At 40.3% G+C, this 70344-nt stretch overlaps 6 protein-coding genes and 1 pseudogene across 7 annotated transcripts; all 7 read right to left on the reverse strand.

Annotated features, from left to right (window-relative positions):
- Positions 1–3472: 3472 nt before the first annotated feature.
- Positions 3473–6778, reverse strand: LOC142383022 (arrestin domain-containing protein 3-like). Its single transcript, XM_075469142.1, has 6 exons — positions 6388–6778; positions 6196–6256; positions 5922–6093; positions 5757–5844; positions 5423–5679; positions 3473–4901 (listed from the first exon to the last, which is right to left on the reverse strand). The coding sequence occupies exons 1-6, from the start codon at positions 6647–6649 to the stop codon at positions 4773–4775; spliced, it is 969 nt and encodes a 322-aa protein (XP_075325257.1). The 5' UTR covers positions 6650–6778; the 3' UTR covers positions 3473–4772.
- An 858-nt stretch (positions 6779–7636) lies between these two features.
- Positions 7637–10554, reverse strand: LOC142382673 (arrestin domain-containing protein 3-like). The gene is made up of 6 exons (XM_075468787.1): positions 9974–10554; positions 9830–9890; positions 9601–9748; positions 9411–9504; positions 8631–8890; positions 7637–8293 (listed from the first exon to the last, which is right to left on the reverse strand). Exons 1-6 carry the CDS (start codon positions 10230–10232, stop codon positions 8054–8056), a joined length of 1062 nt encoding a protein of 353 aa, XP_075324902.1. The 5' UTR covers positions 10233–10554; the 3' UTR covers positions 7637–8053.
- A 6842-nt stretch (positions 10555–17396) lies between these two features.
- LOC142382675 (arrestin domain-containing protein 3-like) lies at positions 17397–22252 on the reverse strand (annotated as a pseudogene).
- Positions 22253–25242: 2990 nt separating this feature from the next.
- On the reverse strand, positions 25243–34674 carry LOC142382674 (arrestin domain-containing protein 3-like). The gene is made up of 7 exons (XM_075468788.1): positions 34352–34674; positions 33974–34015; positions 27540–27600; positions 27251–27401; positions 26794–26890; positions 26456–26712; positions 25243–25573 (listed from the first exon to the last, which is right to left on the reverse strand). Exons 1-7 carry the CDS (start codon positions 34611–34613, stop codon positions 25301–25303), a joined length of 1143 nt encoding a protein of 380 aa, XP_075324903.1. The 5' UTR covers positions 34614–34674; the 3' UTR covers positions 25243–25300.
- Positions 34675–38792: 4118 nt separating this feature from the next.
- Positions 38793–47846, reverse strand: LOC142382676 (arrestin domain-containing protein 3-like). Of its 2 annotated transcripts, none has more exons than XM_075468791.1 (7): positions 47541–47846; positions 46195–46236; positions 45891–45951; positions 45602–45752; positions 45353–45449; positions 45135–45271; positions 38793–41185 (listed from the first exon to the last, which is right to left on the reverse strand). In XM_075468791.1, exons 1-7 carry the CDS (start codon positions 47800–47802, stop codon positions 41138–41140), a joined length of 798 nt encoding a protein of 265 aa, XP_075324906.1. In that variant the 5' UTR covers positions 47803–47846; the 3' UTR covers positions 38793–41137. The 2 variants fall into 2 exon arrangements, with proteins under 2 accessions (XP_075324906.1, XP_075324905.1); XM_075468790.1 differs by having other exon boundaries at positions 38793–42986.
- A 1403-nt stretch (positions 47847–49249) lies between these two features.
- Positions 49250–51501, reverse strand: LOC142383058 (arrestin domain-containing protein 3-like). The gene is made up of 6 exons (XM_075469173.1): positions 51246–51501; positions 50798–50858; positions 50563–50707; positions 50320–50416; positions 49598–49854; positions 49250–49498 (listed from the first exon to the last, which is right to left on the reverse strand). The coding sequence occupies exons 1-6, from the start codon at positions 51499–51501 to the stop codon at positions 49250–49252; spliced, it is 1065 nt and encodes a 354-aa protein (XP_075325288.1).
- Positions 51502–54348: 2847 nt separating this feature from the next.
- On the reverse strand, positions 54349–68423 carry LOC142382677 (arrestin domain-containing protein 3-like). The gene is made up of 6 exons (XM_075468792.1): positions 67993–68423; positions 67849–67918; positions 67540–67687; positions 57544–57646; positions 57174–57439; positions 54349–57000 (listed from the first exon to the last, which is right to left on the reverse strand). Exons 1-6 carry the CDS (start codon positions 68267–68269, stop codon positions 56902–56904), a joined length of 963 nt encoding a protein of 320 aa, XP_075324907.1. The 5' UTR covers positions 68270–68423; the 3' UTR covers positions 54349–56901.
- Positions 68424–70344: the final 1921 nt, after the last annotated feature.

A 70344-nucleotide genomic window follows, 5' to 3' on the forward strand; every position in this document is an offset into this window, starting at 1 on the left:
CCGGCCGCAAAGGCTACCCCCAGGTCCTCCGCCCTCGTAATGTTGGAAAGCTGTGCCAGGGGGAGTTCTATCAGTGCCAGCGTGGCAACCTGGTCGCTACGGTGACGAGGGATGTCAAGATGGTAAGCTGCCTCTCCACCAACTGTGCACCAGGGATTGTGGGTATCAGTCCGGGGCGACAGCAGCATGACACAGGCGGGGAGAGGGAGAGTGACGGCACGGACAACTCAGGCTTGTCTTTTGGCGTGCCTCGACCTCTGCCGTTGCTGTTGTACCAGGAGAACATGAGGGGCGTGGACCTGTGTGACCAGCTGAGGGAGTGCTACCAGGTCGGCAGGCCGTGTAAGAAGTGGTGGCGCTACTTCCTGTGGTTCTATGTCAATCTGTGCATTGTCAACGCCTACATAATCCTGAGGGAGAGCCGAGGGGGCGCTCCACCGGCCGGCTTCAACGGCAAGCAGTTCACCCAACGCCACTTTCGCGTGCGCTTGGCACAGCAACTGATTGGAGACTACCAAGGGGCGAGGGGCATGGAGCGGGCAGCACGCAAGAGACACGCAGATTCCCCCATAGAGTATGGACATCGCCTGGAGCGCATGTCAGAGCGCTCTCGCCGCTGCAGGAACTGCACCAACAAGGGGCTGCGGCATGAGAGTGTGTTTGGCTGCAAGATATGCAATGTGCACCTGTGCAGGGGTGGGTGCTTCTCTGAGTTTCATAAATAAAACGGAACAATCTTCTTTTTTTTTTATATATCCATTGTGTAATCAAAAAAACTTGTCAAGGGATTTTTTTTTTTCTTGAAACGGTAAAACAATTTGTAATTCCAAAGCTTACCACTACAAGTGCACAATATAGTCACAAACTTTACGTAGAGCTAGTTTTAGGTTAGAGGTATTACTGCACGTATATTAGAGAAAATAATCAGAGAAACTGTAGATAATTTGAATTAGTGTAGAATGTTTTGGCAACTTGCCTTCTGTAACACTGACAAAATTGCCTTGTGTCACTTTTTTATATGCTTACGATATGGTAAGGATTTTATATGAAAAAGAAGAAATGAAATGTTTCTGCACTTATAATAGATCAGAAAATGTTTACGATGGGAAGTGTATTTCTCCCTTTTTCCAAAATAAAGATTTCATGATGATGAATTTAACTAAGCCACCTCTCTCTGTAAAACACACAAAAAGAACACCAGAGAACTGAAGCAAACAGGAAAGCACTGTTAACTGAATCAGAGCATTCATGAATATTCATTCAAATCTTCAGTCGGTTCATAGATGAAAATCTGTGTGTCTCTGGACCTTCAAGGGGACACAGCTTGGAGTAATTAGAGAGCAGAAAAAGCGCCTCAGTACTCTCCAGCCAATGGACCCAGTGATGCCATTTCTCACAGATATGAAGCCATCTGTAGCCCTGTTACACTGAGTCCAAACCCAAAATGTGGTATTTGTCACTGACTGATGAAGAAATGGAAGAAACACACCTTTTGGTGGAAGTTTCATGGATTGACGGTTTACAGTAGGCAGATAAGGTGACGACACTCGATTGAAATGGGTTAAAAAAAAAGCTTTTCCATGAATCAAAATGAAAGCTGTTCTGTCAGCCCTCAGAGAGCAGTATCGTTGAATTAAGAAATATTATTGACTTGTGAAGGTGTATTTTCACAGAGGCCTCTCTGTTCACTCCGTTATCGGCTGACAAGGCTGTACGCAGGCAGAGATTCAGCAGGTCAGACTACGTGTCTCCTGTGTGTCTTCATCTGAGGCCTCTCTCTTTCGTTGGCAGTCTATCTATCTCTCTCCCTCCTCAGGCTCTGCTGTGCCATCCTACACACTCTCGCACTCACAAATATTACCTACACACATACACACACACGCACACACCCTCCCCTCCCTTCCCCTTTACTCCACTCTCTTGCACTCCCTCAGCCGTTTCCCAGCTGGGAGAGGGTTAGTCAACTGGACGCCCATCCTGCTGATCTGTGGGAGCCCCGTGGGGAGTTGCCATGGCAACCGTGGCTGATGAAGACAGGGAGTTGCCAGCAGGCCCACATGGTTGTCATGGTACTCACTCTGGCTACGGATATGGGAGGTACCAGAGGCCACACCTCCCTACTCCCCTCTTTAAAACTAGGGAGGGCTGTGGTGTGGTTTGTGTGTGTGCATGTGTGTGTGTGTGTGTGTGTGTGTGTGTGTGTGTGTGTGTGTGTGTGTGTGTGTGTGTGTGTGTGTGTGTGTGTGTGTGTGTATGTGAGTGTGTGTGTTTGGAGGGAGCTGGCTGGCTGACAGCGTGCACACCCTATACTGAGCCAGACTGGTTACCAGGCAGGCTCTGCAAGAGCGCAGCCAAGATCACGACTGCAGCCAGAATTGAATCAAAGTGCTGCTCTTCAAACATATTCATGCAGGTGTTGCTTGGATTAAAGGAATCTGTCACACTGGGCTTCACATAGTGCTTATCAGATGTCCTCATCGAGTTAGATGAGGCAGAATTAGCTAAATCTGTGCTATGTACAGTTCAAGTCGAAGGTCTGAACACACGTGCATAAGTATGCATTATTGAATATTCGGAAAGCATGGGTGGGTCCAAACTTTTTATTCGTACCGTTTGTGTATGTGCTCCATAAATACTTAAATATGTAGATAAGTGTCAGTCTCCCTCTTTACATAGTTATTCTGTCAAAGTTACATCAGTGACTTACAGAATCTTAAAAATCAAAAGTCATTTTTGACAAATGTCTTCCTGTAAATGTATTAGCATATCCTTATTGACAGAAGTTAGACATGATGACCAGTCTATTGTTGCAAATTAAGATGTTTAATTTCCCAATCACATGAATAGTAGAGCAGAGGATATGTACACCAGAACTGTGGAATCTGATGCCAGAGTTGATCAGTGCTTTTGCATTATCAATGATCAACTCAAGAGTAGATGTGAGAACTGTAAAGTTCTGTTTAAGCTAAGTCAGGACCAAACATAACTCTGTCTCCCTTTGGGTTGGTGAGAGTACTGTATGTGGTGTGACAACGGTCATGAAATATTTCCAGGAGGGATCCAAACTGTAAAATGTTCAGCTCTCAACATCTTTCCCACCACTGGGCAAGGAAAGCTCTCCGAGCCTCTGTCAGAAACAGGGGCCTGGTTTCACTTAAGAACAACTGGTCGGCTGACACATGTACTGTTAGAATCATGAATGTCTCTTTGGGAAATACTTTCCTCTGTTGCAAAATGAGTGCTTTGACAAAGGCGTGAGAAAGCTCTAAGCTGTAATTCTCAGTTCTCGGATTCATTGTGTACCTCTGCTGCTGCTGCTGTGAATGATCTCCACAGGCCTCTTTGTGAAAGGAAGAATGACTTTAAAAGTAAATCGTTCATAATTGTTCAAATTAATTGATAAAAAATTAACCCTAACCCTTTTAACATGGTTGTCCAGATGAATTAAAGGACCAAGCAAAATGAACCTTTCTTTTTTATTTTTTGTACATACAACAGGGCAGAGAGAAAGCAATTGAGTGTACTCTCGTGCTGTGCAAGTACAATTTTGAGGTATTTGTACAACAATGATAATATGTTTGCATTTAATAACACTTTGCACTCATCTAACATCGAGTAGATGAGAGTGAATAAATATAGATAAGCTGGACTTTTGGGATTGAATAACTCATTTTCTCTTTAAACTTGTTTACACTGTTTAACTCAATTTTCTATTTTAGCCTCAAAATTGCTCAACATTTCACAAGAACCAGCAGGAAAAGAATACTCCAAAACCTGTAAACAGTGTGTGTTATATAACTTCATTTTGTCCTCTTACGTATGATCTCATGAGACCATGGATTTGTCTTAAGGCCCTCATCTACTAGATCATACCATCTCATTGAAAACCAAGTACTGCAGTATAAAAGTAGCCTTACTTTACGGAGTATTAAGTAACTTTACACAGTGACTGACTACATACACTATCCATACATTATCATATATGGCCTGTGGACATTTGTGTATCCTGCACTATTTCTATTGTTTTCAACTTACAAATAATGACTTTGACTTTTTCTTAATTCTCATTTATTGATACAGACGTGTTTTTTTTACACACTTAGGTGCATAGCATCAAAATACACTCTTTACTTTAATTCTATTTTGTTGTCTTTATCCTCAGGTGCTTTCTATTCATGTGTGAGTACACAGAGAGCAGCCAAAAAGAAAGTAAGTGACAAGTCTTTCAAGTGTAACAAAGAAGAAATCTGATTCTGATCCCCTAATGGGCTGATTTATCTCTATGATCAAACTCACAGATAAAAACATTTCCCTTGAAGTGGCCCTTTTTCAATAATGAGCTTTTGACTTGAAACATTGTAAGTACCTTAAGCTGTCAATATTAATTGGACTTGAATTTGTATGATTTGTACTTGTAATGCTTTGTTTTGATTCTTAACACTGTGGTAAATGACAGATATTTGATTATTTTTGCAGCTATAGACTGACATCTGCCGTAACTTTAACGATCCTGAATAGCTGTTGAAAATAGAATCGTGAACATCAAAGACAAACACTGATATTTGCAGAGAATGGTAGCACACAATTAAATGCTTTTACTGTTACTGACATCTCCATCTAGTGGACATGTGTATACACAGTGTTGAAAGACAGTGGAAATGCAGCCACAATAAACTAACATAGAGTTACTTGTGGTGTTAATATTATATCCGGTGCTATTTTGTCAAACAGTTATTATTTGTGAACACGTTTTCCCGCTCTAGAAGATCCTTTTAACCAGGCAGTTTTGAAAACCAGACGGACCTCTCTGGTTTCTGTTGATGAGGTTTTGGTGAGCCCTGCAGAATGACCAGAGGGAGTTTGATTTCTGAGTCTCTCATCAGAGGGACATCGAGGGTGACCTGCGGGAGTAAAATCAAAAGTAAAATTATCTCGCGCATAACAGTGAAAAAAAAATCCAAGGCCTACTTGGATCACTTGGGTGAGAATGCAGTCTGAGCTGACTTTGCTATTTCTCTGTGCAGTTAACACCAGAGTTTACTGGAAGCACTGACACAAATCTTTTTCAGCAGATGGCTCGATGGAACAGGATGGGCTGTAATATGACACTTTTTCCTTCATGTACCCTCATTAATGTTTGGACAAGCCACCGGGCTTTTAACCCCTCCTTCCTCTCACTTTTTCCTGTCTCTTCGCTACAGCCACTGTGTGGAGCTGTTTTCATAATGCAAGAGTTTTTGATTGATTGATTGATTGATTGATTGATTGATTGATTGATCTACAAATAAACAAATGAAACCGCATCTCATGTTTACACAAAGTATCAATGATTACATTTTTCACAATTAGGTAGCCTATGATTCATAGATAGAGTGTGGTGTGGGACAGTTAAAGAATGAATTTGCTTTACTGGAATAAGTACCTTGATTCTGTACTCGAGCTTCATCATGCAGCAGTTGAAGAAGGTCGGGGGGAGTTGTGGAGGGATTCTCAGAACTTTGGTTATGGTTTGGCGGCTCTCAGCCGGAACAGCAACTCCTGTCCCAAACAAGATGTCTTTTGTGTGGACCGTCTTCTTTGACCGCGCAACAAAGGTCTGCTTCTCACACAGGCAGAATTTTGGTATTACTCGTCGTGCTGAGTCATTGAGTACTTCCACAAAAACTCCCATGGCCTCACCTGTTTAGATTAAAGTGAAACAAATTGTTTGTTTTTCACTGAAGACGATGCAGAAATTATGGGTGAAATGTTACTACCTTGCTTCAAGCCCATTTTTTCTGAGGTAACATTTAAGGTAATCTTTCCAGAGCCAAAAAAGGAAATCCTGGTTGCATGTTGTTGCTCCTACAGTAAAGACAGAAGCTTCAGACCAAGTGGAAAATATATGAAAATGACAAGTGGAGACAAAAATATTTTCCTACCTTAAGTCCAATTAATATCATTTCTGATTTAGAGGCAAAGGGAAACTCAGACTTGGTCAGAAAAGGGAACTCAGTCTTGGTTTTGTGCACAAGCCATATTGACTGAGTCAGCTGTGCTCGTAAACTGTATGTGATCTCTCCCCATTTCCCTTTATAAGTTGAAGGCATGTCTCTATAAGGAAAAAACCAAAAGGGAAATTATTTAATCTTATCACATCGTAAGAAAGTGTTTATATTTAAAATCAAAGGTAATATAAAGGACTACAACACATACGTATTTGGAATCACAAAGCTGAATGGATACACATTTCTTCCAGGGCCCATGATTTCTGAACCTATTAAAAAGAAACGTTTTTTAAATTAAATGTAACCTCAACAATTACTTTATCAGACTACAGAATAATGACCAGCCCACAAGCTTTATGCCCAATTGTTCTTTTTTTTTTTGGCACAATATAATACCAACCATCTCCTTTGTTTTTATCCTGAAGAATAATGTGCTCAAAATAGAAGTATTTCTTCTTGTTGCTGTGGACCACTGGGGTTTGTCCATCCTGTTCATGCCAAGTTACCTTAGCTTTTCCTTTGGCTTTGACCAAAAAACACTGCACTTTGATTTTCTTACTGGTCACCACTGTCACCTTTCCAGTTAAGACTTCCCCAGGAGAGTAGGTGCCTTGTTCATTCACCTTGTCGTACTCCAATGAGAAATGCTTCACAGTCATCATAAGAACACATCAAGAAGCTTTTTTTCAGACCTAGTAGTGAGAGCATGAAGATTGTCCTTTTCTGAATGATAAACTGATAAGCAGGTTTGAATTAATCCTTGGTAGTGCTGAGATGCATCCTTTCCTTGATGAACAAAAATTCTGTTCATGATGTAGCTGTGGATTTCTCCAGAACCTGTGACTGTGTCACACATGATCATGTGATCAAGCCTGCAGGTGTCCCTTTCACACAGGTAACTCTAGCCAGCAGTCTTGGAGGCTAAGTTACATGAGTTGAATGAACAGTGAGCTATAGGGCATGTGTGTGTTATTTGTGTTAGAAATAACAGTGTGTTTATACATTTTCTTCATTCCCTCTAATTCATGACACACGGCACAAACACAGTTATTACTGCTACATACTCAGATATTCCTGTTAGTGTAAATTAGATGAACTATCCTAAACTGTCACATGGTAGGAATACAGTCATGATGATTTAAGCTGCTTTTAGCAGAGTGCATTGAGGGAAACCACATCAACATTTAAAGCATATTTCTCTTCAGAATTGATGGTGACAGTGTGTTTTGCTCCCTCCACGGTTTGGTATGTTCAACTTCAGAGCCTTAAATCCCTTAAACATTTGGAATAACTTTGCATTACGGTTGCCACAATGCCAACAAATTCAGTCATGATACTTTCCATAACCTATTTGTTGGTCCCAATGTAGGGCTGTGAACCATCAGCCAACACTGTTGCAACATCCCCAAATAGTTTTGGCAGCCGCAGAACTGACCACCTGTGGCCGATGCCTGGTCTACAACAGCAAGTGGTATCATAATCATAAAAATAAACACCATTCCCAATGGAGATGGGAGGGTTTGGGATTATTTAAGTGATCAGATATTCGATTGGGAGAACGATTTGCAGTTCATTCAGTAATTGTGAGTAAATGATGGATTTAACAAAATGTTAAAACAGTCAGTCTTGCTACACATAAGAAAAGAGGATTTATACGAAACGCTTTAATACAAGTACATTTACACAGTTTACAATAACGTGAATACAATAGACACATACGAGGCATTTATTCAAAATGTGGGATGCTATACAACATAATGTACGGTAGACTTAAATATTTTTCATGGACATTAAATTATACACTATTGTGGGCTTAAATAGAAACGTAGAATCATAGTTCATTGGCAACAGCACTGCATATGAAAACAAACTTGAGTAAACCAGTTGTGGCTGCAGAGGGAGCTGTGAGATATGGTTAAAGATTAGGTGCTTAGTGTCTGAAAGCTTCATTGTCAACTATGTAACACATCTGAATCTCCAACCTCACTGTATGAGGTCAAGTTGTATGTAGAAAATATATGGAGTAAAAGGATGTGTCTGACAGTGTTACAGATGTGCAATGCCATTTAAAGAGCAGACTTATAGTTGCCATTGCCAGAGGGAGGTGAGGGGTACATTGCACAGGCTTCATAGGGAGGTGGTGGCGCCAACATTTGTGGTGTCGTACTCCAGGTTGGTTCGACAGATTCACCAAATCCTTCAAATCCAAAGCTGGCAGAAGCAGGTCTTCTATGGGAAAACTCAGGCAGGATGACAATGGGGAGTTTGACCTCTGGGTCAGAAGCATATTTGATATTAAGACAAATCTATGAGGGAGAAAAAAGGAGAAAAAATGTATCCCAGTTCAAGTCAATCTGTTTCCTAATTCTTTATTTTTTTATTTTGCTTGTTTTCTGTGGGCAGAATTTGATTTTATCAGTACTTTCAGATTCATATGGTGACCGGATGTTCTTAATTTTTCAAAAGATAGAGTGTCTCGGAGATTTTGTTTCTCTTTTTTTTTTTGCATTTAGCAAGACATTTCCATGTGAAATATTCGTGTCAAATTTTTACTTTTAAATCACAAGAAACAGAAAAGTGAGGCCTTGTTTGTTTGTTTTTTCATCAAAATGAAATAGTTTCGATGACACTAGAGGGGCTTACCTTCACCCTGTACTCCAGCTTGATGATGGAGCAGTTTAAAATGGATGGGGGTAGTTCTGTAGGGATGTTGATCACCTTGGTCACAGTCGTTTTGCCAGAGTGTTCATGAATCATCTCCGCTTTGTCTTTAAGGATCTTTTGTGTGTTAACTTTCCTCCTACCCATGGCAAAGTAACTCTTCTTCTCATACAGTTCAAATTTGGGCTTCACTGAACGACTTGAGCGATTGTTGATTGCAACCGTGACACGGAGGGCCTCGCCTGTGGAATGGAAAGAGCAGGTTAGTTTAAATGATTACACACCAAGACATTACATTTAAAGAATCAGTTAATACAGGAGACTAGGATGGAGGGTTCTCCATGCTGTTTAAATACATTTACAGTATCACATAATATGTTAAATATGTGAAGCCAGCAGGCATAACCTTTGCAACAATTATTCTCACTCTTCTTACACTTTCTGTCTTTCTCAGATGCAGCCAGGAGTGATACCTTTAAAGTCAGGTTTTCAAATGCTCAGAGAAAGAAAATTGATTTTCAATACAATATTTGTTTTCCAACAGCTTTGATGTCATCCCATAAAACTAGAAAACTGGTAAAATTTGAAAAAACAGTTAATTATTATTCTGAGTTTTTGATTATTTTTTGATAGTAACACTCTGTTGGTCTGTCCCAGTGACATAAGGGGCCTGATACAACCTGCCTTTACTAGTCTAGTCTCCTCTTCTCTGTCAGGGGGAGGATTGAAAAATTATGTTACCTTCTTGAAATGAAAATGTACCTTGTTTGTATCCCTGCTTCTTAGTATGGGCATCCAATGAGACATTTCCAGAACCAAAAGCAATGCTTTTATCCTTGCACACATGCTGAGGTTCCTAAAAAAGCAGATCCCACTTTATATCAATATAGCAAGTTACAGTCTGTTCTGCTCACAAAATATCAGGTGCAATGTTTATCCTCTTCTTTCTTACCATGAGTGCAGGGATATCCGTGTCTGCTTTGGATGCAAAGGTGAAGTGGGCTTTAGCTGTTTTTGTCAGCTTCATAGACTGTTTAAGCTCTGCCTTCACCTTATGAACAATTTGGCCGATGGATGTTCGGAAAGTCGATGGCATTTTTCTGTGTGGGTAAAATAAGAAAACATGATTCTAATGTGAAAAGAATGAAATAATACGTTCAGAATAAGTAAGGAAAAAGTACCTGTCTGGTATCTTGAAGCTAAAAGGAAACACATGCCTTCCTTTTCCAATGACTTCAGTCCCTGGAAAAGAAAAACCTTATGCTTACTTCTAAACACCATATGTTATTAAATTAGACACAGTGATAATTCATTTCAAACGTTACCATCTTCTCTCGATTCTCTTAAGATATGATGTTTGACATCATAGTATTTCTCATTAGCCCAGTAGACGTAATGTTGGTTCTCTCCGTAGTTTTCATGCCAACAAACATGAGCTTTTCCTTTAGCTATGAAAACAAGTGACTGGATTTTTGTTTCTTTCGAGGTCTCCACGATGATCCTTCCATTGATGGTGTCTCCATTTGTGAAGGTGTTCTTGCTGTTGATGGCATCGTATTCAATTTCAAAGTTGTTGATGGTCATTTTTCAACAGAGTAACGCTTCCGTACAAACTCAAACTGTGTAAACTCTGCAGCATTTATATGTGATCACAAGCTTGCATATCTGGTTAAACCTGTGTCGTCTCATATTTCAACCCTAACCTGTTCCACCCACATCTGCTCCAGGGGACAAACATTAAACCCTGTGGACACTTCATAGTTCCCTGGGAAGTCAAAAACAATAGATTTTGTTTGCAAATTGATGGTCAGAGTTAAAACACTGCACATACAGTATGTTTTTTGGAAAACCATCCCGCTGTCACATACAGCCGAGTGGGAAGAGAATAACACCCGACTTCTTCTACTCTGGCTTTACGACCGTCACATGCTGTGCTTAGTCATCGTCACATGATACATCATCTGATAACAGTCAGATTTTCCAACTGTTATTTAACATTCCATTCCAATGGAAATAACAATTGAATCAAACTGCAAAAGTGATGAAGACGTGCCCGTATGAGTCGCAATGTCTGTGGTGAACAGTATGGAGGACCCAAACGCAGATGAGCACGAAGGATTTATCAAAAGAAACAGAAAGCCTGGCTGAGCCGGGAAACCAAAAACTTAAAGTTGGGACACAAAAGACTAAATTCTAAAACAACTCGACATGACAAAAAAACCAGAGCATCAAAGAATGAGAAAACAGAGATAAAGTAGATGAAGAATGGTGCTAACAACAAAAAGTGTGACCGAAACAAATGAGTATATATACAGAGGGAACTAATGAGGAGGTGGTTGTATGAATTGGGCCAATTTGGAATTGAATGAATTGGATTTGATTGGATTACAATGAATTGGACTGTATCTTTGAAGTACCTTGAGATTACATTTGTTGTAATTTGGCGATATATAACCGAAATTGAATTGGATCTAATTTAATCCTCCCATGTCTTAATTTGTCCCTAGTTTCCGGGGGAACACATTCTGATGGCTGATCAGAAACTGTGTTTGGGACATGTGGCTCATGCATGCATCAGATTCATACAAATGACTCGTTACTTCACTAAAGAAAAATCCTGAAATCCTCCTCCTTTGTCTTAATTTGTCCGTTATAGCAGGGGAAACCCATTTTGATAAGTGGAAATGATGTCATCAGATACCTTTTCCGCTATAGATGAACACAAGGATCACACGTCTTTGAGATCCATACTGCTGACTTATTACATCACAACATACAAGTTCTGCAATCTTTTATCCTGCTTTGTCTTAATTGGTCCATTATAGCTGGGGCAACACATCCTGATAACTGGAAATGATGATGCCATCAAACAATGTCCCCCTTTAGAAAACCACTGTTCTTCGTTGTGTTTAAGATTATAAACCTGAAACTTCTAACCAGGGGAGATTTTTAGGCTTTTACGGCATTGTTGGGACATTTACACTTTGAGAAGGATTGAGAAATCAATGATTCCTAATGATTCACTTTGACATCGCTGATTCTTCAACAGCCTATAAAAACAGTTTATAGGCAAGAAACTTCTTAGCAGTGGGATGTTACTGACTTATAGGCCTGAAAAACACACGAGGAACACTATTTGTTGGCGTTATGTCCAGCTATCAGGATGTGTTTCTCCTGATATTATCGAAACATTAAGCTATAGCAGGATGAAAATTTCAGGATTTATACCTTGTGAGATAACTAGACAGCTGTATGAATTTTATACATGTATGAGCCACCCTTCTGACAATAAACAGTATATGATGGCATCATTTCCATCCGTCAGGATGTGCTCCCCCGGTTACTGTGGACGCGTTAAGACGTAAAAGGATGAACATTTTAGGATTTTAGTGGTAGGGTAACAAGCCAACAGTATGAGGTAACAAGTCAGCTTTATTAATTTGATATAGATGAGTCCATCTAAACACAGGGGGGTGGTATCTGAGAGTGAATTTCTCAGCCACCGGGATGTGTGTCCCCTGCTTTAATGAGCTAAAAGACGGATTAGAATTTCTGCATTTATTAATTGTGAGAGAGGGAGTGGCGTTATCAGACAAAAATAAAGAGAATACCTTTAAACGTGCGTAAAGATGAATTTTATTCTACATACAACATTACAACATATCAGCTGAAGATAAAAAGCGACTTATGTTGAGTAATGAGGGCGTGACATGTTTAGCCGGGACAAAATGAGTACACATTTCTCCATCAAGTCTGCGTTCAAAGTGAAAACTCTTAAACCATCATAAAAGTATTGTGTAAGTGACAATATCTGCCGTCACACCTTCTCTGCCACTGCTTTCCCCACAACCCCCCCTGCTGAGTACCCTGGACTACAACCCTCCAACTCCAACAACCTCTTCAGGGTCAGCCACGCCCCCCAACATGACTGTGAACTCTGGCCAGGTGAGGAGTCAGCTGCAGAGACTCCAACATGCCAAAGCAGCAGTACCTGGTGGCATCAGCCTGTGGGTCCTTAAGTCCTGTGCAGCCCAGCTGTCTGACATCCTGCAACACATTTTCAACCTGAGTCTGTTGCAGGAGAGGAGACCGGTGCGATAAGTGATTACGTTTTGTCGTTTTTACCGACAACTTGATCAGAAATGACGTACAGACTCTAGAATATGCCTCTCCAGCTGTTGTGCGGGCTCCCGACACCAGGGGAACAGATTATTTCGGGGAACCGAATTTGGCGCAAGACCTCTATAGCGGGCGTGGTACGAGCATTCATTTTTTAAATATATTTTCCTCAAATAAGACCCACAGCCTCTGTGCAAACAAAGCAGAGAAAAGAACCGTTACCCCTATTTTTTTCTGCCACGAATGAAGTATTGTTTAAAGCTGAACTATTTATCTTTGGAGTGGTACACATGAGAACTCTTGTAGGGACTCTCGGTCCACAGAACCTCAGCCTTCCCTTTAAATGTAATGTACAGGGAGTTGATCCGGCAAGTCTTTGGCCACTTCCAGCGCGACTTGACCTCTCGTTGATTGGGTTATAGGTAACTTCTAGCCTTTCCACGGTGGGTGATAATTTGCATACCGATCAGGAAAAAGCACCAAAAGAAAGTAGGGACAATCTAACACTCAGGATTTCGCAGCTGTTTTTATTGCATCAAAATAAAACTAGTTTTCTAAAAGTGGAAAAAAAACGTAGGCTATATCCAATGTCAAGCCAGCTTGTTGAAAGCCATAATCAAATCATATTCAAATTACTTAAGGTCTCGTGAGCGCAGTAGCTCAGAGTTGGTCTGAATTCACCGGCATCATTCAGGACTAAACGTAGAATGGGTTTTTATGAAGCTGTTTAATAACTAAATGCTGACATTGCATTTGTTTTATCCATATGTATTCACACAGATACACATACAATAATATTCCCAAATGCATATAAGATATCTATGTCACGTTAGATTCTGCTTCAGCTCTGGTGTCATTACAGACATTGTATTACTGTTGTTTGTCTCATTACTAGTGGAACACCCACACCAAGGCCCATGGCTGAAATCACAAGGCCTACCTGTCCTATATCCCTTCTGCCACCTATGGGGTTGGTACTTCACGGAGCATCATTGTGAGCCATATTAAAGGGTGTAACGACTAATATCACCCTTTCAGTTGGAAGACTTTGTTGAGTATTTGCCATGCTATTCCATTCAGAGCTACAAGCACAAGTACCAGGTGAAATAATGAGAACAGGGGGTGTAAATGTTATGGGGTGTGTCTGAACATGCAGATAAATTATGCATATGCTACTAGATGTAGACAATTTGATTAATGCAAAAACACAGCTTCCTTTGAGAATCGAATATGGATGTATATGAAAATGATCTTACTTTCTTAGCTAAATAAACACAGTGCAGTTTAATGATTAAAGCCATTCCAGCAGTTTCTAGGTGGTAACAATTATTTGTCTGCACACATTCTTTTCAACAGATTTAAGAAGCCGTGTGTACATATGGATGCCTTTCATAAGCCTCAAGCATCAGGGAGCTACACTCACATGCACAAATCTGATTTTCCCTCCAAATTTTAACCTTGAATTGATGCAGGCACACCCCTGATTTGTCCTTTCCGTATCAAGTTTGCACCACAACTTTATATTCACAACTAGATCAAACCTTTGAAAAAGTATGATTTTATGTTGTGAATCGTATTCAGTGGCTGTCATGGTTAAAGTTTTATCTCAGTCGTGTAACGTGACACTCTATTCGTCTGGTATTCCAGGTATGTTGCAATTGTGCAATAAGGAAGCACGGGAGGACAGTAGATTCCACAAAGCTGTAGGTTTCCACAAGTCTTTGTACATTCAGTTAAAAATTAAAGTAAAAAAAAAAAAAATCCTCATAAAGACACCCTCAGATGAAAAGCATGAAATACCAGTTCATGTACATACAGCTACAATAAACTCAGACAGTGAAACAACATTGTTTGAGTACCCCCTTTTTTCTGTTCTAACATGTCCTTTAATCAGGAAATTCATTTTTGTTGATGAGGTTTTGGTGAATCCTGCAGGATGACCAGAGGGAGTTTGACATCCGGTCTCTCATCAGAGGGACATCAATGGTGACATTAAAAAAAGACATATTTAGATATTGTTTTTATCTCATGCAGAAGGGTGAAAAACCCAAGACCTACCGGTAATTGGATCACTTGTAGAATGCAGTGGAAGCTCACTTTGCCATTTCTCTGCCCAGTTAACAGTTTACTGGAAGCACTGACACAAATTCTTTTCAGCAGATGGCACGAGGGAACAGGTTGGGCTGTAATATGACACTTTTTCCTTCATGTACACTCATTATTGTGTGGACAAGTTACTAAGCTTTTAACTCCTTCTTCCTCTCACTTTTTTTGCTTTTCCTCTTCCTCCACTGTGTGGTGCTGTTTTCATAACGCAAATATTATTATCATCATCATTATTATAATAATTATTATTATTATTATTATGATTGTTAATATTATTAGTAGTAATAGTAGTAGAAATATTAATATCATGGGGTTTTTGTAGTACCAAAGGCAGTAGTCTGAGGACTGCATTTCACATTGTTCACATGCCAAAGTGACAGGGGTGAGGGTAAAAGTACAGGGCAGGGGCAGGATGTCATACTCTCACAGTACACAGCCTGAACACTTTCTTACTCCTAATTTGTACTCCTCCAAAGTAGTTTTACAAACAAGACAATACAAGCCATCTTCTTTGTTTTTATCCTGAAAAAATTATAGGTTTGTAGGTATTTCTTCTTGTAGCTGTGGAGCACTGTGGTTTGTCCATCTTGTTCATGCCAAGTTACCTTAGCTTTTCCTTTAGATTTGACCAAAAAACACTGCAATTTGATTTTCTTGCTGGTCTCTTTTCCAGTTAAGATATCCCAGGAGAGTTGGTGCCTTGTTATGATAAACTGATAAGCAGGTTTGAATTCATCCTTGGCTAGTACTTTCCTTGATGAACAAAAATTCTGTTTATGATGTAGCTGTGGATTTCTCCAGAACCTGTGACTGTGTCACACATGATCATGTGATCAAGCCTGCAGGTGTCCCTTTCACACAGGTAACTCTAGCCAGCAGTCTTGGAGGCTAAGTTGCATGAGTTGAATGAACAGTGAGCTATAGGGCATGTGTGTGTTATTTGTGTTAGAAATAACAGTGTGTTTATACATTTTCTTCATTCCCTCTAATTCATGACACACGGCACAAACACAGTTATTACTGCTACATACTCAGATATTCCTGTTAGTGTAAATTAGATGAACTATCTTAAACTGTCACATGGTAGGAATACAGTCATGATGATTTAAGCTGCTTTAAGCAGAGTGCATTGAGGGAAACCACACCAACATTTAAAGCATATTTCTCTTCAGAATTGATGGTGACAGTGTGTTTTGCTCCCTCCACGGTTTGGTATGTTCAACTTCAGAGGCTTAAATAACTGAAAGATCTGGAAAAACTTTCAAAGTGGAATATAATCTGCAAAAAAGTTTCCACAGTGCCAACAAAGTCAAAGTCAGGTTACCTTCCATATGTTAGGGTTTGTAGGACTTTGGTTTTTTTCTGTGTTTTGTCTCTATTTTGCTTACTTATTGTTTAGTCATTCAGTTGTTTTTTTTTTTTTTTTGCAGTTTGAATTAGTCTAGTCTGTAGTTGTCTATAGTTACATTCATAGTTTGTCTTTGTTTCGAGGTCAGTTAGTCTTTTCTTGTTCCCTATTCTCGCCCACAGTTTTCCTCAGTTTGCCTATTTAGGTCATTAGACTCACTCACTCACTCACTCACTGACATCTTCAATCATGCACTCATCAGTTCCCCCACATAATTGAAGCTCCCTTGTTTCTCTCAGTCATTTACAGATCCTCACCTTTACCACTTTGTGTTTTCCCTGTCGGGCCAAGGTCACGTTCACAGTCCTAGTCAGGTTTTCTTATTTCTTAGGCTTTTGGTTTATCAGTTTAGGTTTATGGTGTTCCAGCCTAGCTCCACTTTTTGTTACAGTTTCAAGATAAATTAAGTCAAGTTCTTCTACAATCTCCTATCCTAATCCATGTCTGCATTTGAGTCCTCACTTCACCACAAATACGGACACCACATCCTAATTGTTGATCATTTGTAGCAATGCTAGCTTCAGCCAGTGTTGTAGTAACATTTCCAATAGCTGGAGATGTGACCACCTTTGGCAGATGCCTGGTCAGCTTTGCACTATACCTCTATGGCAGCTGGTGAGGACAATGGAGGGCTGACCCTTGTACTGTGACAGGAAACACCCTCTGACTACATGCTTAAGGGCGTGACCCACAACAACAATAACCACCCTTCCCAATACTTTTATATCCACTCACCATGGTGAAATGTGGCGTTTTTTTATTTTTTTATTTCAATATTTACCTGTGGCAAGTGGGTATTGATCTAAATGTTTTTCTCTTTGTCTTTATAAATGAGTGTGCTACTTAAGCCACAAAGGCATATGACTTAACCAGCAGACTCGTCCAGTTTGACATGGGAGTGATTTAAACTGATGAAGTCATCATACTTACTTGGGAGACCCAATTTCAATTTCAGTATAAGACCATTGTTTTTTTTCATTTTGTTTCACTTTAGTCTCTTTTCAGTCCAAAGTGATTTTTTTCCCCCTTTTCTCTTCATTAGGGAACAAAACGTCTTCGTTATGGTTAGAGGAAGTTTGTGGTGTAAACTACATCAAGCAAAAAGGGATGAAACATAAAATTGCAGTGCTTTATTGAAGTGAGTGTGCCGCATGGCATCAGGATATGCACAGTATTTTCTCGAATAGGAATTGACACACTTAAGTTTTGTTCCTTGACACGGGTCATTTAATCTCAGAACACCTTCCAGGGCCAGGACTACACTAACATCCCACCTGCCATCCTGTGTTATAAACTATGTATGCCAATAAACATGTGTGTTTGCGCTTATCAAATGTCCTAATGATGAATTCATACAAATAATAAATGAAAAACTGTAAACATAGTCGATATAAAAGAGACAAAGAAGGAATGGATGGACTGAATACAAGATGAAAATGATGACATTCCCTTTCAAGGCAGGTATTTACAGACCAGACTTATACATGTCAGAGTGGGGCGGGGGGTACGCTGCACAGGCTCCATAGGGAGGTGGGGGATACATCATTTGTGGTGTAGTACTCCAGGTTGGTTCGGCAGATTCACCAAATCCTTCAAATCCAAAGCCGGCAGAAGCAGGAGGCTGTTTTCTACTGGAAAACTCAGGCAGGACGACAATGGGGATTTTGACCTCCGGGTCGGCAGCACATTTGATATCAAGATAAATCTGTGATGGGAAAAAAAGAATGAAAATCGGTTGTCTATTGTTTCTTATTCCTTTGCTTTGTCATTAGAGGTATTCAATGGTTGAAAGAATTTCAGTTCATTACTGCAATTTCATCTTTTGACTGGGTGCTCTGCGTTTTTTCAAAGCTACATTAACATCTATCGTCTCTCCATTGGCTTCCGGTACGATTCAGAATCGATTTTAAACTCCTGTTGTTTGTTTTTAACGCCACTAATGGCTTGGCACCTTCTTATCTGTCGGACATTTTAACTTTTCGCAACTGCGGCAGAGCCCTGCGCTCTTCAGGTCAGCTTCTTTTAGAGGTCCCAAGGTCGAGATCTAAGCAGTGGGGTGATCGTTCCTTTGTCATTGCTGCTCCTAGACTGTGGAACAAACTGCCCCCTGATATCCGCACCATCACTGATCTCTGCCTTTTTAAATCGAAGCTTAAGACCCACCTTTTTAGACTGGCATTCCAACTCTGATTAGGGCCACTATGCTCATTCTATCCGCTCTTTTTTTTTAATTATCTTAATTTTATACAAATTTTATTCAATTAATTTTATTGCACTTGTGGAAGGCTTTTAATGCCCTGCAGCACTTTTAGCACTTTTACCATTTCTGAATTGTGTTTTATGTTTTGTTTTACGTATTGTTGTTTTTTATCCTGTTATAAAGCACTTTGAGTACCAGTTGGTGATTGTAAAGGGCTAAATAAATTAAATTTGATTGATTGATTGATTGATCTTGGAGGATTTACTTCTCTTGTTGTATTTAGCAAAAAATTACAGATGAAAAATTTTGTGAATATTTGTCTTTTATAATCACAGGACACAGAGAAATTAGGTCTCATTTACTTCTTTATAATAGAAATGAGACAGATTTAATAACAACAAAAAAAGGCCAACAAGCTTTCCTTGAGTAATTCCAGCAAAGCAGCAATCCAGCATGCATTACAATCATCAGACTAAATGTGCTGTAATTGTGATGCTTACCTTCACCCTGTACTCCAGCTTGATGATGGAGCAGTTTAAAATGGATGGGGGTAGTTCTGTAGGGATGTTGATCACCTTGGTCACAGTCGTTTTGCCAGATTGTTCATCAACTGTGTCCGCTTTGTCTTTAAGGATATTTTGTGTGTGAACTTTCCTCCTACCCATGGCAAAGTAACTCTTCTTCTCATACAGTTCAAATTTGGGCTTCACTGAACGACTTGAGCGATTGTTGATTGCAACCGTGACACGGAGGGCCTCGCCTGTGGAATGGAAAGTGATGATTACACACCAAGACATTACATTTAAAGAATCAGTTAATACAGGAGACAAGGATGGAGGGTTCTTATCAAATGTGCTGATGTGGGGGCAATTCAATGCATATTTGGTTTGAATATGTCCACAGTATCACATAGGCTAAATTTATGAAACATCTTGATTCAGAGCCAGCAGGCCAGACCTTTGCTGCAAATCATTCTCACTTTCTTTACACTCTCTTTCTACCTCAGGTCTACTCAAGAATATTGCCCTTGAAAAAAAAGAAAATCAACATGCTCTTAAAAATGCTCAATATAATAATTGAAATAGCTGCTCCCCTATGATATGATCCAACTCAGTGTGCAATGGATTTTCAACGCAATATTTGTTTTTGTTTCTAATAGCTTTCTTGAATTACAAAAAAAAAGAGAATCTAGAAGCAGCATTTAGCTGTTCTGCTGCAAACAAGTGGAACAAACTGCCAGAGGAGATTAAACTTTGTAGAGGTAGACATTTTTAAATCCAGGTTAAAAACATTTCTCTTCTCATGTGTCTATGCATGAAAGCTGTACGCTATCTTATAACTTATCTAGACTGTTGCTTGTTGTTAATCATTTTATTTCATTTTAATTCCATTCTTTGATGTATTTTTAATGCTTCTTCCACTCCCCGCTGCAATGCTTTTTTTAATGTAAAGCACTTTGAATTAGACTTGAATAGATGACAAAAACTACCTCAATACTGACCAATGGGGCTTGATGGACAGACCGATTTAACTCTTTACTCTTATTGTATTTCTTGAATGTTTATGGTAGTAACACCCTGGCGTTGGTCTGTCTCGGTGACATCAGTGCCTGATTCAATCAGCATCAGGATGAAGTTGGTTTATTTCCTCAACCAAGAAGTATGTCCACATGTTTTGGATTTCACTGATTTACCTGGTTTGTATCCCTGCTTCTTAGTATGGGCATCCAATGAGACATTTCCAGAACCAAAAGCAATGCTTTTATCCTTGCACATATGTTAAGGTTCCTAAAAAGCAGATCCCACTTTATATCAATATAGCAAGTTACAGTCTGTTCTGCTCACAAAATATCAGGTGCAATGTTTATCCTCTTCTTTCTTACCATGAGTGCAGGGATATCCGTGTCTGCTTTGGATGCAAAGGTGAAGTGGGCTTTAGCTGTTTTTGTCAGCTTCATAGACTGTTTAAGCTCTGCCTTCACCTTATGAACAATTTGGCCGATGGATGTTCGGAAAGTCGATGGCATTTTTCTGTGTGGGTAAAATAAGAAAACATGATTCTAATGTGAAAAGAATGAAATAATACGTTCAGAATAAGTAAGGAAAAAGTACCTGTCTGGTATCTTGAAGCTAAAAGGAAACACATGCCTTCCTTTTCCAATGACTTCAGTCCCTGGAAAAGAAAAACCTTATGCTTACTTCTAAACACCATATGTTATTAAAGTAGACACAGTGATAATTCATTTCAAACGTTACCATCTTCTCTCGATTCTCTTAAGATATGATGTTTGACATCATAGTATTTCTCATTAGCCCAGTAGACGTAATGTTGGTTCTCTCCGTAGTTTTCATGCCAACAAACATGAGCTTTTCCTTTAGCTATGAAAACAAGTGACTGGATTTTTGTTTCTTTCGAGGTCTCCACGATGATCCTTCCATTGATGGTGTCTCCATTTGTGAAGGTGTTCTTGCTGTTGATGGCATCGTATTCAATTTCAAAGTTGTTGATGGTCATTTTTCAACAGAGTAACGCTTCAGTACAAACTCAAACTGTGTAAACTCTGCAGCATTTATATGTGATCACAAGCTTGCATATCTGGTTAAACCTGTGTCGTCTCATATTTCAACCCTAACCTGTTCCACCCACATCTGCTCCAGGGGACAAACATTAAACCCTGTGGACACTTCATAGTTCCCTGGGAAGTCAAAAACAATAGATTTTGTTCGCAAATTGATGGTCAGAGTTAAAACACTGCACATACAGTATGTTTTTTGGAAAACCAACCCGCTGTCACATACAGCCGAGTGGGAAGAGAATAACACCCGACTTCTTCTACTCTGGCTTTACGACCGTCACATGCTGTGCTTAGTCATCGTCACATGTTACATAATCTGATTTTCCAACTGTTATCTGATGTTTGACATAGTTCAGTCCAATGGAACTAACAACTGAATTAAACTGTAAAAATGTGATGATTATAATCCGCCACATGAGGAAGAGGCTGTAAATAACATAAATGTAAATAGCCGGAAAACTTTCAACAGCTCCTCAGGAAGTGAAAGCTCATGTTTCAGTTAATCCATGTCAGTGAAAACAAAGACACAATATTGCTGCCGACTCCATGGCAAATAAACATTTTTCATTGAAAACAATTTTAGTATTTGACCTCAGCTAAAAAAAACAAACTAAAAAGCAACCTTTGTGGTATCTGAAAAAGTTAATTTAACCACACCTGCTTGGTTTTGTCTCACAGTCCAAAGACATTCAAATTAGATTAAAAGGTGGATTCTAAACTGTTCTAAACTGTTTTTTCAAGATTCATGATACATTTACAATTGACAAAATTAATCTTTTGTTATTTCTTTCCAAGAGCATTGCATTAACGTTTTAGAGGAACAATCTTGCGATATATTGACTCTTGTAATTGTAAAAACAATTTTGTACACAAGTTGTGTTGTTAGGGGTTTAACAAGTGTTTTTTATGTATGGTGACTGTCTCTTTAAGAGAAAAACCCACAGTCATGCGTCATGTGATCTCTACCGGGAGGGACAGTCAGAACTTCAGGGCCCTCATTTATCATTAGTGCGTATAATCCCTTCTAAATCCTGTCGTATGAGTGAAATTTAGAATGTGCCAAAGTACAAAAAAAAAAAATCCGCATTCATCAAACGTTCTTACACAGGTCGTACGCACACTGGTAGGTAATCTGCAATGATAAATACCACACCTGCCGGTTCACCTTGCGCGGGCACGATCAGACTAATTTGCATCATGGAACGCCCCCAATTAACCATATATGGCACCAACATTCCCTTTAAAAGCCACCGGAACTTGCTTGCTTGCTTGCGCTTGACTCAGAGCGCGGATCTCGAAAACACATGAGAAGCAATAGGGCTCGGGCACACGAGTTGCATTCTGGGATACGGTCGCCATATTGGAGGCACAATTTCGTAAACAAACCCTGAGGCACGACAGAGATCAAGGACCAAACAGTGAGAGAAAAGTGAGAGAAAAGCATGTTAAAATCGAAGAAAGGATGTGGGATATACCGGGATACATTACAGAAGGAAGCCAGAGATCGGTACATACAGAAGATTGGCGTTATAAACGGACTGGACCCTTATGAAACCGAGCAAGGAATGGATTTTTAATTTAAAAATCGACGAAGATTTACTGCCTAAGTTCACCCTTTCCAACATAATTGCGTATATAGTATGCGGTGTCAGTGCTTATACTTTGCAACAGTTTCAATTAAAATGACACTTTACACTTTTGTCATGTTACTCTACTTGTAAATAAATAATGAAACACACACACACTTGGCTGTATCTCAAAGCACATTTATTTCAGACGACTTCAACTTTGCACAACACTCCTGCTCATGGTGGTCAGAGTACAACATACAGACACAATCTTGTCAAAGAATGTTTTGTCTTCACCTTCGCATGGCAAAACTATGTTGATAGGTACTTTTGCTGACAAAAAGGTGTATTGTTTCTGACAGTTCCAATCGCCCTTTCCATGTGAATTTGGAGATGGGCAATTTTCCTTGTATTTTCCACATTAAATTAAGATTAAGATCAGATTTATTGTCATGTATACGTGCATACACACGAAATTTGTCCTCCGCTTTTAACCCATTGAGACATCCCTTGCTTCCAACTGACAGTGTCCTCTTGTGAAGGCGGGGATCTTTACCTCAGCACACAAAAGTCTGTAACTTACCAGAATGAAAATGCAGAGAACACACTCTCATCGACACCGGGATTGAGTGGAAAGTTATGCTTGGTCGTCTTACAGCAGCGATCCATGCTAGTCGACGACGCTTTGTTATCTCGGACACTTGGTCTCCGTGGGTGCGCCTCCAAGCAGGAAACCGGTAAAAAGATAAACCATTTACGATTTCCCCCCCATTCCTGTCACGGCTTTCGCTATTGCAACCCACGACACAGCAACGTGCGACCATAGTGGCAAAGACAATAAGTAAAATAGATAAACCAACGAAGAAAGTTCCGAGACCAGGCGGGAGTACGTCTGCGCGCAGTGGAAAACAATGTAAACAAAGCAGTTCTGAGCCTCCAGTATGGCCGCCGCTCACGTAGTGACGTCACGTGCCCGAGCCCTATACAGAATCATACGCGGCGGACAGCACAGCTTTATGCCAATTACGCACACAGGCTCCACACCTCCACACACGCATCGCGTCTGCAATCATAACTCATTAGGGGAAATCACATTTTGCCAATATTTTAGAGACCGCTCAACATTTCCCAAATCATGTTTTCGGGGGGTCTCGTGTCAGTTTCAGGGGGTCTCAGATCCCCTGAGTCCCCCCGTAGTTCGAACACTGACCATACACATGTTGCAAACATGCTGCGCAACACTCACCAATAAGCCATCCATCTTCAACAGCTCCTTCTTGTAAACGAAGGCCCACGGAGCTGTTCTGCAAAATAAAGGAATCGGACAGCACCTGTACATGCACAGGTATGGCTTGCGTGCGCTTAGTTTCTCACTCGAGAAATGGCCCCAATTCACGGCAGAGGTCGAGCAATATATGTTTTGGAAATCTGAACCTGCTTAGAAGCCACTCACTACTTCCTGCCAATAAATCTGCACGCTCCCTAAACACGCGCTCCCTCCGTAGCTCACGGTTTACCAGATCCTCAAGCAATGCAAGATGGGCCATGTTGCGTTCTGAATGGCATGTCCTACGTGTGCCTTTTATACCCATATCAATTAAACTAGGCTGATTATTGTCAGGTCTTCTGGTGAAACAATTATTGTTACACTCTGAATGAAATGCAATGAACGCCAGGTAGGTCTAATGCACCGTGCTTTGGAATTGCAGAGGCTACACGGACCCAAATGCCGTCAGACATACTGTAATGCAACAATTGAATGAACATTGTAATCTTCCCCTGTGCAGCAATCAACACCATTTGCAGTTTCGTAATTCTACCACTAGGCAATGTGCAAAGCTGTGCGTAGATTTAGGCACATTTCTAAGTTCAAGTACATGTTCATAAATCCCACACTTTGCTCAGGAATGATCGCACGCACGCTTTACGCACAGATCTGTTCCTAAGAACGCTTGATAAATGAGGGCCCATGTGTTCAGTCAAGCTGACGCCAGCTGCATACATCTTTGCTTGGAATGTAGCATCGTGGGTATGTTGTGTTTAATATATTATAAGAGTAACTGTAAGTTAAGATTATGTAAAACGGTAACAGTTTGGAAGACAAGGTTAAGTTATGCAGGACATTATTTCATTCATATACGATAATTGCATATGTGCATGTTAAAAAGCTGAATGAGTGATGTATCTTTTTTGTGTGTTTTAGTTTCACACTTCTTCAATGTTAATAAATCTGTGGACAAAGAAACAACGTTCCTCAGAGTCGTGATATTGGGGAAGAGTTTAACTGACTGTCGAGTTACATTTCCTTTGTGTGATGAGGGCAGTACACAAGTAGTTTCAAGAAGCCACCCTGAAACTATAAACAGCATTGTGACCACAGTCCTCCAACTGAAACGGTCACATTTATGAAGAAGAGTCGAGGACTCGTTAAATCCTTACATTATTTACACAATTTTGATGTAGAAAGGGATAAAGAAAAGGGGAATGAATTTCAGTAAAAGCGAGTAAAAGCAGATAAGTAAATAAATGATGTGCCTATATTTGAATTAAACGATATTTCACAAAAGAGAAAGGATTAAAAAGTTAACAGATAGTAGTCATTATAAAAAAAGCAAATATATTTTTCTATCCATTTATTTAATGTCACTGAGATCTTCACAAATCTTCTCAACACTATCAGTGATATTTATTATCATTTTCATTCATAGGAGGGTACATTGCGTATGCTCCATAAGGAGGAGGGGGTTGGTCTGAGGACTGAGGTCCTGCTGGTGGTTGTGGAGGTCCAAAGCCCCAGACTGGCGGGTTTGGGTTCCCAAATGGTTCAAATCCAAAGCCAGCAGCAGTCGTTGGGGGGGCTGATGACACAAGAGAAGCCTGGGAGGCAGGCAGGATGACTATTTCAAATTTGATCTCAGGGTCTGAAGCATACTTGACATCAAGGTAGACCTGTGGAGAGTAGTGTTGTCATTTCACTGCTCTCTGCACAGCAAAAAGATGTGTGTTTGCGTTTTGAAGCTTTTTAAGACTTGTAACTGTGAACAGACATAGACTGAGATTTTTTTTAGCAGAAAAGGACTGAGGCTTAGCAGTGACGGCACAAAAGACAGAAAATAAATTGTACATTGTTCTGTATGAATAGCGAAAAAGCATAATATGTAGAAATAAAACATTATAACAAATAACAATCAAGGTTTAGAGAAAAATAATAGTATCTTTGGGGTTATTATTATCATAGACTGAATCATATAGATGGATTATTGTTTGACATAGTCTCTGGTTACTTTAAGTTTGTACTGCAATCTTGTATTCGATCACGTTCATTGTGATGTTTAAGTATGAATTAATTGTATCTGAAGACATGTCCATGACAGGCCAGGTCATGGGTTGTTTTTCTTTCTTTCTTTCGACAGGACAACTCACCCCCAATACACAAGGTTACATAATAAAGGCCCTCAGCTATATCTGCACGTGTGATATCACATTTGCAGTTTTTTGTTCACCCATTTATTTTGAATGTGTCTGGTACTGTAAATTAACTCCTTCAGCAAACACTGTCAAAAATAAAAGAGGAAGGTGTTGGAAGGCATTCAGCACAAACACTTTGTTGCTATTTAATTGACTGTTTAAAACAAGCACAAGTTACTCTCCCACTTCTTATGCATCCTTCCTGTGAAGTTAACAGGTAGTGAGTAAGTAATAGCAGGAACTGCAAAGATCTTTGAGACAAATGCTCCCTTGGGGAAAATGATATAATACTGAAATTATTATATATATTATATATTATATATAAGATTGGGTATAATAATTACACTTTTTTTCCCTACTCACCCTGAGTCTGTGCTCTGCTTTGATGATGTTGCAGTTGTGGATGGAGGGTTCCGCGTCATGGGGAATGGTGATGATCTGTGTGACCTTTTCTGAGGCAGATGGAGGAATGGGCGCTCCTACCTCTTTAAGCAGATCATTAGTATGGACTTTTCTCCTCCCTTGTGCAAAGAAGCTGTGCTTTCTGTACAGGCAGTACTTGGGCTTGATCTCACGAGATGAATCGTTCTTAATGAGAGCCAGAACCTTTAACCCTTCTCCTGTGACACAGAGCAGAAATGTCTAAACAAGCTTTGATATAAGACCAGTAGTTGTCAGTATCACCCTTAAAGAGCTCTCACCTTGGAAGAAACCTGATTTTTCAAGATTCACATCCATGGCTACACTTCCTGAGGTAAAAAGTTTCATTTTCTTATCCTTAGACTCATGCTGTGGTGTCTGAAAGACAATAAGATTAATGAGGAAAACACAAAGCCACTTAGACATTAAAAAAAAAATAAAACTTAACATTATCTTTATCTTAATGACTCAAAAATCCTCTCCCAGAGGCTGGGAACATAAAAAAATGGTTTGAGCCTAAATAATGATGTCAAACAGAGATTTGTTAGTAGGCATATATTGTGCCCATATTTAAAGTTTGTTAGCTGCAGGCATTTCAGTGGGTTTAAACACATTACACAGAACATGTCCATGCAGGTACAAAGCAAGGGCTGCACCTGAGTCAACTGCTTCCAACAATCCATGATGATTTTTTTTTCTCTGTTTACAAATTACAGAAGAGGATATATAAGATCATACCATTAACCCAGAGACAAAGTTTATGTCTGCTTTTGACGCAAAGTTGATCTTAGTCGACTCTTTCTTGGTAACCCTCATTGATCTGCTCAACCCGGTTTCCAGCAAGTACACAATTTTACCAGTATCTCTTTTGAAGGAAGAGGGCATTTCCCTAAAAAACAAGAATACTTCAGACATAAATCTGAGGAGTGTGAGCTAAGTATACCTTTTTGATAGAAATATTTTCATACAAGTATACACTCAATGTGCTCTAATTTATTACAGAAGCATTAAAAGAACAGTTCCTTACTGGGAAGGGATCTGAAAGGTGAACGGATAGACATGGATTCCTGGTGCAACAACACTCGGGTCTAAAGGAAACCGAACAAGCACAGGACAAAAATATAAAACATACGCTGCTGTAATGCAGTTGGTTAAGTAAAAAATTCATGAAAAGGGATTTTGGGTCAAGGGTTCTGATGCAGCTTTATATTCAAATCAGAGAGACCCACCGTCTGAGCAGTAGATAAGAATTCATGAGACCTTGTAAAGGAAAAAGGGCTGGAAAAGTACAAACTTCTCTTATAAAGCTGCCAATGACCTTTCATTAGGTATTGTGGTTGACAGCAGAGTCAAGTTGCACCCTTGGAGCAGTTAGCTAATGTCTTTAGAGATGGTCTGTGGTTTCTATGGTGGCGATGAAATGCAAATCACAACAGCAAAAGAAAAAACACAACGGCAAAAGAGAAAACACAACGGCAAAAGAAAAAACACAACGGCAAAAGAGAAAAAACAACGGCAAAAGAGAAACGACAACGGCAAAAGAGAAAACACAACGGCAAAAGAGAAAACACAACGGCAAAAGAAAAAACACAACGGCAAAAGAGAAAACACAACAGCAAAAGAGAAAAAACAACGGCAAAAGAGAAACAACAACAACGGCAAAAGAGAAACGACAACAGCAAAAGAGAAAACAACGGCAAAAGAGAAAACACAACGGCAAAAGAGAAAACAACAGCAAAAGAGAAAACACAACGGCAAAAGAGAAACGACAACAGCAAAAGAGAAAACACAACAGCAAAAGAAAAAACACAACGGCAAAAGAGAAACAACAACGGCAAAAGAGAAACGACAACAGCAAAAGAAAACACAACGGCAAAAGAAAAAACACAACGGCAAAAGAGAAAACACAACAGCAAAAGAAAAAACACAATGGCAAAAGAGAAACGACAACAGCAAAAGAGAAAACAACAGCAAAAGAGAAAACACAACGGCAAAAGAGAAACGACAACAGCAAAAGAGAAAACACAACAGCAAAAGAAAAAACACAACGGCAAAAGAGAAACGACAACGGCAAAAGAGAAACAACAACGGCAAAAGAGAAACGACAATAGCAAAAGAGAAAACACAATAGCAAAAGAGAAAACACAACAGCAAAAGAAAAAACACAACGGCAAAAGAGAAACAACGGCAAAAGAGAAACGACAACAGCAAAAGAAAACACAACGGCAAAAGAGAAACAACAACAGCAAAAGAGAAAACACAACAGCAAAAGAAAAAACACAATGGCAAAAGAGAAACGACAACAGCAAAAGAGAAAACAACAGCAAAAGAGAAAACACAACGGCAAAAGAGAAACGACAACAGCAAAAGAGAAAACACAACAGCAAAAGAAAAAACACAACGGCAAAAGAGAAACGACAACAGCAAAAGAGAAACGACAATAGCAAAAGAGAAAACACAATAGCAAAAGAGAAAACACAACAGCAAAAGAAAAAACAACAGCAAAAGAGAAACGACAACAGCAAAAGAGAAAACACAACAGCAAAAGAAAAAACACAACGGCAAAAGAGAAAACACAACAGCAAAAGAAAAAACACAATGGCAAAAGAGAAACGACAACATCAAAAGAGAAAACACAACAGCAAAAGAGAAAAAACAACGGCAAAAGAGAAACAACAACGGCAAAAGAGAAACAACAACGGCAAAAGAGAAACGACAATAGCAAAAGAGAAAACACAATAGCAAAAGAGAAAACACAACAGCAAAAGAGAAACGACAACAGCAAAAGAGAAAAAACAACGGCAAAAGAGAAACAACAACAGCAAAAAAGAAAACACAACAGCAAAAGAGAAAACACAACAGCAAAAGAAAAAACACAACAGCAAAAGAGAAAACACAACAGCAAAAGAGAAAACACAACAGCAAAAGAGAAAAAACAACGGCAAAAGAGAAACGACAACAGCAAAAGAGAAAACACAACAGCAAAAGAAAAAACAACGGCAAAAGAGAAAACACAACAGCAAAAGAGAAAACACAACAGCAAAAGAAAAAACACAATGGCAAAAGAGAAACGACAACATCAAAAGAGAAAACACAACAGCAAAAGAAAAAACACAACGGCAAAAGAGAAACAACAACGGCAAAAGAGAAACGACAATAGCAAAAGAGAAAACACAATAGCAAAAGAGAAAACACAACAGCAAAAGAGAAACGACAACAGCAAAAGAGAAAAAACAACGGCAAAAGAGAAACAACAACAGCAAAAGAGAAAACACAACAGCAAAAGAGAAAACACAACAGCAAAAGAGAAAACACAACAGCAAAAGAAAAAACACAACAGCAAAAGAGAAAACACAACAGCAAAAGAGAAAAAACAACGGCAAAAGAGAAACGACAACAGCAAAAGAGAAAACACAACAGCAAAAGAGAAAACACAACAGCAAAAGAAAAAACAACGGCAAAAGAGAAAACACAACAGCAAAAGAGAAAACACAACAGCAAAAGAAAAAACACAACGGCAAAAGAAAAAACACAACGGCAAAAGAGAAACGACAACAGCAAAAGAGAAAACACAACAGCAAAAGAAAAAACACAACAGCAAAAGAAAAAACACAACGGCAAAAGAGAAACGACAACAGCAAAAGAGAAAACACAACAGCAAAAGAAAAAACACAACAGCAAAAGAAAAAACACAACGGCAAAAGAGAAAACACAACGGCAAAAGAGAAAACACAACAGCAAAAGAGAAACGACAACAGCAAAAGAGAAAACACAACAGCAAAAGAGAAAACACAACGGCAAAAGAGAAAACACAACAGCAAAAGAAAAAACACAACAGCAAAAGAAAAAACACAACGGCAAAAGAGAAAACACAACAGCAAAAGAAAAAACACAACGGCAAAAGAGAAACGACAACAGCAAAAGAGAAAACACAACAGCAAAAGAAAAAACACAACGGCAAAAGAGAAAACACAACGGCAAAAGAGAAAACACAACGGCAAAAGAGAAACGACAACAGCAAAAGAGAAACGACAACGGCAAAAGAGAAAACACAACAGCAAAAGAAAAAACACAACAGCAAAAGAGAAAACACAACAGCAAAAGAGAAAACACAACAGCAAAAGAAAAAACACAACAGCAAAAGAAAAAACAACAGCAAAAGAGAAACGACAACATCAAAAGAAAAAACAACATCAAAAGAGAAAACACAACAGCAAAAGAAAAAACACAACGGCAAAAGAAAAAACACAACGGCAAAAGAAAAAACACAACGGCAAAAGAGAAACGACAACAGCAAAAGAGAAACGACAACGGCAAAAGAGAAAACACAACAGCAAAAGAAAAAACACAACGGCAAAAGAGAAAACACAACAGCAAAAGAAAAAACACAACGGCAAAAGAGAAACGACAACAGCAAAAGAGAAAACACAACAGCAAAAGAAAAAACACAACGGCAAAAGAGAAAACACAACGGCAAAAGAGAAAACACAACAGCAAAAGAAAAAACACAACAGCAAAAGAGAAACGACAACAGCAAAAGAGAAAACACAACAGCAAAAGAAAAAACACAACAGCAAAAGAAAACAACAGCAAAAGAAAAAACACAACAGCAAAAGAGAAAAAACAACGGCAAAAGAGAAACAACAACGGCAAAAGAGAAACGACAACAGCAAAAGAGAAAACACACCAGCAAAAGAGAAAACACAACGGCAAAAGAGAAACGACAACAGCAAAAGAGAAACGACAACAGCAAAAGAGAAAACACAACAGCAAAAGAAAAAACACAACAGCAAAAGAAAACAACAGCAAAAGAAAAAACACAACAGCAAAAGAGAAAAAACAACGGCAAAAGAGAAACGACAACGGCAAAAGAGAAACGACAACAGTAAAAGAGAAAACACAACAGCAAAAGAGAAACAACAACGGCAAAAGAGAAACGACAACAGTAAAAGAGAAAACACAACAGCAAAAGAAAAAACACAACAGCAAAAGAAAACAACAGCAAAAGAAAAAACACAACAGCAAAAGAGAAAAAACAACGGCAAAAGAGAAACAACAACGGCAAAAGAGAAACGACAACAGTAAAAGAGAAAACACAACAGCAAAAGAAAAAACACAACAGCAAAAGAAAACAACAGCAAAAGAAAAAACACAACAGCAAAAGAGAAAACACAACAGCAAAAGAGAAAACACAACGGCAAAAGAGAAAACACAACGGCAAAAGAGAAAACACAACGGGAAAAGAGAGAACACAACGGGAAAAGAGAGAACACAACGGCCAGGGCCGTAACCAGGATTTTTCAAATACCGAGGTCAAATATTGCGATAAATCTTATTTGACTAAAAAAACATCCTAATATGGTGACTTTTTAAAATACAGTTTGGAAATGTGAATAAACAGAGGTAAATCACAAGCCCATCAAGGAGGTGAATATGTAGGTGAACAAGTTTATTATAACAATGTGATCACAAAAGTAGAGTATTTGAGTGAGTGAGTGAGACTCAGTTCTTCCCCTTTCTTCCTCTACTGACTCTCTCTCTCATTCTCATCCTCTCCTGTGTCATCTGTTTTAAAATATCATCATCACCATTAATATTATTGTTATTAATATTACATTATTATTATTTTTACTATTGTCACCATCATCACCATGCATGTGCATGACCCACTAAAAGGTCAAATGAATGAGTTGGGTTATTGGTCTAACCGATGTGCAAAATTTTAGACACCATTTGCAATAAAATCCAAATGGTTCATTAGGAAAAATGCAATCATTTTACCTAAGTAACTGGTTGAATCCACCCACTAAATTAACATCGTAGAATGTGCCAAACAGACTACAAGATGTTGGCTGTATTTTAGATGTATAGTCTCAATTCAATCCATTCACTCAACACAGAGAAGACATAGGTATCATGCTGGGCCTGACAACTAGCTAAATGCTGGTAAAACTTGGCTTCATAATGCACCATGAGCAGCACAACTAACCTCAAGATTGTGTCATATGAGAGAGTACACGGGGTATTTCAGTCTGTTATTTTGCCCCGTGTGCATCATAAATTGTTTTAAGTAAAATGAAAAATATAAGTTTCTGACCCAGTTTCTATTAGTCTGCTTTATTTACATGTAGGAAGCCTTATAGCACTGAACAAAACTGTAGCTAGTGAGGCTGAATGACCACTAGCCACAGTTGGCACAAAACTGTCAAGCCCTGATTAAAAAAAAAAAAAGTTAGCTTAACAGCCCAAGCCATGTCATGATTCCCAATAATTTCATTACAGGTCGCTAATTTTTTTTTTTTAAAAATCGAATTGAGAGAGAGATTTGTGTGCCGTGTGTTTGTGCCGACTGGAAAACGAAATCCTAACCAAGGGGCTTTGTGACTGTTGCTTGAAATGCTGAGAACAATGATCTAGCATCCTCCTATTCCTAGCCGCGCTTTGAACGCATATGAACATTATGAACTGTCACCCATTCTCACTGGCGAAATGAACTCACCTCCTTCTCTCTTTCTTTTCCCCTGGCCAGTTGGCTTTCCAAAGCTGAGTTTAGTTTTTTTGGTAAATTTTTTCATCTTGCTTCCATTTCCCAGCTGACTTTCGCGTCGAAGCTGCGTAATATGATAAACATGTTTTAAAGCACGGACCAACACCAGTCCAATCAGCAACGATTCATGTCGCCCGAGGGTACCTACCATTACCGTTTTGGTCAATGTCGTTGCGTTTTCTCTTTTTGTTTTTTGATTTGCCGTTGTGTTTTCTCTTTTGCCGTTGTGATTTGCACTTCAGGGCCACCGTAGGTTTGTAATTGTTCACTGCTGTGGTCAATAAGCACTGGGGCTCACTGAATTTTAATCATACTGAGCAGGAAAGCAAAAATAGTTTGAAATAATACAACTGCTTCAAACTATCGTTGAGACAAGTAAAATCACAACATAACCTTTCTGTACTGTAAAAGCACCAACAAGCTTCCCTTTGAGATGTGAGAGAGATCAAATCAAATCAAATGTATTTATATAGCAATTCAAAGTGCTTTACATAAAATAAAAGCATTGCAGCAGGGAGTATAAGAAGCATTAAAAATACATAAAAGAATATAAAGAGAAACAAATAAAATCATTTAAATCAATTTAAAAACCAGCAACAGTCAAGATGAGTTAAAAGATATCGTGCAGCTTTCATTCATAGACACATGAGAACAGAAATGTCTTTAACCTGGATTTAAAAATGTCTACATTTGGTGAAAGTTTAATCTCCACTGGCAGTTTGTTCCACTTGTTTGCAGCATAACAGCTAAATGCTGCTTCTCCATGTTTAGTCTGGACTCTGGACTGGACCAGCTGACCTGAGTCCTTGGATCTAAGAGCTCTCCTTGGTTTATATTCATATCACAGATGTATTTTGGGCCTAAACCTTTCTGGGATTTACTTACATGTTACATGAGACATGTGAAATACTTACATGTTTCTAAAATCTGGGTCGTCTCCGGTGCATTTCCATCGCCTATCAAAGAAAAAGATGCAAACTAAATTATCAGCAAGTGGCCCGTTAAATTATTATTATCTATTTTTTTTTAACATCAAACAAAAGATTATTTCAAAGAATTTAAAAAAACTCAGACTTGTATTTGCACGTCCGTCCGTTTAAACTATAAAATATTGTTCATAACAAACAGGTCTTAATTCAGTTTCTTCACTTCCTGTGAAACTGCTCCAAAGTCACAGGCAGCAGCGACAGAAAGTACAGCTCGTCTTTTTCCTCTTTCCATGCAGAAAAAAAAAACATTTGCACGTTTAAAACCGACAGCGTGTGAGAACAGAGGCAATAAAGCTCACTTACCCTTGAGATTTGCGTCACGAATGAAGTATTGTTTAATGCTGAAATATTTATCTTTGGAGTGGTACACAACGGTAGTCTGGCCGTACCTCTCGGTCCACTGAACTTCAGCTTTCCCCTTGAATTTAATGTAAAGGGAGTCGATTTCGCATTCTTTGACCACTTCCAGCGTGACTTGACCAGTAATAAGGTCCCCGCTGGTGAACGTGTTGCTCTCATTAACAGGGTCATAGGTAACTTCGAGCCGCTTCACTGTGGACGACATGATGCATGCGTTCCGACCAACCAAACAATGCAAAGAAGGAAAAGCGCTCAGGGTGAAGGGAGCCTCTTCCAGGGGGCGGGCGTGTCCAAATCCCAAAGCAATTACAACGGGCCAGTTGTTTTTCTGCTGTTTTCCTCCTAACTAAGATAGAAAGAGGGATGACAGAGTACATTTAGTCAAGTCTAGATGGCAAAAAGAGATGGAGAAATTGGTTAAGGAAAGAAGAAATTTAAGAAAGCAGTGGAAAAGAGCCACAGAAGAAGACAGGGAGGGAATTAATGTTTTGCAAGAAGAATTGAGAAGCAGGCTGGCAATACTCAGAAGGGCTGAATGTCTTAGGAAAAAGAAAAAGGAAGAAAGAATATGTAAGGATTGCGTTTTACAGGGACCCGTTCAAGTTTGTTAAAGGGTTGTTTAACCAGGAAAAATGAGGGCAGCTTAAGGCAACAAAGTCAGAGGTGGAAGAGTATCTAAGAAATACATATTACTAAGAAATATATCCTCCACCAACCAGACTTACAACTCCCCATTAGGGTAGCAGAATTTTTAAGCATCTGCACACCAAAACTGCTATCAAAAATATATAAATTACTGGCTAAGATGGATGACACAATTTCTTTACCATCCTCAAAATGGGAGGCAGATCTATCCCTCAGTTCTAATTCTAACCATAACTTCTGGCCACAAATATGTTTGAACACCTTCAGAATGACTCGAAATCCTAATTAGCAGCTCATACAATACAGAATCCTTCACAGAACACATTATACAGCACAAAGGATGTTCAGGATGGGTCTAACACACTCAAATATCTGCTCACATTGCACAGATAACAAACCTGATAATTATGCACACGCTTTGTGGTTTTGTGCACCTGTCCAGAAGTTTTGGCTTGAGGTCTGTGAGGACCTATCAACATGGTTTAAGTGTAGTATTCCTGCTGCCCCACACTGTGCATACTGGGTGACTTGAACAAATTAACATGGACACACATGGTCCTCACAGTGCTATGTATCGCAAAGAAAACTATTCTCATGAACTGGAAAGCAAAGAGGAATCTGTGTATTAACCAGTTTAGAAATTTTCTTTTAGATTATATTAGCATGGAAACAATGTCTGCCTCCTCAAAAGATCAACTGGCTGAATTTCATCCTCTCTGGTCCCCGCTGATTAGCTTAATCACATAGTGGGGGTGGTGTGTTGCTGTCCCGCCGCTCTGGGCGGTTGGTTGTGTGCTGGGGGGGCTGTATGGCTTCGGGTGTCTAGTGGTCTCTCGGGTCGTGGGGGCCTCTCAACGCTGCTCGCGGCCTCACCCACCTGTTGGCACGTCTTGACTCCCGGGGCGCTTGCCCAGGGGCACTGGGGCAGGCGCTGGCCCACTGCGGTTGGCTGTCTGGGGCGCCTGGCCCTCTCGGGTGCCTGCCGGGGGGTTTGGTGGCGCTCGGACTCGCGGGGGCCGGTTCAGGCGCGCGGCCCATGTCTGGGTGGCGGGGGCCTGGCGGGGCTGGTAGGCTGCCACCTCTGGTCACCGGGGGGGCTCTGCCCGATTCTTGTGGGGGCTCTGTCCGGGGGCTTCCTCTGCTGTCTTCTGGGGGGATGCGTGGTTGTCCCTATGGTGGGCTTCCCAGGTTCTGTGCTCCTTGGGGGCTGCTGGTGGCCTGGGTCTGGGGGCCCTCTCGGCCTGCTTCTGATTGCTGGGGGGGGGGGGGTGGATTGTGGCCCTATACACTGATATTTAAGCATGGTTTTTATGTGGGACCATCTATGTGTATTGCATGTTCATGCACACACGTACACACACACACATTCATTAGCCCAGTAGCATGCTCGCTAATCAGTTGTTGTGCTGTCCTGTGGTTTAAGGTCATCTGTATCCACAGTTGTATTATATGAGATTGCTGCTGCTTGTGCTTTTTTATTTGTTTGTTTGTGTGTTTGTTCTCTGCTTGTCTGCTTACAGGTGCTCCTGGTGCTTCTAAGGCTGGATTCCCCACAAAAGCCGTGGATTGTCTTCAGTTTTGTTTTTACAGGTGTAGCAGCTGGTTGTGTGACTTTTTACTGTTTTCTATGTTTGTCTCTTCATGTTTCTGTTCCTTTTTTTTCTTTTTCCCTTCTTCGCTTTCCCTCTCTCTCTGTCCCCCGGTCCGGTTCAACACTATCACATCATGTTAAGTATTGTAACAAAAATAAATAAATAAAAATAAGGAGTTAATGGGCATCAAGGGGAGCTTTACATTCATAAAGCTTCCCTTGGCATAGCAAATGTGTTTGGCATTAACGGTATTCAGATTACAATTCTGGTGCCATAATGCTGGACAGGACAAGGGGTAGAAAAAAAAAAGAAATACATATTCAGATCTTGAGCAGCGTAGAGTAGTAGGCCTTCCACCTGACATGCCACCATCAGGAGAGATAGCTCATAAGATTGATATTACACCACCTAGGTGGAAAGAGGTTGAGGAGGTAGTCAGACGTGCAAAGGCTTCATCGGCCCCAGGGCCAAATGGAGTCCCCTACCGGGTTTATAAAAGTGTACCCGATATCCTAACATTTTTGTGGAGGCAATTAAGAATAATTTGGGAGAAACAGGTTATTCCTAGAGCATGACGTAGGGCTGGAGGCGTTCTTATTCCAAAGGAGAAAGAGTCCTCGGACCTGAGTCAGTTCCGGATGATCTCTCTCCTAAATGTAGAGGGGAAGATTTTCTTTAGTTTAGTTGCACAGACATTAGCTAGTTATTTAGAAAAGAATAGCTTAATAGATACTACTGTGCAGAAGGCAGGAATACCAGGTTTCACAGGGTGATGGCATTAGGGGAATGACTCTGGGACGCCAGCGGTCACTGTCTAGCCTCCTTGAGGTGTCGGGGGCCCAACTAGACGAAACACTGATGAAAGAAGGTTCCCAACTGATGACCCCAATGACATGTTGGTCAGCACTGCTCACTAGTCTATATAGGGATTATAGGGAATTATTCATTGAGTCGTGTCCATTTTTTCTTTAGCACAAGTTTCTTGTGTTTGAGAAACCAATACGGCTTCCTGTCTCTGATGTAGAAGCATTTTGATCCTCATCCATTGACAACATGAACTGAGAGCTCCCAAGAATACTCAATAGAGTAAAATGCACAAGCTGTAACTACTGACCTTGCATGGAGGCTTCAACTTCCACTATCTTCAGCCTCTTTAACTGGCTCTGGACTTCCTTTTCAGGTGATCTCTACGTTGATTTGCACTCAAACCCAAACTCCATTGAGTGGTTTCTCTGCTAACTTCTGCTCTAGAGAGTGAATCAGTTTCCCCTCCAGTTCAGTTTATTACCTTTTTTTTATGTCTTGGAGCTCTTTGGAAATATGTACAAAAAAGTCTGACCTAAGCCATGTGTGTTCCTCAGTTTTAGTGATCCCATGAGAGATAATGAAGAAGGCTTGAGGGGTCTTCTCATTCTACACAGCAGCATTAATTTTCAGCCTCCTTGTTTTCCCTCCAAAGATTCCTATGGCTTTGTGGCAATTCAAGTCTCATTCGTGATTTTGACATCTTGGAAGTCGAAAGGCTTTTTTTTTTGTTTACTTGTTGCCACAACCACCACCCATGGTCAATATGAAGCCAGATTTCACATGCTCTAAGTCACATTTTCTGCTTATAGCATTTTTTTTTTTTGGTTTTAAGCCTTTTACTGATTGCTCTTTAGTTTGAGCAAGTTAGGGTTTTGTGTATGGATAACTTGTATATCACTCCTCGTTTCATCTATGCTGATAAGGTTAAGGTGTGATATTAATGATAGCCCATGTTCTGTTTAAGTACATGTGATACCATTACAGAAGAAATCTACACAATTACTGAGAAAGTAACAACAGCAAAAAAAATGCTTTTGTGATTTTATTCCAAACTGACTTATTTTTTCCAACCTTGACTTATCAGGGAAGACTGGATCCTTATGATAATGTAGCACATGTTAATCTACTCAAATTTTTCAAGACAGCTCTCCCTGCTCTTCATATTTTCCTGTAAATGTTTGTCTTTGACAGGGCTTTACTTTAAGAATGATAAGATGCAGTCTTTCCTAAATGTTTAAAAGTTGTAGGGTTTGAACTCCTAGTAGATTGTGGAGTTTCATTAGTATTGATACTGAATTCTAGCACTTCAGAGAAAGAACAAGAGTCAAAGGTAAGGCAAGGCAAGTTTATTTGTAGAGCACAATTCGTACACAAGGCAATTAAAAGTGATTTACAGCTACATAAAATCAAAGGAAGGCAAATAAAATCATTCTAAAAAAAATAAAAAATAATCATTAATTCATTCAATTTAAAGTGAAGAGTGCAGATAAAATACTTTCAGGTGTCATATGCACAGCTAAATAGAACTGTTTTCAGCCTGGATTTAAACATTGTCAGAGTTGAGGCCTGTTTCACTTTAGGAGCATAAAACTTAAATGCAGCCTTACCTTGTTTAGTCCTGACTCTGGGCCCCAGCAGGAGACCCCTCCATGAGGCAGGAGACCCCTCCCTGAGGTTCTCAGAGCCCGAGTTGGTTCATATGGCTCTAACATGTCAGAGATGTTCTTTGGCGCTATACCATGAAGAGACTTGTACACAAGCAGAGCTGTTTTAAAGTTCCAGGAGACGGAACTGGATGGCACCGAGGACTTCACTGTAAAGAATGACAAAATTGTCCAAGTGTCGGGAGTTGGTTGCTGACCAACTCTGATGAGGTGAACTTAAATTCACAAAATATTAACAAAAAGTTGACAATTAACGCTGGCGTTCTTGGTAACAAAACTAACAATGTGATAACCAGTGCAGCAGCGGAGGTTAAAAACGTAAAAAAAACAAACATGGACAAACAAAAACACAAAAACGTATATCTTTCTACTACTTCATTCTGTTTCTTTCTTTGCCCAGATCTTATTCTTCCTCCATCTTTCTAACTGGTCATCTTTCTATCAGTCTTAGGTGCTGTTTACACATACCCGGGTATTTTGATAAACGCATTTTTTCTAACCTTCGTTTTAAAAAAAAACTTGGTGCACACAGCCCCGTTTTCAAAAAAAAAACACGTCTACATTGATCCGCATAAATACGCTATCAGGAGCTGTTAAATTACGCCAAGCCTGACGGTGGTATGGCCGGGCTCTGTCTGCCAACAGAAGCTCCGCAATTGCTGCTCTCCGCGCCGTAATGCGCCTTTGTTGTTCAATACATTGTATGACTGTAATTTTCAAAATCACACAAGCGAGTATAGCTCTCAACAACAGAAATGCTGCTAGTACCTCCATGCTTGCCAGATAGGGGCGGGGCTCTGTACTATGACGACAACTCCGCATTCCATTCTGAAAACTCCGTTTTCGTCTCTTTCAACCAGTTTACACACAAACGCTAAACGGAGTTTTTAAAAAATCTCCACTTTTGCCGGAGTTTTTTTTTAGCTTCGTTTTCGGAGGAAAAAACTCTGTTTGTGTATAAACGAAAGGCACAAACGAAGGGAAAGGTCTTCGTTTTTCAAAATACCCGGGTATGTGTAAACAGCACCTTAGTCTGTCCACCATCTTTCCTCATTCTTCTGACTCGTTCTTGTTCTTCGCTCAAATTCTGGATTTTGGATGTCGGGTTCCGGGGTTTGACTCACGGAGGCGGGGCATGACGTAAGCTTACGCTACACTTTCAGCCAATGGTATGCCTGAAACTATTGTGACGTCTGCCTGGGCGTGTTTCGTAAGACGATCTAATTCTAGCCTTAGTGTTTGGTAAAACAAAGAAACTCGGTTACTCCATTCCTCCATCTTATAACACATATATCCAGAGGATTCTGAAAACACCACAACTTGTTAAGATATAACATAAGCTTATGATATAAACACATCAAATAACAACATAACATAGGTAACGATTATGAGTCTCAAAATTCGGATGGATATCTGTAAAGTTGACATATGAATAACGAACCAAACAATGTTATTTTCCTGTGTTAACCATGGAATACAAAAAGAAACAGCAGGAAACATCGGTTAACAGTTGCATTACTTCATATACTGACTTAATTTGGATTTAACTATTCAATACTACAGATCACAAGGGGGCAATGTGGTTCCATAGGTAGGTTAGTCATTTTCCAAAATAATGTTTTTTCTTCGTTATTCTTCCAAGTAAGATTGTGAAAAGGGTCTTAAAATGCAGCTCGTGATTTCACTGAGAACCAGAAAGAACCTGTCCAAAGATATAAGGCACATTTAATATAGTTTCAAGGTTCGACTGAAAGTGAATCTGAGTAAAGTCATTTCCAGAGATCCATGAGGTGCCTGTCTCTGCTCTGGCTGAGTCAGAGCAGATATCACCTTTGATTTACTTTGTCCAGATAGGGTAGGGAGTGGGTTTCCAATGTCTCCAATGTTCTCCTAAGAGGGTCCTTTGTTTGTTCAGCTTAGTTAGCACTAAGTTGTTAATGCATCCCCATAAGTTTATGGCGGGCGCAGGTCTGTGACGGAGGAGCTCTCAAATACTTTCATGGGGCAAAGGTTGTTGTAAATTAGACGATCTCAGTCTCTTCCTTGGTGTAGGACTCCCCATCTGGTTCCTACACAGAAAACATCCCCCACAGGAATGTTGGGGTCTTCCAAAGGTTTAAGTTTGTATTAAATTCCACACTTGAGTTCACTACACCTTGACAATGGTACCCAAAACATTTAAGAGACTTGATGTGTAAGAGTTCAACAGATCATCAACGTTAGAACACGGGGTGTTCTCAAACCTAATCATATGCATAAAATGTGTCCCTGTTCTGTCATTTATGAGTCTTCCCTGAACAACTGCAGACCAACTGCTGGTTTGGGTGTAACAGACAGGTCGAAGAAAACACAGAAATGATCAGATAAAGCAACATCGACGACATCCACATTTGAAATAACAACACCCCTTGAAATGAGCACATCTAGAGTGTGCCCTCTGCTGTGGGTGGGCTCAGTCACATGCTGAGTTAGACCAAACATTTCATGGACAGCAGTGAGTTCTTTAGCTTCCTTGTTGTCCGCTACATCCACGTGCACATTCAGGTCCCCTGTTATGACTAAACAGTCAAAAGCAGTGCACACAATTGAAAGTAGTTCAGTAAAATCATCAATAAAACAATTCTGTGGTGGTTTATAAATGGTGATGTAAAGTATGGAAGATTGTTTTATCTCCATTTTGAATGACACATACTCAAATGATGAAAAAAAACCCAAATGACAACTTGTGGGTGGGTATATTGTCCCTGAACATGGCACAAACACCCCCATCCCTCCAGTTTTCTCGTGTTTCAGACACAAAATTGAAGTGAGGTGGATAGACTCAATCAGGACTGCATTTGCTGTGTTTTTGTCGAGCCACGTCTCAGTTAAAAACATGAAATCAAGATTGTGAGAGGAAATAAAACTATTAATTAAGAATGATTTGTTACTTAAAGATCTGACATTGAGTACTGCGTGTTTGAGATTAGTTATAGTTGAACTGGATGCTGTGTTCTTGCAAGGGATATGGATAAGATTTCTCTGATTGGAGAGTCTGATTGTCCCTCTCTTCACTCCATCCTTGGACCTCTGGTTGAGATGGTGTTTACCAACACAGAGGCCCTTAGCGTCCTAGACAACAGCATTGACGCTGTTGGAAATGACAGTTGTGGGCACCGGTGGTGGGGGCAGAGCTGGGGGACTTTGGTCAATAGAGTAGGCTGAGGAGGGAGACGGGCTCGATGCTTCTTTGAGGATAGAATTCTTGATCTTGCCATGTTTGGCGTGAGAGGAACCATTTTAATCCCTGATTTCACCAAGTTTTCAAGGTTCATGAAGTCCCATTTCAGTTTCTAAGAAATCCTTTCTTGTTGCGCCCAAATTTCTTGTTGATATATCCGACAGCTTTCACAGGGCATGTTGAAAGGATTGTAGTTGCTGGCTCATCAGATAAGTTGTAAAAAAGAATAAAAATGATTTTAAAAGTCTTGGTTCACTTAAAAGAAAAAGAATAAAATTATATCCAAGACTTTTGGAAAGAAGTATAATTATTTAAAAGCAAATAAAAGCGATAAGCAGCTGGAGGAAGCAGAGACACGTCTGCACTCTTCAGAACCATCAGTGATATCTATTATCATATTCATTCATAGGAGGGTAGATTGCGTATGCTCCATAAGGAGGAGGGGGTTGGTCTGAGGACTGAGGTCCTGCTGGTGGTTGTGGAGGTCCAAAGCCCCAGACTGGCGGGTTTGGGTTCCCAAATGGTTCAAATCCAAAGCCAGCAGCAGTCATTGGGGGGGCTGATGCCACAAGAGAAGCCTGGGAGGCAGGCAGGATGACTATTTCAAATCTGATATCTGGGTTTGAAGCATACTTGACATCAAGGTAGACCTGTGGAGAGTAGTGTTGTCATTTCACTGCTCTCTGCACAGCAAAAAGATGTGTTTGCGTTTTGAAGCTTTTTAAGACTTGTAACTGTGAACAGACATAGACTGAGATTTTTTTAGCAAAAAAGGACTGAGGCTTAGCAGTGACGGCACAAAAGCATAATATGTAGAAATAAAACTAATAACAAATAACAATCAAGGTTTAGAGAAAAACAGTCATATCTTTGGGGTTATTATTATCATAGACTGAATCATATAGATGGATTATTGTTTGACATAGTCTCTGGTTACTTTAAGTTTGTACTGCAATCTTGTATTCGATCACGTTCATTGTGATGTTTATGTATGAATTAATTGTATCTGAAGATGTCCATGACAGGCCAGGTCATGGGTTGTTTTTCTTTCTTTCTTTCGACAGGACAACTCACCCCCAATACACAAGGTTACAGACCCCTCAGGTCATCTGGATCCGGTTTATTATCAGTTCCCAGAGTCAGAACCAGACATGGAGAAGCTGCATTCAGCTTCTATGCTCCACATGTCTGGAACAAACTCCCAGAAAGCCTCAGATCAGCAGAAACACTCAGTGTATTTCAGTCCAGGCTGAAGACACACCTACTTTCAGCTGCGTTTGAATAAAGCTCCAAGTTTGAAGCTTAAGTCTCAAAACTTAATCATATTTAAACTCCTGATTTTATCTGATTTTATCTATTGTTCTTATTTCTTTCTTTTTGTTTAAAATTTAAAGCGATACAATGTAACTTCTCAAAAAGCCCACTCTGGAGCTCCCCCTACAGGCTTGGAGGTAATGTACGGTTAAACTGTCGTAAATACAACACCCTTTCGCTTTCACGTTTCACGTTTGTTGACGAACCGGCGAGGAGTCAGAAGGTGCAAGCTATGTCGACCGAGAAGGTAAGAGTAATCAAATGTACCTGGGAGCGTGAGAGGGGTCTATTTGTTTTTGCGGTAGGTGTGCCAGAAAGCAAGTCGAAGTACTTCCGCTCAGCTCCCGGGCCGGTCCAGCAAAGTTACATAGCGCAGTTTTTCCCACTCAGACCCCCGAAGGGCATAGGAGACAAGCCAATCGTAATATTAAAACTCATTCTATCCGCACAATTTTTTTCAAGCTGTTATTTTAAGGTAGAAATGTTACATAGTAATGCTTTAAATCCTGCTTTTTATTTCTTCTGTTTTAATGTCTCTGTAAAGCACTTTGAATCACCTTGTTGTTGAACTGTGCTGTACAGATAAACTTGCCTTGCGTAAATAATAAAGGCCCTCAGCTATATCTGCACGTATGTTGTGTACATAACCAACTCCTTCAGCAAACACCATGAACAATAAAAGAGGAGGTGTTGGAAGGCATTCAGCACAAACACTTTGTTGCTATTTAATTGACCGTTTGAAACAAGCACAAGTTATTAAGAGGTTACTCTCACACTTCTTATGCATCCTTTCTGTGAAGTTAAAGGTGGGGTTGAGGTTCTTTTTCTGGAGCATTTTTTTACATATTGCTTGAAATACTCTTCACACCCCCATTGCAACCAATTAATTAAAAGTTTTGACACAAATATGAAAAGTTTTAGTGGCCTCTAGAACGAACAATCCAGGAAAAACAGTATCCAATCATACTGAACGGACCGTTAACAATGATTGGATTCTGATGCGTCTATCAAACTGCAATCTGCTCCTCCCTCCCCCTCCCCCTCCCCCTCCTTCCCCCTGTGCGCGTACCCTGCTCCGTGAACGAATTACGCGCCCAGAAGCTTGGCAGGAAGCTAAACTAGAGCCAGCTTGGCTAGCACCTAGCATTATTAAACGTATAGTTAGCATATACTAAGTACTAAATACTAAATACGGCAACGATCGATGCTTGCTGTCAGAACAGCGCTCGTGCACCTTCGTGCTCGTGCGCGTTCATGTACTCTAGAGGCGTGCCTTCGGGGGGAAAGTGAAGAAAAGGGTTGGGACTTTTTACCGGTGTATTTTCAAAATGCAGCTTAGCTGGACTCAAAATCCAGGATCTCCTACCCTACCTTTAACAGGTAGTGAGTAAGTAATAGCGGGTTTTATGCTGAAAGGAACTGTAAAGATCTTTGAGACAAATGTTCACCTTTTCTGAGGCAGATGGAGGAATGGGCGCTCCTACCTCTTTAAGCAGATCCTTAAAATCGATTTTTCTCCTCCCTCGTGCAAAGAAGCTGTGCACTCTGGACAGGCAGTACTTGGGCTTGATCTCACGAGATGAATTGTTCTTAATGAGAGCCAGAACCTTTAACCCTTCTCCTGTGACACAGAGCAGAAATGTCTAAACAAGCTTTGATATAAGACCAGTAGTTGTCAGTATCACCCTTAAAGAGCTCTCACCTTGGAAGAAACCTGATTTTTCAAGATTCACATCCATGGCTACACTTCCTGAGGTAAAAAGTTTCATTTTCTTATCCTTAGACTCATGCTGTGGTGTCTGAAAGACAATAAGGGTTTAAACACATTACACAGAACATGTCCATGCAGGTACAAAGCAAGTGCTGCACCTGAGTCAACTGCTTCCAACAATCCATGATGATTTTTTTTTCTCTGTTTACAAATTACAGAAGAGGATATATAAGATCATACCATTAACCCAGAGACAAAGTTTATGTCTGCTTTTGACGCAAAGTTGATCTTAGTCGACTCTTTCTTGGTGACCCTCATTGATCTGCTCAACCCGGTTTCCAGCAAGTACACAATTTTACCAGTATCTCTTTTGAAGGAAGAGGGCATTTCCCTAAAAAACAAGCATACGTCAGACAAAAATCCGAGGAGTGTGAGCTAAGTATACCTTTTTGATAGAAATATTTTCATACAAGTATACACTCAATGTGCTCTAATTTATTACAGAAGCATTAAAAGAAGAGTTCCTTACTGGGAAGGGATCTGAAAGGTGAACGGATAGACATGGATTCCTGGTGCAACAACACTCGGGTCTAAAGGAAACCGAACAAGCACAGGACAAAAATATAAAACATACGCTGCTGTAATGTTCACTTATGTTGTCAATAAGCACTGAGGCTCACTGAATTTTAATCATACTGAGCAGGAAAGCAATAATAGTTTAAAATTCATACAAACTATCGTTGAGAAAATTAAAATCACAACCTGCCCTTTCTGTACTGTAAAAGCACCAACGAGCTTCCCGTTGAGATGTGACAGAGATGTGAAATACTTACATGTTTCTAAAATCTGGGTCGTCTCCGGCGCATTTCCATCATCTATCAAAGAAAAAGATGCAAACTAAATTATCAGCAAGTGGCCCGTTATCATAAACGTCGGAACATACTTGCGTGTAAACCGACACTTTTTTTTTTAAAATATTTTTTGGGGCTTTTTTAATGCCTTTAATGTATAGACAGTTGGAGAGAGACAGGAAGCAGGGGGCAGAGAGAGGGGGAAGACATGCAGCAAAGGGCCGCTCGGTGCGGGACTCGAACCGGGGCCAGCTGCATCGAGGACTGTAGCCTCTGTACATGGGGCGGCTGCTTAACCCACTACGCCACCGACCGCCCCGTAAACCGACATAAATATATTTTACATTTCCCCATCTCTCAGGGCGGTGCATGCATTTTTTGTATTCTGATCACCATAAACTAGGTCCTGTATGGAAACTACAATAGTTACACTGCTCAAATCTGGATAGAATTATTCTACATGCTCCGACTGGCACGTAAGTCTCACAATATTGTTCGTCTCTGACGTAATATCAAATTTCCCATGCCGGCGGCCCGGGTCGTGAACAACAGTCTGTGATTTTCGTGCAGCGTAAGGGGGCTGAGGTGCGCTCCATTTTGTATGTTGGTGCACTACGAGGGTGGGCAAACCATCCATGGAGCAAACGGGTTTACTTTTGGAAAACGTGGGGGGGATGAAATCATCTTGCTGTAAAAGTGGGGGTGTCGAAACACCCCCATCCCCACGGGTAAGAGGCCCATGGTGCGGGGCGGCAGATGGGAGGGCCGCACCCTCCGCACCCCATCAGCCTCCCTACTGGTGGCGGACAGCCTTTAGCTCTGTTAAACCTGTTAAGGTTCATGCAAATTTGAATGAATGTTCTTATAAATCCAGTACAGGCTCATTTTCTGTATACAGTAAGGCGGTGTTGGTGGTGGTGTTCTGGCTGGGGGCCCGTGCCCCTGTACAGCTGTATGCCCAGCAACGTCCCTGGCCTCTCCCGCACCTCCCAAAAAAAACCCGCCCCCCCTCAGAAAATAGTTCCAACGTCCATTCCCGTTATGTTATTATTAGCTTCAATCAAAAGATTATTTCAAAGAATTACCCACTAAGCGTGGACAAAAACTCAGACTTGTATTTGCACGTCCGTCCGTTTAAACTATAAAATATTGTTCATAACAAACAGGTCTTAATTCAGTTTCTTCACTTCCTGTGAAACTGCGCCAAAGTCACAGGCAGCAGCAACAGAAAGTACAGCTCGTCTTTTTCCTCTTTCCATGCAGAAAAAAAACATTTGCACGTTTAAAACGGACAGCGTGTGAGAACAGAGGCAATAAAGCTCACTTACCCTTGAGATTTGCGTCACGAATGAAGTATTGTTTAATGCTGAAATATTTATCTTTGGAGTGGTACACAATGGTAGACTTGCCGAGCTTCTCGTTCCACTGAACCTCAGCTTTCCCCTTGAATTTAATGTACAGGGAGTCGATTTCGCATTCTTTGACCACTTCCAGCGTGACTTGACCAGTAATAAGGTCCCCGCTGGTGAACGTGTTGCTCTCATTAACAGGGTCATAGGTAACTTCGAGCCGCTTCACTGTGGACGACATGATGCATGCGTTCCGACCAACCAAACAATGCAAAGAAGGAAAAGCGCTCAGGGTGAAGGGAGCCTCTTCCAGGGGGCGGGCGTGTCCAAATCCCAAAGCAATTACAACGGGCCTGTTGTTTTTCTGCTCTCAAGCTTAGAATAAGTTGCTAAAAGGAATAAAAGGATCACTCCTTTCAAGCCAGCTAAATGAGATAGAATTCCAATCAAATTATATTGAAACGAGTTTAGGTGACATGAGCACAGTAGCCTGTAAGATTAGGCACACACATCAGATGAAACTGAAGCTCAGGAATAAGCAGCAACAGGGTGGTCCTGATAAATCATATTAGATTACATTTTTATAACGACTTTAGAGAGCAGAAGAAGACTGTCACAGGGCTTGTCATTTCCTCTGGCTGAAGTGCAACAGACCACAATCCACAACTGCAATGTTTTCCCAGGCAAGCATTCACCTAAACTGAAATGGGGCGGTGGGGTTATTGCAGCACTGTACTGATATGCAGTGAGTATGTTTGCATAAAGTGGCGACATAAAAATAACAAAAAGATCTCTACTATATATATCCAGATACGGATTTATCTATCATACATTACTTGTGCTACAGCTGCGTAAAATCCATCAACAAATCTTTGTAGCCATATGTTATCCGATAGTAGCTAAATAGTTCATTTACTGCCAAGCCAGAGAAATTGACATGAGCTGGTTCTCCTGCCTGAACAACCAGAGGAACCCAGAGGGATGACAGTGCACATTTGATTTTAAGATCCACTGAAAGGTCTCGTGACTGAATGTGCAGCATGTTAAAATGATTAGAAACTGAAGCAGTTTATGGCACTGATATGGATTTAGCAGGTGGTAACGATTAGAATACACATTTAAAATCCTGTTGTCACCAGGTCATTTCGAATCTGTTACGAAACACACTGGCCATGTTAGTTTTAAGTCCATTTATACAGAGAAAAAAATCGAGGTGACGGTTCAAGGAGCTATGCACTCAACTTTCAACATTTCAGTTTATCATGACAGTCCATTTCTGTCAGTCACATCACATCATAGTGATACAGGAACTGATCGATGACACAGAGGATTATGAAGCCAGTCTATTTTCATGGCAGTGTTACATTTTACATTTTACAAAAAGATCACACAAGACTCAACAACAAATAATCTTGTGATATAATGCCGACAACCAGATTGCTTTACTCTAATGCTCGTTACAGTAAATCACAGGCCCAGTCTGTTATTCCCGTCAGGACTCATGTGGCATTTTCACACGTGCACAGGAGTCCTGAAATGCCCAGAACATTATCAAATAGCCTAAAACACACAGAACATTATTCATTTATCTTTTTCACATTTGCAATGAATAACCCGAACTGAACAGCAATTTGTTCCATCGTTGAAACTGAGAGAGCATGTGCTCGCTAAAACTTTGATTGAAATTTTTAGGCCTTTCCATCAAAACCACTCAGGGAGGGATACACCCCATATGACATGTAGGGGGGTGGTGGAGCAGAAGGGCCAGTGTCTGTTGGGTTTTGTGGGAAGCTGGCTGGTGACATGTAAAAGTTTGGCAAAGCTTCAGATCTAAAGTAGGCAGGTGGTTGCTCCACATAGGACCCCTCTAAAGCTGGCAGAATGACAATATCGAACTTGATCTCTGGGTCAAATGCGTACTTGACATCCAGATAGACCTGAGGTGGAGAAATAGTCACAAGTTATCGCCAGCGTTTTCACGCAGTCCTGCTAGTGTAGAGATGCAGCCCTAATTTGTTGGGATAACTGATACCTACCCTGAGTCTGAACTCTGCTCTGATGATGTTGCAGTTTAAAATGGACATGCATGTGGTGGGAGGGATGGTGATGATCCTGGTGACGGTCTGGCCTGCAGAGCGTGGGATGACTTCACCCACCTCCTTCAGGATATCTCTGGTTTCAATCTTCCTCTTCCCTTTTGCAAAGTAGCTGTTCTTCTGATACAAGCAGAATTTGGGCTTAATGTTACGAGATGACTTGTTCTGAATGGAGGCCACAACCTTTATACCTTCGCCTGGAAAACAGAGCATCACTTAGTACACGAGCTTTACTCGTTGAATGACAGACATGGCAACAATCTGGCTCTGCATATAAAATATGGTACTTTATGACGTCATTGTTATAAATGTTATTGTTATTAATGTTGTTTCGTCATTGTTTTTTTTTTTATCATTTGAACAGCAGCCACAGTTGAAAGTCAGAAAAAGGTTGAAAACTTTTGCTAAACAATTTTCCAATGACATTTTCAAATAGCTTGTTGTGCTTTAAAGGTCCGACCTGGTACATACAAAATATTTCTGTCATTAATATTCCTTCATGTCTCCTTATCTTATCTTTAGGCCATAAAAATGTTAAATGAGCAAAAAGGACTTTGAGCTGCACACGGCTCACCTGCTGGAAAATGTTTTGTTATCTCAGACCCCTGTAATGATAATGTCTCTCATGAGGCTATGTTAGATTGGACACAGTCTAAAATTACCTTGGTGGAAGCCTGTCCGTGGAATATTTACATCCATGGCTACCTCTCCTGATGTCAAGAGCTTCATCTTCTGATCTATGGTACTCTGTTGAGGAGTCTAACAGGCAAATCACAAACTCAGTACAGGCAAAGTCAACTCTCATTATTGCTAGAAGGCATCTTTGACATCTGTTCTCTGCAAACATGTTTCCTGTCTCATTCCTGACAGCCATACGAGTTGGTTGAGTGTGAATGTGAGGTCACCATCAGCCGTGGATAATGGTTTCCTTTGTTGATGAGGGTGAACAGTGTCTTGGCTTTGCTGTCCATTCTCATGGACCTGCTCAGATTTGCTTCCAGTGTGTACAGAATCTTTCCAAATTTGCCACAGAAGGAGGACGGCAAGTCTCTGAGAAATGTGAGAAACATATTTTCAGAGAGCAAACTTGATTGTTTGTGTTTAAGCTTAAAGCCAATGGTGAGAAATATGAAAACTCACTCTGCTGGGATCTGGAAGGTGAATGGGTAGACATGGCAGCCTTTGTCAACAACGTTTCTGTCTGAGAAGCAGTTAAACGGTTTGAAATAAACTGGTTTTATTGCAACCTTTAATAGGTGGTGATAGAAAAGTTGGAAAATCAGATCATAAATAAATCCATTACTTCCTCGTGGACTACTCTTGGTTGCTCATTTAAAGTATATATATATATATTTGTTGTTGATTATCCTGAAGAGGAACAGATGGATCAGGGAAGCACTATTATTGCTTATAAAAGCTATTTCATGTGAACAACTACCCAAATAAAATGGAAGACAAGCAGTGTAACAAAGTTAAAAAAAAAAAAGATATATATAAAGCTTGGTAGTATAACAAGAGGTAACACTATACAACATAACAAGATGGCATGTTTCTATTTTGAACAACACACTATAAGTAGATCACTTACCTTTACCCTTCTGAATAAAAAACTGTTTGACACTGAAGTACTTTTCCTTTTTGTGGTACGTTACAACTGTTCTTCCGTAATGTTCCTTCCATTTGACGTCTGCTTTTCCCTTCAGCTTTACACAGAGTGACTCTATTTTGCACTCTTTCGCCAATTCTAGTGTAATTCTCCCAGTGATGTAGTCGCCACTGGTGAAGATATCACTGTTGTTTATGGGATTATACTCCACTGAGAAGTTCTTAACGTTGTCTGCCATGTCGCTATGTACTGAGCTACAAGCACAGGAAGCACCTGGTGATGAGGTTGAGGGGTTTATATATATTATGGGGTGTGTTTAAATATGCAAATAGAACCTTTGGTAATTATTAAACCACATGGCTTGACTAAATGATCCATATGCCACTGGATATAAACAATCTGATGTATGATAAAAAGAAAAGCTTCCTTTGATCAATAAACATTAGTGTATGTAAATGTACTTTATTTCTACAGCCCTTTACAGACAATCCTTACGGTGTACCAAAGTGCTTTACAGCAGGTAATAAATAAAGAGAAGAAGAAGTAAACACAAATAAAAACAATAAAAGAACAGTGAAAGCAATAAAATATAACAAAATCTATTAAGATAAAATAAGATAAAAGTGTCATCATACTACTGGGTATTAAAAGCAATCCTAAATAAGTAGCTTTTTAGCCTGGATGTGAAGAGGCCCAGGTCAGAAATAAGACGCAGCTGGACGGGGGGCTTATTCCAGAGCCTGGGGGCAGCTTTGGGAAAAGGCTCGCTCACCCCAGGGTTTGTATTCTGACCTGGGCACTTCCAGCAGAAACTGATCTGTTGACCTCAGAGCTCTACCAGGACTGTTAAAAGCTCAGATAAATACGATGGGGCGAGGCTGTTAAGAGCTTTAAAAAACAACATTAACAGTTTAAAATCATAAATACAATATAAAATATAAATATAATCACAATCAGATGTATTAACTAAAGAAATGTGGTTTAGTGAATTAGGTTATTCCAGCCGTTTGTGTGTGTGTGTGTGTGTGTGTGTGTGTGTGTACAGCATTACTGGCAGCATATGTGACCACATGCAGGACACGGTTCTACTAGAATGGGCGTGTCTAAAATATTTCACACACATCAAAGGCAGAAAACACGTGTCGTAAACATGTTGGTGGAAAAACTGAGTGTATATGTCCAGGAAAGTTTATCTGAAAAACTGTTTTAAAGGTGAGGCTAAGCAGCCTTGACATATGCACTGGTAAATCATTTGTTCATTCTGGATTTCAAGACAAAGTATAACACATAAGAAGCACACAATGACAATGCGTTGAAAATTTTGATCTTTTAACGAAATACTCAGTGACCAAGTCCCCTTTGTTTTCAACAACTGCCACGAGCTTTCCATTTCTGAAATCTGTCAGTTTCTTTATCTGTTCATGATCGACTTTAACTGAGGCAGCAAAAATGTATTTATTTATCATACCTGCTTTATCCAGTTCAAGATTGTTGGGGGGCTGAAGCCTATCCCAGAGGCAGGATTCCTGCCAGAGGCTGCCAGCAGATTTGGAAGTTGATTTTCAGTTCATCATGAAGCTGAAAATCCAACATGGTCACCCCTTTTTAGAACTGAGGAAACGTTAAGTGTAACATGTCTTCAAGGGCAAAGAAACAAAGTTTAGATGTCTTCTAAAAAAGAACAAGGCCCACTAAAGAGTGCTTTAACACTCGCTGTGTTAGTTTGTGATCTAACCATGAGCCCATATAACCGTTGGAACAGGATTTGCATTTCAACTGTCCAAAAAAAAATCTATTTTCAGGTATCATGACAGTTAATGTTATCAATCCTACTGGATGCCATTTAAATACACACACACATATATATACATATATATTTTCATATAAACACAAAATGATTACATGATATACAAAATGTGGTAACAACAAGAAAACAGCAAAAATGAGGTTCAACAACCGATTTTTGCAAAAGCCACCTAGTAAATGCCTGGTGCCCATTCATGTTAGGTAAATCTCATCTTAATACCCCTAATCCTACAAAAAAAAAAAGCCTTGCAATAAAAGTATAAGTGTCTATAGATTCCTGCTCTTCAGTAGCCTGGCTGACGCGTCCACAATCTCGATGAGATGGTGGTCTGGGAACTAGGTGTGCATTTTCTCGTATTTGAGGCGTGGTTTACGAATGCCTAGAGCCGTTTATTGGGCGCTACGAATGTCTATCAAATGACGTCAGGTATTTCCCATGCTGCTTTGCGCGCGATTCATAGCCAATTGTATCACTTATACCAGATGACGACAGAAATTCGACGAGGAAGAAGAAAAAAATGGAAAATAAAAGTAAACTTGCGCTCTAAGCTACTTAAATTGACAACTAAGTAGGCCTATATGCTATATTCTACATGAATTTTTATGTTGTAGAGTTGTGAATTTATTTTAATAATGGAGAAATTGAGCAGCCTTGCTTTGTTGTCTACAGTAGTAGCTCAACCCTCATCTTACTTTGAAGCTCCCAGCTCCCAGAAGTGACGTCGACGTAGCTTTAGCAGCAGAAAAGCTATCAGGCTTGTGTTGATGATAATAATAAACTCCTGGACTATGTACAAACTTCCAAATGCATCGTTTTGTGAGTACAGACCATATTTGTACTACTGTAGAAGTTTGGTTTCATGACGTGATTTTAGTGTGGTAATTTTGGAGATACTGCCAGGGTCCGTTAGCGCTTGTACTAAGCTATTCGGGATAACTCAGTAACTCAGCTGATGTTCAGCCAATATCGGAAAAACTTCGGGTGGGCTACTTGGCTGGATGTCACGGTTCAAATGACCCTAGGGTGGAATCTACTCCGAAACACTTTCTAAGGCTGCATTGAACGGTAACGTTGTGTCCGCTGTCATGTTGAATTAACACTCTACAAGCTTCGGTGTTGCGCATACACGTCGTCATCGTCTTGCTGCCGCCGCCCCCCCCCCGTTCTGTGATTGGTTCCCAAACTCTGGCAAAAATAAGGGCGGTGGTTTCCAGGCTGACTTTGCAGTGAGAATGAAATCGAGCGCAAAGCAGCATGGGAATTCCCAGGCTAGCTCTTCAGGCTTTTCCACAATAGTCTCTCACTTCAGGCCTTTAAGGCCATCATTGTGATATTGCCACCTGCTGGTGGGAGGACATATTGCCGTTTCAGACCCAGAATTATTGTTGTAATAGCAGCTTCAGAAGTGCAATTTGTAATCAATGTAAAAGAGACTCATGCGTCATGATGCGTTGCTGTGTATGGTGCATTAATTATATCCATGATGAATCCATGGGTATTGACGTCTGTGCATAAATCATTTCTAAACGTTCTAATGTGTAGCCTTGTCATACTAATGCCGAGCTGAGGCAGTAGATGATTTAATGGGTACTAGCATCAAGGCATGAGTTACTGTCCAGAAGTATAAGCCATTTAATTTGCCACTGCTGCTCTCTCATATGCTCTCTCATCCTTTTTAGTGTCGAGTACACACAACAGAGCTTTTTGTGCTCACTTTCCATTGCCCATTGAACTGGACTCTCATGAGGTAGGATGCAGTGGGACACTGATATGCTGAAATAGATACAAACACTTTTAACTGAATCATTTAACTCAATTATTTCAACACTTTAGGCACGGCAAGGCAAGGCAAGGCAAGGCATCTTTATTTATATAGCGCATTTCATACCACAGGCAGCTCAATGTGCTTTACATAAAGACAAGGCATTTAAAAGAACAGAAAAACACAGTTAAAAGCAATCAAAGAAGAGGGGAAAAAGAAAGATATAAACTCAACCATAAGCACACCGAAAGAGAAATGTTTCTAACCTGGATTTAAAAGTGCTTCCAGTTGGGGCTGATTTCAGTTCTGCTGGTAGTTTGTTCCAGTTGTGTGCAGCATAACAGCTAAAAGCTGCTTTACCGTGTCTAGTTTGAACTCTGGGCTCCACTATCTGACCTGAGTCAGCAGATCTCAGAGCTCTGCTGGGTTTATACTCTACCAGCATGTCATTCATGTATTCTGGACCTAAACCGTTCTGTGATTTGTAGACGAGCAGCAGAACTTTAAAATCTATTCTGTATCTGACCGGGAGCCGATGTAAAGACTTGAGAACTGGGGTGATGTGATCTGATCTCTTTGTTCTGGTTAAAACTCGGGCTGCAGCGTTCTGAATGAGCTGCAGCTGTTTGAGACTCTTTTGGGGGAGTCCAGTCAGAAGACCGTTACAGTAGTCAAGTCTGCTGGAGATGAAAGCATGAATCAGCTTCTCCTGATCTGTTTGGGACATGAAACCCTTAATTCTGGATATGTTCTTAAGTTGATAAAAGGCTGATTTGGTGACTGATTTGATATGATTGTTGAAGGTCAGGTCTGAGTCTATCAGCACGCCGAGGTTCCGGACTTGGTCTTTAGTTTCTAGAGACAGAGACTCAAGGTGTTTACTGACAGCAAACCTCTTCTCTTTGTTGCCAAACACAATGACCTCAGTTTTTTTCTTGATTTAACCGAAGGAAATTTTGGTTCATCCACTTTTTGACTTGCTCTAAGCAGTCGCACAATGACTCTATAGGACTGCAGTCATCTGGAGACAGTGCCAGATATATCTCGCACTTTACACAAACACTCATTTTAAACACTAAATGTCAGTCACGTAAAAGAGTATTGTGAACGTACCAGTTGTAATGATACATTTGTAATTACAATCTGAGTGACTTAAAATTCAAAATATATGATGACATAGTTAAATCTTAAAAAGCTAAGAAAACCAAGTAAAAGCATGGGGAATTCATGGCTACTGCACTTAATGTACTGTTACTACAATGCTAAAACAGGACATTAACTTGGTTCGCACTGTTGCAGGTGCCTACAGTGGTACAGTAATATTACAACATCTGGACACATGCAAAACATCTTCTAAACGACAATAATATAACCAGGCACAAAGATCTGACAGTGGAAACACTGCTGAAGATTGTTCAAATGAGAAAAAGAGGTGTCTGTAAAAATATAATGACACGTAAAAAAAAACATCCAGTATAAAAAAAATGTATTTGACCTGTAACCATGTAGCAGAGGTAGGAGGCTTTTTATACAAAATACACCTGACAAATACCACAAGAATGTCCCAGCAGAAAATCACACCCTCACATCTCAACATGTTTGCATTTTGTCCCGACATGTAAAGCAAATCTGTGCCATAATTCAAATTAAAATGCATTAACAGAAATGCTTTTTCATTTTCAGAATATAGCTGCATTTTTTGACTGAATAATGAATGATCCAAACTTCATTTTCATTTTCTTCTTCATGACTGCTCACCTTGCTTTTCTGTTTTTTCATGCCCGCCCCCACCCCCGCAAAAAACGGTCCATAATTCAATTTGGATTTGCAATCCCAAGCGGCGCAGGAGAGTGATGTCGGTGGCCGCTCCTCTTCTGGGTTGGTTGGGTTCACCTGCACACAACATGGCGCTCCCAGACACCATCGCACAGTCCTTGTTAGAATTAGCTTCCCATGTGGAGTTAAATACAATTTCTGAATCGGATTCCCGTGACAGACTTGAGCAGATTATAGAGAACAGTCTTCTTTTGTATGTAAAAATTAAAAACTTCTGCATTTCCCACATTTCCTCACAGCAGAGGCGGGGAATTGGCGTGTGCAGATGTATAACAGAGTATGATGGGACACAGCACAGTGAGGTCATGGGAAGCTTTTACACAGAGGCTCACCTACAGGAAACACCAGAAAACAAAGTTAAGTGTGAGATTCTGTTAATGAAATTTTTTTTTTCCTTAATGACCCTCTGTATAACTGAGTCAAACTGGATCATAAACAAATAAATGACATCCTCCTACGTCTAATACTGGCACAATCAGACCAACAGTCTGTCGGTCACACCAACCTCTATATTGTAGTCAACATCTATGATGCTGCAGTTCGAGACGGTGAAGGATGCAGACGAGGGAATAGTGAGCATGATCTCAGTGTGCACGTTAGTGGTGTGAGCGCTGACAGGCTCCCCCATAACATTTGCCAAAAGTCTGGACACAATCCTCTTCTGGCCCCGATTTGCGGAATAGAAAGTCTGTTTCTGTTGGAGCTTCACCTTTGGAGTTGCTGTTCTAGTTGAAGCGTTGCTGAACTCGCAAATTACTTTTGCAGTTTCTCCTGGGGTAAAAAAAACAAACAAACACGGGTTGTTTTCCATGCTCCACTTTCGGTATCGTGCATATTCCATATTACAAGGATACATGGATGGATGGTAACCATACCAGGGATGAAGGCTTTCTTCTCCGTACTGACTCTCATCGTGATAGGACCCGAGGCACAGCACAGGGAGCCCACTGTCTTGGTGTTACAGCCCGAGAGTGGAGCCTGCAGAAGAAACATATTATTTTCCTCTTCTTTTGTTGTCTTTTGACTGATCATGGGCAATGCTACACATGCTGCACATTTGTAAAAAGGGTCCTCCTTCATGGGATGCGCTGCGGCCATCAAGTTTAAGATGAGCTAATATTTTTCAAGAAAGAGTAAAATGTGTTACTTTGATGTTTATTGTGAATAAAAATATTGGTTTATGGAATTAGCAAATATTTGTATTCAATTTTCATTAAGACTTCACACAGCGTCAGATTTTTTAGAATAGGGGTTCTATTTAGACCCCATTTATTGGGCATATTTTTTTTACTTTTTCACAAAAAATTATAAAAAAAACATAGATATAGTAGAGTAGAGTAGAGTACCATTTATTAATCCCGAAGGAAATTAAGGTGTCCAGTAGCATATACACAAGGCACATATACACATATAAACATATACACAAGGCACTATACACAACATTGCACATGTAACAGCCATATAACAGCCACTCTTCCATACATTCATCAAAAGGCAGATCTCACACACACACATACACATAAAGGGAGTCAGGGAGCTCCCTGAAGGACAATGCACCTTCCAGGGCTGTTTCTTAAGTGGCAATCACATCTCAGATAGAATCTGTCACACCGCGGTGAGGTCAAGTGGGTTTTTGTCTCATCTTCATGTCATGTCTCGTCATTTCCTGTTTTATTTTGAAAGATTAACTCTCCCTCTCGTTTCAGGTCACTTGCCCTTCCTCTCGTGTTCCAGTCTGATTGTCTTATGAATGATTCCGCCTGTTCCCTATTAGCCCTGTGTGTCTAAGAGTCTGCGTCTCCCCCTGTCTTCTGCCAGTGTGTCGTATCTGTTTGGTCTAACGTGCGTTCACTCTTGCCACTCCAAGCCACAGCTAAAGCCTTGATCCAAGTCACCGTTTGGTTGATTCCTCTTTAAGAGAGTTTTTTGTTCTTGTTAACTTTGGATAATCTAGCCTTGCTAAAGTTTAAGTTTAAGTTTTATAGCCTTCTTGTTTTTCCTCCCAGTATATTTATAATATTCCATAGCAAAGTGCCTCCGATCTTCAGAAGAGGTTTATGTTTTCCTCTGTAGCAGGAGTGATTTTTTTTTTTTTTGTTAAAATTAAGCTTTTTATAGTCCTCTACGTTTTCTCCTCCTTTTAGTGGAGTGATTATTATTTTGATAATTTTTTATAGATATACCTCTCTCACTTTGGGAGAAGTATGTGTATATATATATATATATATATATATATAGATAGATAGATAGATAGATAGATAGATAGATAACTTCCATAGCCTGCGATTATTTCTCTCTTGTGATCTACTGCTCCTCATTAAAGCTCGTTTTTGAAACATCATCTCCTGCTTCTGCGTCCTCCGTTCTCTGGGCCTGACAGAATCAAGTAACATATACAGTCGTTTCAATAAATCCTGGGCATCAATGTCTGTCCACTAATCTGCGTTCTGCCACAGTTTTTAGAAGCTAACAGAGATGGGGACTCAAGTCACTGTGACTTGGACTCGAGTCGACTCGAGTCGCTGTTTTGATGACTTGTGACTTGACAAAAAATAAAAGACTTGAGACTCGACTCGGACTTGGAAGTTAAAGACTCGGCTCTTGACTTGAGACACGATGACTTGAATGACTTGAGTGTTATTCAGTTCATGTTTTCAATTTGAATATAAAATTAATAAATTAATAAAAAAATAATATGGATTACCTGGTAGGAGCGCAGGCTGAGAATGGCGTCATGATTGGATCCCTACCCTGTCAGTCAGCCATGCCCTCTCTACATACCTTAGTGTTTATTGGAGAGAATAAACTCATATCAGATATGCATCAACATGTCAGCGGGATGGGCACCCAGAGTCGTTGTCTTTGGCTTTCATAATCACCATTTTGACGACAAAAGACGAACAGCTCAGTGCAAGACATGCAGCATCAACATCTCAGACAGCCAGACGACAACTTCCAACTTTGTTCGTCATTTCAAGATCCATTCTGACCAGGAAGTGCTCGTCATATTAGCTAATATTATCCTGTTAGCCTAGTCGGTAGTTAGCTAACGTTAGCTTGATATGATACGGGGTGGACAGGTTGGACACATTGGCCAATGATGTTTACTGACAGTTACATATATCTTTGTGTTTTCACTTTATTAAGATCAGATTCTGCAGGTAAACTTTTCCAAAAACCTTGGAGTGAGATTTCAGCGGGTCGGTTCGCGACACGCATCTCAGAAGTTATTCCACAGTACAGATATATATATATATATACATATGTGTAGATATGATGTAGATACATGTATACATTTTATGAATATGCAATCGTGCAGAGTGTGGGGCCTTCCTCTAGAAAATTTTGCATTTCTTAAATGCAATTTCTTCCATTCTAGTTGATTTTAGGGTGACTAGTTAGACATGGCAAATCCTAAATCCACATCTCATTCATAGCCTACATCCTCAGCTGCCCTTCAAAAGACAATGTTGTTTAACAGAGAGAAACTAGTCTAGGCTGGTTCAACAAATTTCAAGGCAAAGGTGAGATGGTATATGTAGATTTTTAACCATCAAAAAATAACCATTCATCAGGGTTGCTGATCCATTTTTTTGTTTGCCTTTTCTTGGTCTCTTTTTTTTTTCTTTTTGCCTTTTTTGTCTCTTTTTTTTGCCTTTAATGTCCATATCCAAAGTGTCTCTCTTCAATTTCCAACTTATACAGTACAGTCCCCTCCAAAAGGCTACCAGGCACACACACACCACCAAACAGACAGACAGACAGACACACCACCAGACAGACAGACACACACACACACACACACACACACACACCACCAGACAGACAGACAGACAGACAGACAGACAGACACACACACCACCAGACAGACAGACACACACACACACACACACACCACCAGACAGACAGACAGACACACACACCACCAGACAGACAGACACACACACACCACCAGACAGACAGACAGACAGACACACACCACCAGACAGACAGACAGACAGACACACACACACACACACAGACAGACACCACCAGACAGACAGACAGACAGACAGACAGACAGACAGACACACACACACAGACAGACAGACAGACAGACACACACACCACCAGACAGACAGACAGACAGACACACACACACACCACCAGACAGACAGACAGACAGACACACACACAGACAGACAGACAGACAGACACACAGACAGACAGACAGACAGACACACACCACCAGGCACAAAAAACCCCAGAAGATATCAGTGTGTGCATATCTAATCATCACATCGTATAGAACTGTTGTAGCGGGTTGTGGCAGACTTTGCGTCGTTCACTATCTGAGCTGGGGGCTCACACTTGTAGCACGGCTCTCGGTCGTTCATTTTTATGCACATAATGGAAGAGAGGGTACCATCGAGTGAAAGCCTATTTCTTGTGTTCCCTTACTGATTTCACGGCTTCTCAGTGAAGTAGTAAATTCTGTCCTTCCCCTCAGACTGAACTGGCCGTGCTCACTTGAATGGAATAACACTACATTGCTGTAGTGAGACAGCGCTGCGTTACCAATCAGATTTCGCCTTGGCAGACCGACGTCACTGACGTACCGACTGACGTACCGACTGACGTACCGACTGACGTAACGACAAGCCGTTTCCAGCGAATCAACAATCAGAGAGGGATTAGACACTCTGCTGTGGTCCAATCATGAGTTTAAGCATTCGGAAATTATAGAACGAGAGTGAAAAAAATCAACACAGTAAGAAAAAATGATCTAGCGTGAGATTTCTTTGTTAAGTGTGAGAGCGTGACACTAAGTCAGAAAGAGTGAGTGTCACGGCAGATGCGTGAGAGTTGGCAACCCTGCTGTTACAGGACTTGACCAAGAAAAAATTACTTGGGACTTACTTGAGACTTGAAAGCTAAGACTTGTGTTGCATGACATAAGTTGGATTTCAAGAAACACAAACAGGTTTTCTTTTTCCCGAGTTTTTACTTTGCTTTCACCGAGAGACATCAAAACACAACTGACAAACATTTGTAAAATTAGCCTCGCCCCCATCAGCAATCAGTTCATGCAGAACTGCTGGGGATGCTGGAGAGGTGCGCTTGGTTTAAACACCAAGAGCTGCAACACACTCCCGGCCGATGAGAGTGACTTCAGTCAACTCATCACTGAGAGAGTTCCAGAGGGTAAAGCAGTTGGATAGGCCTTCTCAGAGTGGTCCTAGAAGGAAGCATAACAAGACATGAGCGAACTTTTCCATCTCTTCCCAAATAAACTTCTGTGATTCGGCCAATTTTCCAGAGGTGCTTTGGCAATCTATCTTCATAAATTAACACAACATCTCCAGTCTTTAAGTCAGAAGGTCTTTTTACAGAAGATGAGATGTGTGCTGATCTCAGTTCCATGAGGTATTCTTTTAGCCATCGATACCAGAACATTTTCACAATCCGCTGTCTATATTTCCATCGTTTTACTAGCTGGATTTTACTCACGTCCCGAACCGCAGAGGAGAGGCTGACAGCAGGGGGGAGCGCTGTCAGACGCTGACCAATCAAAAAATGAGAAGGAGTTAGTGGGACAGGTTCTTCACTGCTTGTGTGAGTAAAAGTGATGGGACGAGAATTAACCACAGCTTCCACTTCAGTCAGAATGGTTTCAATTTCTTCATAATGCAATGATGCCTTACCAATCACTTTACGTAAGCAGGTTTTCACAGAGCGAACCAGTCTCTCCCACATTCCGCCCCACCAAGCGGCTCTTTCCATTATGAACTTCCAGGAGATGCGCTTTCCTGCAAAGAATTCCTGGACTTCTTTAGATGACAGAGAATCCCATAGCAGACTTAGTTCCACATTAGCTCTTTTAAAAGTCTTTGCATTGTCTGAATATATTGTTTTACAAAGTCCTCTTCGTGACACAAAACGTCTAAAAGCTAATAGGAATTTTTCTGTTGTCATATCAGACACTAACTCCAAATGAATAGCACGAGTTACTGCACAGGTGAAAAGAGCAATATAAACTTTGTCTTGTGACTTACAGTACAGGGGTCCGGCAAAATCCACACCTGTGTTCTCAAAGGGAGGAGCTTCTTTAATGCGAGACTCAGGTAAAGGAGCGTAAATCTGTTGGGCAGATTTCACTTTATGTTTAACTCTGTATTTCTCGAACTCGATTTTCCACAAAGGGTTTCCACTGTTTAGCAGAACTCTTGATCCAATGCAAAGTTATCATTGAGTCAGTCCACAGATTCACTTGGCTCTTGTCCATATCCAAGTGTGTGATGATATAGTTACTAAGTCTAGCTCCAATGAGAGCGCCAAGTAACTCAAGTCTGGGTAACGTAACTTTTTTAAGTGGTGATACTCTTGTTTTGGAAGTTATAAGGGTTACAATGCACTCACCATCTTCTGGAATGATGCGTAGATAGGCAGCTGCACAATAAGCACTTTCACTGGCATCACTGAAGACATGCACTTCTAGATTCACAGGTGCATCCTGCTTCAAAAGCGCTGCATGATAACATCTGACGATTTTAATATTTGAGATGTCGGGCAGCTCCTCGCACCATTTATGCCATAGCTTTTCCAGATCTTCAGGCAGCTCATTGTCCCATTCAAGTCCACGTTCCCACATTTTTTGAAAAAGACATTTCACTCGGATGGTAAAAGGGGAAAGAAATCCCACCGGATCAAATATGCGGGATGCTGCTTGTAACACTCCTCTTTTAGTATCACACTTATCCTTTAAAAAAAAATCAATCAGATTTCTTAAATCAAAGATGAAGTCGTCTTGTTCAGTTCTCCATGTTAATCCAAGAACTTTTAGCATAGTGTTTTTCACTTCAACATTTCCACTTACTGTGTCTTCCATTTTTTCCTTCCACAGGGTTTTCAGTTCTTCAGAGTTTGAGCTCCATTTGCAAAGATTCATGTGAGCATCTTTTAAGATAGCTTTGGCTTGCATTGACACACTGATTGCTTCCTCTTCGCTCGGTACACTGCAAATCAGGTCATCCACATACAGACACTTGTCGAGAATAGATATGACCTCAGGATATGCTTGTTGGTATTTTTTCACATGATGCCTTATGGTTGCAGCTAATAGAAAAGGACTGGGTGAAGCTCCAAATGGGACTCTGGTGATTCGCATAATACTGATGTTTAGTTCTTCATGTGTTTTAGGTAAGCTATCAGTCCAAAGAAATCTTAATACATCTCTATCTTGCTCTCTGATGGAGATCTGCAAAAAAGCTTTCGTAATGTCAGCCATAAATGCTACTCTATGGAGCCGGAACTTTAACAGGATACTCAGTAACTCAGGATTCAAATTAGGGCCAGATATTAAGCAGTTATTTAACGATAAACAGCCTGTGGCATGGGAGGATGCGTCAAAGACTACTCGCAGTTTAGTGGTTAAACGCTCCTCATTAATGACGGCCCTGTGTGGAAGATAATAGACAGGATTGTCAGAAACAATGTTCTCCACACATTCTACAATGCCTTGGTTTACATAATCTTGAATTACTCCTTGATATTTATCGAAAAGTGGCACATCATTTTGAAATTTCTTAATGAGCTGATCAAATCGTCTTTTGGCTACATCATAATTGGAAGGTAAGTTATCATTTCCATTTTTCCAAGGTAAGCTCACCTGGTATCTTCCTTCAGTGAACTGAACAGACTTTTCAAACCACTGCATCGTGTCCTCATCACATTTCTTTATTTCTCGTTCTGTTGCAATCCCGATGGATTCAGTTTCCCAGAAGGAGCGCAGTGTGTGATTGATTTGTTCTTCCAGCCCAACACTCACATGCAGTGTTTCAATGTCTGTGATGTTTTGATCAGAAGTTACGTTCAGCATGGATACTGTACCTTGGATAAGCCAGCCAAATTTGCTTTCTAATGCAACTAGTTGTTCAGAGAGGCGTTCTAATTTTCCAGAAACAACTTTCCAATAATGATCACCTCCAATCAACACTCCAAGTTCCTGTGTTTCCATTCCACTTACAGCTGTGTCAGCAAGTTGCATGCCTTTGCACTCCAGATCTCTGCGTAATTCTTCTGTCGCAACTTTCATGATAGAAGTGCACAAACGAGGTGTTTCTAGGACATCTATTTCTAAACGTTGGCCATTTCGTATGTTACTCAATGTTAGCTTTACTTTATTACAAGTTACATGCTTTGGTTCACTAGAGCCAAACGTGTGTAATCTAAGAGTCTCTTCACCTATTTTAGGAAGATTAAGTGCTCGAGAGATATCTTGGCGCACAAAGCTGCGCTGACTCCCTCCGTCCAAAAGGCAGCGGGTCAGTTGTCTTTTCACTAGGGTCTCTATCCAAACAGTTGCAGTTTGGAGTAAAACTGTCTCTCGCTTTGATTCAGAGGGTGAAACAGAAATCACAGTATCAGTTGTCTCAATTTTGTTTGTCATTTCATTTCCATAATAGGAGCAAAGAGCTTTGTGGTGACGTCTATGGCAATTTTCACAAGAAATACCTTTAGTGCGACAGTCCTTGGCAACATGTCGAGTTCCAAAACACACAAAGCATCTGCCTTGTTTCCTCAGCTTTTCAGGCACAGACATTTCATTACAACGTTTAGACATATGATCCGACTTTTCACAAAAGAAACAAATTTGTCTGTCTTGACTTGAAGCATAAAGAGCAGAAGCTGTCATCATATTTGGCTTTTTGCGCATTTCCCAGGTACTGTAACTCTCCTTTTCTTGTTCCTTACCGGTTTGCTGTTTTGCACTCTGGGTCATGTTAGCTGTGCGCTCCCGGCTGTCCACTTCTTTTTGAATGAAATCCATCAGTTCCTCAACCTTCCAGACATCATCCTCATCTTTTTTTCGGCTAAACTCCAGCGTCATTTGCTCTGGTATCAGTTTCATCAGAATGGGGCACAGTAAACTGCCATAGGTGTCAGAAACAACTCCCATAGCAGCCAAACTACGTATCTGTATTTCACAGTTATCGTACAAATATCGAAGTGCTTTTATATCACTAGCATTTTTCACAGGATTAAGATTAAGAAGCTTTGTCATGTGTGCATTGATAACAAGATCTTTTCGGCCAAACCTTTTTTGTAGCAGTTGTATGGCGTTATCATAATTGGCTTCGGTCAGTGGCAGTCCTGCGACCACATTAGCAGCTGCTCCTGTAAGATATGACCGCAGGTAACTGAACTTGTCCATCTTTGTCAAACTGGGATTGTGATGCACAGCCGTCTCAAACTGTCCCCAAAAATACTGCCAGAGGCTAATATCCCCTGAATATTTTTCAATAACAAGTTTGGGCAGTTTTACGTTTTGCCGCATAACACCTGCTTCAGAAAAAGTCATAGATACTGCATCTCCTTGTACTCTCCTGAGCGCTCTCCTTAATTTTGTTTTCCTCCGAGTTATGTGTTCCTTATATTCCATGGCTTTTGTAACTTCATCCTCCAAGTCATCCGTCTTTGTTCCCTCTTCAATTTCTTCATCAAGTTTATCCAAACATTCCTCTTTCATCAACAACTGTTCCATGAACTCCTCAAGCAAATCAGAATCCGGTGATTCCTTACTGAGTTCATCATCTACCTTGCTGATGATCTTGGTTGTGGACGCACGGACTGAAGTTCTTTTCTTCTTTAGACGGTCAGCCATTCTTCTTTACTTTTGTCTTTCTTGTCATACATCTCTTTGAGACTTTTCATCTCTTCATTCCCCTTTGTCCCGGGTTTCGGCACCAAAATGTTGCATGACATAAGTTGGATTTCAAGAAACACAAACAGGTTTTCTTTTTCCCGAGTTTTTACTTTGCTTTCACCGAGAGACATCAAAACACAACTGACAAACATTTGTAAAATTAGCCTCGCCCCCATCAGCAATCAGTTCATGCAGAACTGCTGGGGATGCTGGAGAGGTGCGCTTGGTTTAAACACCAAGAGCTGCAACAACTTGAGACTTACTTGAGACTTGCACATGTGTGACTTGGTCCCATCTCTAGAAGCTAATTTTAAAAACTATTGTTTACTTGGGCAACAACTTTTTCCTATCACTATGGTGCTGGGTTTATATGTTAAACTTATCAAAGAACCAGAGTTCTATGAACAATAACCTTTGAAATTCTTGCGAGCCCTCTAATTTGCATTTATTTGTGAGGGCCATCTTTACAAATCAAACCTGGGACTCTGGGAACACCGGCAGTCTTACATTTACTTTAGCATGGCCATGATTTCTATAAAGATAAGCCCAAAGATCTGCAATGGAAACAATCTTTTCAAGCATAAGAAAACATTACCCACGGCGACAGAAAGCAGGAAGAATACAGAAGTTAATGACTCATGGGCACTTTTGCTGACATGTGCGGAGCACTAAGCTTCCTCAAATCTATGGCGGGACAGCAGTCCAATGAATTGCAACTTCAAACACACAGACAGAGTTCAGAGAAAGAGACAGTATAGATGCAGTAGGTGATAGGGCATCTTTGATAGCATGATAGCAAGGTACGTGGACTGAAGTAAGTTACAAGCACTGGAAGTTACTAAGTTAAAACTTGCTCAGTTTAAAGCAGATCCAGCCATGAATGCTCAATTATTACTGGATGTACAGACGAGTCCTTCTTTTTCCTTCCTTGTCTTTCTAAAGTAAAAGTTTCTAAAGTATAGATGAAAGAACAAAGTCAAAATGACGCCACCTGACTGAATTTCCAACACAAAATTCAATTAGAATAACGTTCTAAACTGTTTGGAATAATCTGGGAGCTGTCAAGAGCACGATACAGATGAAAGACAGGAAGTATCACATCCCAAAGATGAAACGCCTTTATGCGCATGGAGAGTATTATTTTCACACTTAAGATGTTATCTATGTTATAATGTAAAGGACTTACCCACAGCTCTGGCTGGTTAGTATCAATGCGTTGCACAAAGTTCAGCTCTGTCACAAAATCTTTGGACAAATGCCAGGGTCGGTTGATGCCCACTGTCAATGCGTACAATATACGTCCATGAACGCCACGGAAGGAGGATGGGAAGTCTCTGCATTGATGCAAAACAACATCAACGCCAAGATTCATCAAGTTAATGTCAAAGCAAACCGGCCTCATGCATCAGCAGACTGAGAGATCACATCACCATGGTGATCTTTTGTTTTAAGAGACTCAATGACTAAATGCAAAATTCAGATTTCTCATACTCACCCCCGTGGGAGCTGGCATGAAATGGGATACACGTGCCTGCCGGGCTGAAGTTTCGGTGTCCCACCAACATCTGCATGGAAAACACAAACTCAGACACTGAACTGAATAAATTACGAGCCAGTGACCCTCAGTAATTGTTCATACCGCAGTTTTCCTGCATGATGACGCTTTGGTAACTGAATAATTCCACGCTTGCAGAGTAGTTCCTTCTGTGCCTGTGACCCTGCCTTCCTCCCCCTCCGCTGGTCGACCAGTGAACATGCGCGTCCCCCTTCAGCTTCATCGTAAGTGAAGTGATTTTCGTCTCCTTGGACAGGTCAAAGGAGATGTGTCCTGTAATAAGGTCTCCGTTAGAGAACATATTTGTCGTGTTCAACGTGTTGAGATTGATGTTGAAATTTTTGAATGTCTGCTCGAACATCCTTAATCATGGAGATGACCGAGTTAAAAAAAAAAAAAAAAAAAGGGGAGAAAAAAGATATGTGAAACTGTCCTTTGATAACAAAACTGGTGGCAGGTTTCACAAGTCTAAAAGTTGAGTCTGAAGCGTTCACAACAACAAGCTGCGCAAGCGCTCAGCCTTCAGTGGGGCGCACCCATATCTATGGGCCCACCCTGTAAACAGGCGGCGCCACTGCATCACGTCCAGTCACGTCGTTTGATGTCAACTGGTTATTGTATTTCTCCTGGACTAAATTAGCAGGTACAGCTGCCTGTCTCGTTAAGAACTTACCAGCTGTATCGACACCACAATTAGAAAATCAAAGTAAAACGGGCAACGTGTCGTTTTTTGTGGATGAATAGTACAATCTGACAGAAGATAAGCCTATTCTTGCCTTAAAACCTCACAAAAGGAACCAGCCACTGGGAGGTCATCAGCTGGTTGACTAAGGGTAGAAGAAACATCTGCTGCTCCAGAAAAGCAATAAATAAAAAGTCAAATACTTATGGAATAATTCATTTGTCCGCTGACCCCCCCCCCCCCCCAAAAAAAAAACTTACTGTTTTTATGATTTTGTAGGATATTCTAGCATAAGCTGAAATTGTGACTTTCATATTAAAGGGAGTGATTGTTATAGTTTTTTCTCTAATAAACGACCCCCTTGAATATGCTGAAATTAAAAAAAAACTGTTTCCTCGTTTCCATTTCGCTGTTAGCCTAATTTTATAAACATCATCTGAGTAGAATTAAAGAGTTTAGAGTTACATTTCAAGCTATTTTATTGAATAGTTGCATAATATAGCAATCTGAGAAATTCGCTTTTGTTGAATTACCTGGAGCACATGACATTCTTATGATAATCAGGGTGCTTTTTATTCAGGAATAACAACTTTATGCAGCCTGTGGGCAATACGGTTAAGTACTATACTTTATAAAAAGGCACATTAAGATTACACTGCAGGGTGTAACTAATGACATGAATGAATAAGACTTGTTTTTGATATTAACATTATTCTTGATGTTCTGGCCCTGATGATTGTGAATTTAGTTGATTCATATAGTCTCAATATCATTTTGATGGTCTTAAGATCATTTTGAAGTTGCATCATGGGACTTCTGAATGGACAAATTTGACCTACGTAAAATCATACAGAAAAGACAGATTTCGCCTGATGTGTCTATTTAGTGCGCACGCGTACCAGCGAGGTAGAACTTTAGAGTTTGGCAAACAGATTCAAGCTGTGCACATGTGGTGCCATCAAAAATGAAATTGTAATGAATATATAACAAGTATGAAGATAAACAAAAATGAGTGTCATGCCCACAGTTTTTATTAATCCATCTATTTTTTTTTAGCATTTCCAATTTGATTTAGCAGATTCTTCTAAAATCTTTCATCCTTACACCACCAGATGGCACTCAGTACTTGACTGTGTCACAATATGTCCACAGACAAAAGGGAGGGCCTGGTGTTGTACAGTGTGAGCCATGAAAACTGAACTTATTGACATCAACACTGATAATTACAAACCATAAATGTCATATTTCCTTAAGATGCAAATCCGTTATTTTAATCTTGGAGCGGGCTGCACAATGGCATTTTAAACATAAAGTTGTGTCGTGCTTTAAGTGTTTTTACTGCCCTTTGACAGGTTTATAGTACACAATGCACCCATAAAATAATAGTAATACAATAATAAAACTGACAGCACAAAGCATTCAAAACTCCTGGTGCAAATGAACTTAGGGCATCACTTTTCATACCCGATGGCTTGCCTGCTGCTGGCAACAGACATGTTCATTTGTTCTTATTTATTTGAAAAGTAACGAGCCACAACATGATGTCCAAATGACTCAGGTTATTAATGTATTTGTGATTTATGGGAGACATGCATTACTTACCCTAAGAGGGTTCAACAATGCATACACTGTTTGGTGAAACATAGCGACTGTAACAGAAAGGGATTTCACAGTATCCGCAGTCGCTAAATGAACACCACATTTCAGTCAGGTTCTGCAGTCTGTTAGAACTCTTTCCATTTTGCCAAAAAATT

This window comes from Odontesthes bonariensis, chromosome 6 (genome assembly GCF_027942865.1).
Source record: "Odontesthes bonariensis isolate fOdoBon6 chromosome 6, fOdoBon6.hap1, whole genome shotgun sequence".
NCBI lineage: Eukaryota > Metazoa > Chordata > Actinopteri > Atheriniformes > Atherinopsidae > Odontesthes > Odontesthes bonariensis.

Coding starts and splice junctions, on each gene's coding strand:
- LOC142382676 (XM_075468790.1), bottom strand. CDS start 47,802: ATGTCGTCCACAGTGAAGCGGCTCGAAGTTACCTATGACCCTGTTAAT. Junction 45,952..46,194: donor GACCCAGATTTTAGAAACAT/GTAAGTATTTCA, acceptor GGTTTCCTTTAG/ACCCGAGTGTTGTTGCACCA. Junction 42,987..45,134: donor TTAAGGATCTGCTTAAAGAG/GTAGGAGCGCCC, acceptor TACTCTCCACAG/GTCTACCTTGATGTCAAGTA.
- LOC142383022 (XM_075469142.1), bottom strand. CDS start 6,649: ATGATGACTGTGAAGCATTTCTCATTGGAGTACGACAAGGTGAATGAA. Junction 6,094..6,195: donor AGCTTTGTGATTCCAAATAC/GTATGTGTTGTA, acceptor TTTTCCTTATAG/AGACATGCCTTCAACTTATA. Junction 5,680..5,756: donor AAAAATGGGCTTGAAGCAAG/GTAGTAACATTT, acceptor TAATCTAAACAG/GTGAGGCCATGGGAGTTTTT.
- LOC142382674 (XM_075468788.1), bottom strand. CDS start 34,613: ATGTCGTCCACAGTGAAGCGGCTCGAAGTTACCTATGACCCTGTTAAT. Junction 34,016..34,351: donor TCGTGACGCAAATCTCAAGG/GTAAGTGAGCTT, acceptor TTTCTTTGATAG/GCGATGGAAATGCACCGGAG. Junction 25,574..26,455: donor AAGCAGAGCACAGACTCAGG/GTGAGTAGGGAA, acceptor TACTCTCCACAG/GTCTACCTTGATGTCAAGTA.
- LOC142382677 (XM_075468792.1), bottom strand. CDS start 68,269: ATGTTCGAGCAGACATTCAAAAATTTCAACATCAATCTCAACACGTTG. Junction 57,647..67,539: donor CTAACCAGCCAGAGCTGTGG/GTAAGTCCTTTA, acceptor TTTCTTCTGCAG/GCTCCACTCTCGGGCTGTAA. Junction 57,440..57,543: donor GAAGAAAGCCTTCATCCCTG/GTATGGTTACCA, acceptor TTTTTACCCCAG/GAGAAACTGCAAAAGTAATT.
- LOC142382673 (XM_075468787.1), bottom strand. CDS start 10,232: ATGACCATCAACAACTTTGAAATTGAATACGATGCCATCAACAGCAAG. Junction 9,749..9,829: donor AGCTTCAAGATACCAGACAG/GTACTTTTTCCT, acceptor TTACCCACACAG/AAAAATGCCATCGACTTTCC. Junction 8,294..8,630: donor AGCTGGAGTACAGGGTGAAG/GTAAGCCCCTCT, acceptor TCTCCCTCATAG/ATTTGTCTTAATATCAAATA.
- LOC142383058 (XM_075469173.1), bottom strand. CDS start 51,501: ATGGCAGACAACGTTAAGAACTTCTCAGTGGAGTATAATCCCATAAAC. Junction 50,708..50,797: donor ACCTTCCAGATCCCAGCAGA/GTGAGTTTTCAT, acceptor CACATTTCTCAG/AGACTTGCCGTCCTCCTTCT. Junction 49,855..50,319: donor ACGGACAGGCTTCCACCAAG/GTAATTTTAGAC, acceptor TCTGTTTTCCAG/GCGAAGGTATAAAGGTTGTG.